The sequence below is a fragment of the Nomascus leucogenys genome, chromosome 15 (assembly GCF_006542625.1).
Source record: "Nomascus leucogenys isolate Asia chromosome 15, Asia_NLE_v1, whole genome shotgun sequence".
Taxonomy (NCBI): domain Eukaryota; kingdom Metazoa; phylum Chordata; class Mammalia; order Primates; family Hylobatidae; genus Nomascus; species Nomascus leucogenys.
Window position 1 is genome coordinate 23,604,018 of NC_044395.1, and position 72,089 is coordinate 23,676,106.

The 72,089-nt window shown below is 40.7% G+C and overlaps 1 protein-coding gene across 1 annotated transcript; it reads right to left on the bottom strand.

Annotated features, from left to right (window-relative positions):
• Positions 1–1,001: 1,001 nt before the first annotated feature.
• C15H11orf53 (chromosome 15 C11orf53 homolog) lies at positions 1,002–42,211 on the bottom strand. The gene is made up of 5 exons (XM_003253113.2): positions 42,073–42,211; positions 31,879–31,988; positions 5,778–5,820; positions 2,865–3,166; positions 1,002–1,597 (listed from the first exon to the last, which is right to left on the bottom strand). The coding sequence occupies exons 1-5, from the start codon at positions 42,080–42,082 to the stop codon at positions 1,196–1,198; spliced, it is 867 nt and encodes a 288-aa protein (XP_003253161.2). The 5' UTR covers positions 42,083–42,211; the 3' UTR covers positions 1,002–1,195.
• Positions 42,212–72,089: the final 29,878 nt, after the last annotated feature.

The following is a 72,089-nucleotide window of genomic DNA, read 5'->3' on the forward strand; positions in this document are numbered from 1 at the left end:
TTAGTCCTATTTTCTGTATTTTCTTTAAAGGGTATGAATTTGGTTGGGTGTGGTGGCTCACGCCCATAATCCTAACACTTTAGGAGGCCATGGTGGGTGGATAGATTGAGGTCAAGAATTCGAGACCAGCCTGGGCAACATAGTAAGACATTGTCTCTACAAAAACTTTAAAAAACAAAGTAAAAAATAAAAATACTAACTGGGCATGGTGGCATACACCTGGGTCCTAGCTACTTGGGAGGCAGAAGTAGGAGGATTGCTTGAGCCCAGGAGATTGAGGCTGCAGTGAGCCATGATTGCACCACTACACTCCAGCCTGGGTGACAGAGTGAGACCCTGTCTCAAAAAAAAAAAAAAAAAAAAAAAAAAAAAAAAAAAAAAAAAAGAATAAATTTCCATTTGATTACAGAATGCCTATTTTATTCATTCATGCTGATAACTGTAGGTTTATTCCAGCAGAGAGACAATGTCTAGTTTAATTAAGGCCATCACTGATCAAAAAAAATTTTTGGCCTTTTTTGGATTGAACTAATTTGGGGACATCCTGGGCTTTAGGATAGAGTCAAAAAATAAGTTTGTTATGTACAAAGCCATAGTCTCCTGATCTCATCCTATTTTATGGACAATAACGTATTTATAGATTGTGCCTTTTTTTTAACTGGGCTTTTACAAGTCACTATAATACGCCATAAATATATGTATATAAAACACTTCAGTCTTTCAAGTCACATGCTATGAGTTTTATGTGGTCATAGCTATATTATATCCTATCCAGTGTCTTTTACTGCAGAATACACATAGTTTATAACTAAGAAACATTTGACAGAAAAATCAGTATTTTTTATGATCTGCATAAACTTTTTAATGTAATTTAAGAAAAACAAATCAGTGCCAAAAATGATACTTCAAGGATAACAGAAGATTCAGAACGTAACGGGTTACAACAGTTCCAAAAAGAACACATTGTAAGGTTATCTTACTAGAATACGGTCTCTGATACATTTAATTAACATTCTGTTTTATTTCAGTGGGGCTACGGTGGAGAGGATTACAAATAAATGCCCTCGTCCACTAACAAAGGGCGGCATTGAAGCTTATTCTGAAAATCCAGTCCTGGATGAGCTGACACACCTAAAACAATCTTTGGAATATACCTCAAGTTAAAGAAAAACCCAGAAGTCCTTTGGCCCTCCCCTCAATAAGCTCTGCGGCATTCATATGACCCCCAGGCAATACTCCCGTCTTCTTTCACCCAAGGAGAAGGGTCATGGAGGGAACCGGTGTCTGCTTCCTCATCTGGGGAGAGTGGCCCCACCTTAGGCGGTAGGTCGTTTGACACCGTCATGAAAGGGGTGAAGGGGTAAGGAGGCGGGGTAGGGTACCCTGGAGTGTGGTGCAGATCTTCCAGAGCATGCAGCGAGTAGGACTGAGTCCCAGCCAGGGAGGTCCCCCAGCTGGAGCCCCTGTGCTGGGCGATGCTCCCGGACTCAAGCTGGGAGAGGCAACTCGTGCTGGGTGGCAAGGTCTGCAGGGCATCGGCAGACACAGGGTCGGGCTGGCTGAGACCGTCGGGCAACGTCTGCTCCCATGAGTCCCTCTGAGGAGAATGGAAAGGCCACGGAGGTTATTCACTAGGTGACACTCTGATGATACATTGCATGCTGCCAGACTGTGGCTTCAGGGCAGCCTTCGTCCCCTCTCTTTGCTGCCTGAAGCCTGGCTCTCAGGCTGCTCTTCTCTCTGGCTTTTGACACCAGCAGTGAAAGTTTTCCTCCCTTCCTACTCTACAATTAGATTTGCTATAGCTATTGAGATTTCTTTTCCCAGAAGACAACATTAAATGAATGAAATGTGAGACTAATAAAATGCACATCTATGCAACATTTTACTGTGTACAATGCACTCTGTCTTGGATTCTTTTTGAGTCTCCCATTAGTCTGGGTCCTAGAACGCCCTTTACACAGTGGGGAAGGTCAGCGCTTGGCCCGCTCCTCGGAGTAGGCCTTCAACTCCATGGTGAGCTTTTGAGGGGACTAAGAAGCCCACTCTGTCCTCAGTAAGGCAGGAGGAAAGAGGCAGGAATCCCGTTAAGTTTGGAGCTAGAAAGATTTGGATTCATTCATGGCTCCTCCTGACTCTGAGCCCAACATTGCTCATCTGCAAAATGGGACTTCCATACATATATCCTGAGTTGTTGCAAGTATTGAAGGAACACATCACATTTCCCGGCATAGAGTATACTTAATAATGGGAATTCTCATCCTCTCCCTTTTGTCTAAACTCCTGTCTTTAGAGATTCATTCCTTTGCGGTAGAAACCTTTATGATTCTCTATGAGCATTAGCAATCTTCAGATCTTTATGAACTCACCTGTTTGGAAGGATTGAGAGAGAACAAGGATTTTTAGGCTAAAAATATGGGGAAGGGGAGGCAGAGGACTTGGAAAGAAAGAGGACCCTCCTTGGGAGATTATAATCCATCTCATTACTGCCTAGCATGTCTGAGATGCAGCTTCAGTGTTCCTTCCTTAGGGGCTGCAGGAATGATGACGACTGGCACTAAGAGGGTGGGGGAACATCAGGCAATATCAGTAGAGCATTAACAAAATGGATATAAATCCTGCTGTACATTCCTCCCGGTTCCAAGCCCTGCGTAGACGCTCCTGGCTGTCATGGCTAACAGGGATCCTTGAACAAAGCTCCCTCGGAGGTTGTACTGGCATCTCCAGGCAGCTGCAAAGCAGCCTCAGGAGTCTCCAGGGTGAGCCAGACCTGGCTTCAACCCGGATGCCAAGTACAGCGGCTGGGCCAGAGGGCGAGCCTCGCCTCTCGTTTACTCCCTCACACGAGGTCTCTGCATACTCACAAACAGGAAGTGAGCTGGGTCTCCGGGGAAGGGCGGCGGCAGGAGCGGCGGCAGGGGTGAGGCGCTGAACAGAGAGCCCGCGTTGGGCGTCAGCGCCGGAGGCCGGTAGTCTCCGTAGGGCTCCTGGGGGAAGTAGGGCTCCAGGAGGGCCGCATGGCTCTGGCCTGCGGAGGACTCACAGGGAAACGGCTTCCCCACGCTGGAGGTGTAGACGTCATTTGAAAACTGTTTACTGTTGTGGAAGTCTGAGTCAGATAAGAAAGATCTTCTGACACCGTAGTAACCTGACGTGACCGGCGAACCTGCTGCCAAATGAAAAACACATGGGCAGAAAGTTCCTCCCAGGGCGGTCAAGGCCTCGGTTGCAGCTGAGTCTCTGCCTGGGAAACGATGTTACTAACGCGTGCCTGACTCCAACGCTAACATGGAAATAGAGAAATGTCTTGAAAAGCGTGAACTATTCCTGCATTAGCCCAAATAACTAATGTTCGAAAACATTGTCGCCTTTAGGGGTGAGTTCATTTTAGACAGTACCGTATCTGTTCATTCATTCACATTTACTGAGTACCTTCCAGGTGACCGGCGCTGTGCTATGAAGAGATAAATGAAATAATCTCTTGGCATTCATATTTTAACCAAGGAAGCATCTTTTTCACAACATCGGAGCTTCCTCTCCATATACATAGAACTGTTAACGAGAGGCTGCTCCTGCCTGTTATCTGAGATCGCTATCTCTGGATAAGGTAACACATATAACCCCACCTCAAATCAGAGGCAGGCTGTACTCTGTCTTCTAATTCTTCACACATTGACCTTACACTGGGTCGCACGCCTGGCAGACATCAATAAATGACTTGCTTTAGGATTAGACGGCTACACAGAAGCCAATTTTAGAGTCCTGTAGTTTTAGGGCTTTGATGAGTTTTATGTTATTTGCTGCCCTCTTGTGGCCTCATGGAATCCTTCACTCAACTCACCAGGGCCCAGCAAGTCTAGGAAGACAGTGCTGGCTACAGAAAGTTTCCCTTGGTGGGGCAGGCTCGGTGGCTCACACCTGTAATCCCAGCACTTTGGGAGGTCCAGGCTGGCGGATCACGAGGTCTCGAGCCAACGTGGTGAAACCCCATCTTTAGTAAAAACACTACAAAAATCAGCTGGGCCACCGTGCCTGTAATCCCAGCTGCTGTAGTCCCAGCTACTCAGGAGCCTGAGGCAGGAGAATCACTTGAACCTGGGAGGTGGAGGTTGCAGTGAGCCGAGATCTCGCCCCCAGCGAGAGTCCGTCTCAAACAAACAAAAAAAAAGGAAACAGTTTCCCTTGGTGGAGAGAAAGAGGGACAGAAACTGATAAGAGCTTCATTTAAGGTAAGCCCAGCAGTGAAATGGTTTCCAAAGAAAAAGGTGTGTTTGCTCAACACTTTCTGACCCCCGTAGCTCAGTTGTAGCAGAAAACACCGATGATTCAGAACATGTTTGAGGGCATAGACTTGAGGTCTATAAAACTAATGGTTTAATTGTTCCAGCTGGCCTGGGGTGTGATCTAATGCTAACACTAACACCCTTAAGTCATAGGTCACAAAAAGGCTGAACTGGAGAGAAGATATAAGTGCCTGTCTTCCTTACCTCACCCCAACCACAGCAGCAGACCACTTCCGAGCTTCTGATTCTATAGACACAGAATTCCAGCCCGTTCCATAGGACGTGGCACTTTATATTATGCTCATTCCTCTTTCACTTGAGTCACAATGATCTTTCCAGTCAACCTGCGAGCCCAAAGGGGGCAGAGCTCATGCCTTATACATTTTCTTTAAACCTAGTAGTATAACACTGTGTTCAAGAATGACATGTGAATTTATTCATCCAGAAGAAGAAATCAAAATTCCCCATCAAAACCCATAGCACGATTCTACTCACTTTACTTTCATCTTATGTTCTATAACTTCTAACCTGCTCTTGCATTAGAAAGCTGCAGTTAGGGTTTTCATTATAAGCATACTTCCTTGAGAAAAAACTCTGCAGCTGAACCTTAATATAAATAGATCAGGTTCTGTTTCACACAATGAAATTATATTTATGAGAGTGGTGAAGGTTGAGAATATGAAAACAAGGTTTCCAGGCTCTCATCTATACTCCCAATTTCCAAATCAAAACCACCACAAAGAAAAAAGCCTCTGCTGTCTTAGCATGGATTTTCTCTGTACAAAGAGAAAGGATAATTTCTAGGTAAAGAGAAGCTATAGAAATTTTTCTTTCCGTAGAAGGCAGGAGATGCAACCAAATTTCAATGGCAGTATATATGATTTGGAAACAACATACAGACATTTAAATATTCGGGATCCTCGATTGCTCTTATTCCTTTCCCTTATCCAGCTCTGAAGGTGATAAAACTATTAGGGACTGTGCCGCTTCTGAGTTGAACTAAATGAGATTGTGTTTGCCTGTGTGTGTGTTTATACGAGAATGTCCAACAGTATTATTAGGAATTCCCCTTTTACATCCCCACAGGAGTATTTAATGAGACATAGGCATTGAAATGAATTCAAAATGCTGAACCAGGTGCCTGACTCCCTCTGCTTGCAGGCTGCTTTCCTCTTTCTGTTTGAAAGCAGATGCCTCATCTATCAGATCATGGTGTCAGAACTTTAAACAATTTAAAACTGTATCAAGGGCATAATTTATATTGCCTTTGCCCCAAAAGCTTGGGATAAAAGGGCTGCTTTCAGGACAAAATGAATTTTAAATTCAGAAATGACTGCATGAGTTCTGTCCTTTGCTGATTTTGTGTTTTAGACAAAACTATTTTAAAGGAGCAGAGTTTTGGAAGTGTTATAAGGTCGTTATGAAAGAATGGAAGCCCAGATGCTTGATTTAAATTCAAAAAGGAATAATTGCTTATTGAATTAAAGTACTCACCTGGCATCTGCACAAATGGAGACTGAGAGGAACTGACGCTGCCCTGGAAGGTAAACAGAATTCAAGTGTTTTCTTTAGTCGTTAGTTTGAATTTGATAAAAATTAGGAATATACCTTATAAGCCTGGTTTTATGATATTCAGAAATATTATCTGGGGAGTTGGGTTGACCCTCAGGTCAACTGAGAATAAGAATTCAAGTACCATAGAACAAAGTTTTACAAGGGACGAAGAGAAACCACACTTTTACATTTTGATAAACATGCCAGAAAGCGCTGGCTGGATGAAATGTGGTAATTTATCCTTCATTTTCTACTGTTCCAGTTAACATTCCCTCATCCAATATATATTAAGTGACTATATATATGCATATCCAGTAGCCTCCCCTTACCCACGAGGGATATGTTCCAAGACTCCCCAGTGGGTTCCTAAAACTGAGGATAGTACCACACCTGATTGCCATCATGTCATCCACCCACAAACTCAATGCCTTTTCCATTTTAGCTAAGAATTTATCATGCACTGTGGCCACAGTTTTGCAGTTCGAGGTGCAACAGCAAAACTCGCATGAATTTCTTTCTCCTTCTTCACAATTTCACAGACAAAAGATTTGTTCTTACCATACCAATGTCTGAGCTCAGCATACATTTTTTTTTCTTTCCTTATTAAGTTGAGAACATTTACTTTTTCATTTAAAGGAAGCACATTCCGGCTTCTCTTTGGCGTATCTAAATTGCCAGCGTCACTACTCTTGTGCTTCAGGGCCATTATGAAATACAGTAAGGGTGACTTGAACACAAGCACTGCCATACAGAGACAGGTGATCCAATCACCGAGTCGGCTACTGAGACACTAAGGGGCAGGTGGTGTAGACAGTGTGGATCGGCTGGACAAAGGTAAGATTCAAGTCCTGGGCAGCACAGAGTGGGACTGAATGAAATTTCATCACACCACTGAGAAAGGCATACCATTTGAGATTTAGGAATTGTTTATTTCTGGAATTTCGCATTTAGTATGTTCAGACTGCAGTTAACCATGAGTAGCTGAAACCTCAGAAAGGGAAACCGTGGCTAAGGGGCGCCTACTGTATGTGTGTATGTGCATACATGCACCTAGTGTTTGGCTTCAGTACTGAAGGGCCACTTCAATGTTTACTGTCTGAATCCATGTGGAGGAAGAAGCTCCACCAACTGTGGGGACCTTGACTGTGATGTGCCCTCAGTGCCTAGAACAGGGTGTAGTTCATAATAGACATAAAAATATGTGGAATGAAGACACAATCTTCAAAGAACCCACAGGCTAGAGAGCAGGGAGAGGTTGGGGAATGTGGTGGGTTGCATTATGTGCCCCCTCCAAAAGATATATATATATATATATATATATTTTTTTTTTTTTTTTTTTTGAGATGGAGTCTCACTCTGTCACCCAGGCTATAGTGCAATGGCACGATCTCGGCTCACTGCAACTTCCACCTCCCGGATTCAAGTGATTCTCCTGCCTCAGTCTCCTGAGTAGCTGGGATTACAGGCACGCACCACCACACCTGGCTACTTTTTGCATTTTTAGTAGAGATGGGTTTCACTATGTTGGCCAGGCTGGTCTCGAACTCCTGACCTCAGGTGATCTACCTGTTTTGGCCTCCCAAAGTGCTGGAATTTCAGGCATGAGCCACCCAAAGATATATTGATATCTTAATCCCTGATACCTGTGAATGTAATGGTATTTGCTAATAGGGCTGTTAAAGATGTAACTACTTAAATTAAGATGAGGTCATACTAAATTAGGGTGGGTCCTAAATCTCACGTAACTGATGTCCTTATAGGAAGAGGAGAGGGACGCACAAAGATGCAGATGCAAACAAGACAAGGTCATGTGAAGACAAAGGCAGCAGTTTGAGTGATACAACCTCAAGCCAAGGAACATCGAGGATCGCCAGCGACAATTGCCAGCTAGGAAGAGGTAAGGAAGGAGTCTCCCCAGAGGCTCCAGAGGGAGCATGGCTCTGCTGACACCTTGATTTTGGACTTCTAGACTCTAGAGCTATGAAATGATACATTTCTGTTGCTGTAAGTCATCCCATTTGTGGCAACTTGTTACTGCAGCCCTAAGACACCAGTACAGGGGTGACTGATGACAAAACAGAATATTCGGTGTAGTATGAGAAGTGGCAGGGTCGGAAAGATGGGGTGATGCGGGCACCTAAACTGGTGTTAGTGTGTCCGGAATTGGTGGGTTCTTGGTTTCACTGACTTCAAAAATGAAGCCGCGGACCCTCACGGTGAGTGTTACAGTTCTAAAGGTGGCGTGTCCAGAGTTTGTTCCTTCTGATGTTTGGATGTGTTTGGAGTTTCTTCCTTCTGGTGGGTTCGTGGTCTCGCTGGCTCAGGAGTGAAGCTGCAGACCTTCGCGGTGAGTGTTACAGCTCTTAAGGCGGCACGTCTGGAGTTGTTCGTTCCTCCGGTGGGTTCGTGGTCTCGCTGGCTTCAGGAGTGAAGCTGCAGACCTTCGCGGTGAGTGTTACAGTTCTTAAGGCAGCGCGTCTGGAGTTGTTCATTCCTCCGGTGGGTTTGTGGTCTCGCTGGCTTCAGGAGTGAAGCTGCAGACCTTCGTGGTGAGTGTTACAGCTCATAAAAGCAGTGTGGACCCAAAGAGTGAGCAGTAGCAAGATTTATTGCAAAGAGCAAAAGAACAAAGCTTCCACAGTGTGGAAGGGGACCCCAGCAGGTTGCCGCTGCTGGCTGAGGCAGCCTGCTTTTATTCTCTTATCTGGCCCCACCCACGTCCTGCTGATTGGTAGAGCCGAGTGGTCTGTTCTGACAGGGCGCTGATTGGTGCGTTTACCATCCCTGAGCTAGACATAAAAGTTCTCCACGTCCCGGTTAGATACAGAGTATAGACACAAAGGTTCTCCAAGGTCCCACCAGAGCAGCCAGACACAGAGTGTCGATTGGTGCACTCACAAACCCCGAGCTAGACACAGGGTGCTGATTGGTGTGTTTGTAAACCTTGAGCTAGATACAGAGTGCCGATTGGTGTATTTATAATCCTTGAGCTAGACACAAAGGTTTTCCAAGGCCCCACCAGTGTAGCTGGATACAGAGTGTCGATTGGTGCATTCACAGACCCTGAGCTAGACACAGGGTGCTGATTGGTGTATTTACAATCCCTGAGCTAGACATAAAGGTTCTCCACATCTCCACCAGACTTAGGAGCCCAGCTGGCTTCACCCAGTGGATCCTGCACTGGAGCTGCAGGTGGAGCTGCCTGCCAGTCCCGTGCCGTGTGCTCGCACTCCTCAGCCCTTGGATGGTCGATGAGACTGGGTGCCGTGGAGCAGGGGGTGGCGCTTGTCGGGGAGGCTCGGGCCACACAGGAGCCCACGGAGGCGGGGGAAGGCTCAGGCATGGCGGGCTGCAGTCCCGAGGCCTGCCCCGCAGGAAGGCAGCTAAGGTCCGGTGAGAAATCGAGTGCAGCGCCGGTGGGCTGGCACTGCTGGGGGACCCAGTACACCCTCCGCAGCCGCTGGCCAGGGTGCTAAGTCCCTCATTGCCCAGGGCCGGCAGGGCCGGCTGGCTGCTCCAAGTGTGGGACCCGCCAAGCCCACGCCCACCCAGAACTCCAGCTGGCCCGCAAGCCCCGCGTGCAGCCCCGGTTCCCGCTCGCGCCTCTCCCTCCATACCTCCCTGCAAGCTGAGGGAGTGGGCTCCGGCCTTGGCCAGCCCAGAAAGGGGCTCCCACTGTGCAGCAGTGGGCTGAGGGGCTCCTCAAGTGCTGCCAAAGTGGGAGCCCAGGCAGAGGAGGCGTGGAGAGCGGGCGAGGGCTGTGAGGACTGCCAGCACGCTGTCACCTCTCATTAGGAATGGGGTGGGAGACACATCTTGCAGTACGCAGTGCCTAAGCTGACCTCTGAAGGAAGAGCATCTAGGCGTGTAGAGTCTTAAAATACGCAAATCATGGCTCCAAGATGTCCTGGAGCAAAGTAAGTGGAGAGGGTGTAGTTTCTGTGGAAGTTAAGAATCCTCAACATCCAGTTCATTGAATCTGAGCTCTTTTGCAGTGACTCTAATGATTCTATAGACTCTCAAGAGTTGGAAGAAATTTTATAGAGTCTCATTCAATGATTACATTCTCTCCATATTACTAACACCAGGTGCATCTAATATCCAGGCACAGAGAACTTAGCACCCTCCGAGGAAACCCATTTCTTCTTTAGGAACTTTTACCAATTACAAAGTTGGCTGGAAAGAATAACTTTCCTAGTTCTAATCCCTTTGGTCTTTATAGAATAAGTTTAACACTTCTTGCATACAGAGCCTTTCGAATATCTGAAGACAAGCCTATGAAAAATACCATAGACTGCGTGGCTTAAATAACAAAAATTTATTTCTCACAGTTCAGGAGACTGGAAGTCTGAGATCTAGGTGTGGTTTTTAGTGCGGGCCCTCTTTCTGGTTTGCAGAAGGCTGGCTTCTCACTGTGTGTTCACATGGCTGAGAGAGATATAGAGAGAGAGACAGAGAGAGACACCAGAGAGAGATCATCTCTCTGGTGTCTCTTCTTATAAGGACACTAATCCCATTAGAGAGATTCACCTGCAAGATCTAATTACCTCCCAAAGGCCCCTCCTCCAAATGCCATCACACTGGGGATTAGCACCTCAACATTTGAATTTTAGGGGAATGCAAACGTGCAATTGCAATCTATAGTATTAACCTCGAATTCGAACTTCTCCAGGCAAAATATCTTCCAACAACTCAGAAGCAGCATGGTAATTAAGAGTAAAGCCTCTGGAACCAGAGTGACTACATTTGAATCCCAGCTCTACCTCTTATTAGCTGTGGGATCTTGGGCACATGAAGATTAAATGAGATTATTACATTGAGCTCTTAGAATAGTGTCTGCGACAGGGTAAACAGCATGCGTGCCTTAGCTATTATTACTATTATGCATTTGTTGGTTCCTTCAAATCTGTGGTATATTTCTCCAAACCTTTTGATTTATGGGTTTTCCTGTTTAATATTTTAACACTTTTAAGTGGCAGAAGGTAACTCTTGGGCATGTAGTGGTCAGAAGTAGGTCCCCTAATATTTCTGTGATAAGTAAAGGGGCAGTGATTAAACCATAGATGCACTTGTATTTGGGCACATATTCCCATGTTGCAGGCACCCATGTTATTCAGTGTTACCCTCCCGTTTTCAGCTCTGTGGTGTGGCTGGGTCTTCCTTTGAAGACCTGTGCCAACACATATGCCTTCTGGCTTCAGCCTCAGCCTCCTTCCATGTTAAGTAGGATGTGGCAGGGGGTGATAGCTGTCCTGGGTGCTGCCCAGGGAGATGTCCCATTGTTCTTCTCCCACCTTCTCTTCCTGCCTGCTTCCCTTAAACTGCTCTGGCCAAGGCTGGGGCCAGGATCAAGGCCCCTGTGAAACACAACACACCTGCCCAATCTGATGAGCATCAGCATCAGCACCCTATTTGCCCTTAGCATGTTAGCGATTTATTTATCAGCTGGAATGGCTCTGCCTGCTGCCTCTGCCCCAGGCAGGGAGAGAGCCCAGTCTATGTCATTGTGGCTGACACAGCTTCTTCACCTTTTGACATCTCTGCTCTAAAAGTTTTTCTGTCTTTCTCCTCCACTGCCAACAATCTCCAGCATCTTCTACGATGCCTCCTCCATCTTCTGCACAGGCTTAATTATTACTGTGGAACTGACAGTACCAACTCCTCCCCAGCCCAATTTTTATGCCAGAAGTCTCTACAAAGATTTCACAATTAAAGGTCTAGTGGATTTTATTTATTACTTGATGAAGCTTTTTGTACTCTTGTCTCCTGTATGATTTTGTTCTCTACCTGCTGTGGAAATTGTACTCTCTATTTTCATTCTTTGTGATTACCCTTACAATTTTACCATGTATATTTAACAAAACCTACAAACAATATCTTAAACCTGCAATTAACAGATAAGAACTGTCCCTCTTCTAATTTATGGGTGTGCTATTCTCTTTTCTTTTAGCTTGTTTCTTGTTATTAAGCTGTCACAAATTAGACATCAATATCATCATTTAACTCAGTAATTCTGTATTAGATTTACTAATTTGAATTAAGGTTCAAATGTCTACCATTTGCTTTGCTTACTCCTTTCCCAGACTTTCTTTCTAGGTTCATTTCCTTCTTCTGAAGTAATTTTTTGGAAAATTCCTTAAGTGTCAGTGGTGTTGACAGTAAACTCTTTCAATTTCTATTTATCTGAAAATATTATTTCTTTTGACCTTGTATTTGAAAGATAATACTGCTGGATTCACCGTTTTAACTTTATAGTTTTTTTTTTCTTAGCACTTTGAAGATACCATTCCACTGTCTTTTGGCTTCCACAATTGCTGTTGAGGTGTCTGCTATCGGTCTTTTATACCATTATCTTTTTTTTCTTTTTTTTTTTTGTGATGCAATCTCGCACTGTCACCCAGGCTGGAGTGCAGTAGCGCAATCTCGGCTCACGGCAACCTCCACCTCCCGGGTTCAAGCGATTCTCCTCCCTCAGCCTCCCGAGTAGTTGGGACCACAGGCATGTGCCACCATGTCCAGCTAATTTTTGTATTTTGTATTTTTTTTTTTTTTTTTTTTTTTTTTTAGTAGAGACGGGGTTTCACCATGTTGGCCAGGATGGTCTCAATCTCTTGACCTTGTGATCCGCCTGCCTTGGCCTCTCAAAGTGCTGGGATTACAGGCATGAGCCACTGTGCCCAGCCAGTATCTGCTATTGGTCTTTCAGTTATTCTTTGTGACAGTCTTTTCTTTATTTCTGACTGTTTCCAATATACTCCCTTGGTCTTTGAGGTTCTTCGAGTTCACCTCATTTTATCTAGAGGCAGATTTCTTTTTATTTATCTTGCTTGATATAGAATGGGCTTCATGAATCTAGAGATTCATGTCGTTCATAAATTCTGAAAAAATGTCAGCCATCATCTCTTCAAATATTGTCTTGTCTTTATTATGACTGTTCTCTCCTCCTGGGACTCTGTTTAGATACATGTTAGAACTTTTACTATTGTCCTCAAAATCCCTTAACCTCTCTTTATTTTCTCTGTGTCTGTGATTCTTTCTTCTATATTTTGGTAGAGATTGGCATAGATTTCTTCAGATGTGTTTTCAGTTCACTAATTCTTTATTCAACTATAGTTAGTTATTTAACTCACACATTGAATTTTTATATTCATGATTTTATATTTTTTTCATTTCTATAAATTCCATTTTATTTTTAGAATCTATTTGGTAAATTTTGATAGCCTCTTGTTGAGTGCTCATTATGTATTAAGTGTTAGGTATTTTGTATTCAGTAATTCTAATATATGAAAGTTCTGGGAATTTAAATTTATTGTCTATTGTTCATGTGGACTCATTCATAGTGGTTTGTTTTCTTATGCATGGGTGATCTTTGATTGAAACTCACATCTTGTTGGCCTAATCTGTGAAGATCTGGGGTCCCGAATTGAGGCTGCTTTCCTCTAGAAGATTTATGTTTCTATCTATGGGGAGCCAGCTGCCTTCCAGGTTCCCCACATTAATCCTGGAGTCCAAGGTTCAGCCTCCCAACCTTGGAAACAGGTCAAGAACCAGTCTTCACATGTAAAGCCAATTGGACACCTGTCCTCAGGAAACCTGTCTTTTTGGAATGATCACCTTCTCATCATTTGGTGCTTTGCTTTCTGCTCAAACCCTTTTTTCAATCTCCCATGCCAACTCCTGCCCCTACCCCCAGCTTTGGAGATTTCCCTTACTTTCTGCTAGCTCAACAACTCACTAAAATTTGTATTATGTAAGATCCAGTTTTGTTATGGGAGAGCTCTTCTCAACCCCCCCATACCAGAGTTGAATCTGTAAATATTGAACCTAGATGTAGATACCTTCCTGGTTTTAACACAGCACAAAGCTTTTATTTTTCCATGACTTCCAACATTTTCCAGCAGAGATTTAAGTTATAACAGAAGTAATTCATAAGCACTTACTTATAGTAATTTCATAAACACACTGTTGGCCATTGCTATGGTCAACTGTGTTATATGTATCATCTCATTTAATTCTCACGACCACCCCAGAAGATAAGTAATATTATTCTCATTTTGCCAACGAGGGAACCTAAGCATACAGAGAATAACCTGATTTCCCTTCTAGGAGAGGATTGGTTGTGGCGATGGTGGTAGTAGGTGGAATTAGACAAGGGCCTTTCTGATATCAGAGCCTGTTTCTTAACCACCACACCAGTCTGCTTTGGAAGCATTTTAATAACTCAACAATTAAAAATAGAAAAGCATCCTAGTTTGAAAAAATTTAGTATAATGGAGACTTAGGGACATCCAGAGAGATCATATAATTATATAAAAGCTCACAAAGAGGATTGGGTGGGATGCTTTCCTGTCTGTCTGTCTGTCTGTCTCTGTCTCTCTCTTTCTTTCTTACACACACACACACACACACACACACACACACACACCCTTAATCCTTTGAGTGACATTCTACTTTTGAAGGGGTCAGCTTTTTTGAGATATAATTTACATATAATAAAATTCACAAAATTTAAGGGTACAATTTGATGAATTTTGGCAAAATTTGATGAACACTTGTGACCTACCACCACAATCACGATGTAAAACATTCTCATCAGACTGGTCAGTTTATAGCTATAATTAATGCTGCCCCCTCTGTGGTGACCTGGGAAATATTTTGATGGATAAACACAAAAGTCAGTGATAATGGACCTCTTCAGTTGGTATCACAGACCCTAGAAGACTCCTAAAGGGCCTGCATGGGGCTGGGAAGGATGCCACTGGGAAGATTTCAGAGCTGCCACTTGCTTCTCCACCCCTTTTCCAGATTTCACGGGTCAGGAGAGAAAAGCCTAAACCAGGGTCCTTCAGCATGCGCACTCATTGTCATTTCCTATGTGAAGGGAAATCTTACATTTCTTTCCTGGTTCAGTATATTGTATTCACACAGTTGCCTCTTATCCTGCAAATCCTCCAAAAAATAACATTGAAATTAATATTGAAGAGCCCATAACTTTTGACCAAGCGAGATGGTATATAATTTTTATTTTGCATACTGCAAACAACAGGATCCTGCAATGCCAGCTAGCCAAATTTAGAGGTTTATATTTGAATGAAATTTGCCAGCCTGCAACTTCCTGCAGCTAACACGGCAGCCTCACAGCTGCCCCCAAAGCCCCTCCATGAAAATGAGTTAATTTGAACTAATAGGTCACCAAGGTAGTAAAGTGATAAGATTAGGAGTTTCCCTTGAGTACACTTATAGTCATTTTATTATCCTATAATAATATTTTTAGGTGCCAACCTAGTTGAAGGACATATTGAAATGTACTAAGGAAGTGATGTCTGACTAGCATGACATGTTTCACACTGCTGTATAATTTTATTTCTTAATTCAAATTGAGATAAAATTTAGTTTAGAAAATAAGTCTTCAAACTTAAAGTATTGCTACTAATGCTTAAGTGATAATAATCATAGCCACTTGTGAATAGGTGATATCTCTCTTTGAGACATTCATAGTATTTTATACATTTAATTTTTCATTGTCATTTCTATGGTTGTGAGGCAGGTGGAGCTGATGATACCATATTGAACATTCTGACACTACATTTTAATGTCTACATTTAGATCCACCATAGGTCATATGGTTTTCCTCCAACTTTGGAATTAAAGGAAGGTTAATGCCGGATGTCAACACAGTTAGTCTTTAAATGGACACTGATGTTAGGTTGGAACATCTCCCCAGGAAAAAAAAGTGGATATAGAGATTTACATCCCTTAGTTAACAGGAAAAGTATATAGTAGAACCAGGGGCGTTTCAGTTGGTGTGAAATATTGTGTGTTGGCTAAACTATCTCAAACATATTCTTATAAATCTTATTACTTTTGCAAAGTTTGAAACAGGTTTTGATTTATAGGCCACTTATCTGAGTTATATATTTAATTGTAAATAGAAAAAATACTCTATAATAAATATAAACTACAGTTATAAGCATCTACTATGCATCAGAAAAGGGGGAAATCAATGTGTGGAGGATTTGAATTGGGTGTTGAAGGCTGAGAGGATGCAGAGAGGAGAAAGGAAGCTCCCAGGAAGGAGGAATTTTGTGAACCAAACACAAGGTGGGAAAGCACAGCTCTTCTTCAGGGAATAATAAGCAAGTTGGCTTGTCTAGAGCAGAAGTTTCATTTCATTCATTCTGTTAAAATGTATTCTGTGCCTACTCTGCACCAGGATTGTGGTAGTTTCCAGAAATACAAAGAGGAGTAAGACATAGATTCTATTCTTGACAGCACCCAGTTTCATCGCAAAAACAGGTGCATAAATACATATGTAATTGGTGTAATAATAGAAATAAGAGTTGTGGTTGAGAAGACTAGCATTTCCTGGTGCCACTTCCTGCCAGACTCTGTGTCTGGCACTTTACATATGTTAATGTGTCTGTGTGATCATTTTTAGTGACAACTAATGTCTGGGTTCTTTATGTACTCTGTAGAGTGTGAGATGATTTACATGCATTATTTCATTAGTTCATCACCATTAACCAATGAGATAGATTGTTATAATCCCTAGCTTATTGATGGGAAAACTAATAGATACTTCTGAAGGACTTGTCCAAGGTCACAAAGCTGCTAAGTGACATAGCCTGAATTCTAAATGTGATTTAGTGCAGGTATGGGGGTGGGGGCAGGGAAGAAGGTTGTGGGGGTGATGAGGTGATTTACTGTCTTGGGGGAATGTGATTTAGCACATCAAAACATAGGTGATATCTGAGTCTGGTTCTGAAGGCTAGATAAAAGGAAATCAGTTTAAGGGCTATTGTTGCTGGAGGGAGAAGCAAAGGCTCAAAATGTGAGGAACTGCATGTCACATACCTGGAAATGCGGGCAGGAAGTATGAAGACAAGAAAGCTGAAGAGAAGATGGAGGAAGATGCAGGAACCAGGTTATAAAGTTCTTTTTTTTTTGAGATGGAATTTCACTCTTGTTGCCCAGGCTGGAATGCAATGACACAATCTTGGCTCACTGCAACCTCCAACTCCTGGGTTTAAGTGATTGTCTTGCCTCAGCCTCCCAAGTAGCGGGGATTACAGGTGCCCTTCACCATGCCCGGCTAATTTTTTTTTTGTATTTAGTATAGATGGGGTTTCACCATGTTGGGCAGGCTGGTCTCAAGCTCCTGACCCCAGGTGATATGTTATTCACATAAAAAGATTAAGTGATTTGCTCAAGGCTTTCAAATATATAGGGGTAAAATGAAGACTAAAAGCCATGTTTAAATTCTCAGGAAGGGATTTTGCCACAAAAACATTAATTTATGCACTTTTTGTAATAGTGCATGTAATTATCTAACAAATTTTGATTTTCATTAACTTGTTGGTGCAACAACTTAATTTCTCTTTAATAAAATGCCATAGCAAATTTTCTGGGAGAATTTACATGAAACTCACTGGGGTGGCCTTTGGGATGTAGAACAAGAAAACTAGGGACAGGGAAGACTTTATTGAGCTTCTGCTTTTCACTTTAACTCTTGTTCTGTCTGAAATTTTACACTGAATTTCTTTTGTAATTAAAGCAACTATTTAACAAAAATTAATAAATAGACTTTAGGTCATATATTTATTGCAAATCTCAAAACTTTTGAAAACTGTGATGTCAAGTGTCTTCAGTTGCTGGGATATAAACTATTTTATGTCATTTGGAAAGCTCGGATGGTTGCAGAATTCCCATTTTCAGATAATTTCTTAAAATTTTACTGTTAAAACTCTCCTGCTTGGCACAAAATAATGTCCAGGCTGTCTCTGTGAGAAAGTGATTTCTGTTGCCTAAGTTACAAAATGAAACACATTTTTTACCCCTGGATCTTGGCATGCCTTTGGAATGCTATTTGTATTTATGTAGCTAAGTTAGAACAACAGGAGTCACTGAGATGCACTTTGGTCAGAACGGAATCTGCAGAACTACAGCCCTGCCAGATGGACTTGCCACGGCTGTTCCTCTGCAAAAACTGATTATTTTTGCAAGCTGCATGAAAGAATTCACCACCAGGAATTATTTTAAATTTTATGACATTAAAAAAACCCTGCAGAACCAATAGAGCAGCTGAAAAAATAAGTTGCTTGCAAAAGGTTTGCCTTTATTATTATTTTTAAAATTTCTGTGATTGTGAGGGAGCAGGTGGTTGGGTGGGGAACACGGAAAGCACTGGGAATGTGGTTCAGATCTCTAAACAGGGCAGGACAGTGGGCTAATTAAAGTCAGACAATAGGCCATTTAGAAAGCCTTAGTAAAGCATTCATTCAAATGAATGCCAAGAATATAGTGTGTACCTCTGTATTCAAACATTGGTGTTTTGAGTTTACTAGACACTGCCTGCTCAGAAAATGTTTCTTTTTTTTTTTTTCTTTTTAAATTCTTTGTAGGCTCGTGGAGGGGGTTAGCTGGCCATGTTAACAAGCAATATGCAAAGCACTGTGCTATGAGATGGAGCAAAAGGTATGGGGAGATGTTCCCTGGGCGACCACTGATTCCCTTTATCAATAACCTTGCAAAATTTCAAATGAGAAATAGATTCTTCTGCTGGCATTCATGAAAAAGTAGCAAGGATAAATAAGAATATTTATTAAAGAAAAATTGCAGGTTTCTTAAGAGCCTTAGCAGTCAAACACAAAGAGAACAACAGGGATTTCTAAAAATTTAAGAAAAATAAAGATGATATGGAAAGAAATAAAAAGCTAAGAGAAGATAAGAAAAATAAAGATGATATGGAAAGAAATAAAAAGCTAAGAGAAGATGAGAAAAATAAAGCAGGCTGGGTGTGGTGGCTCATGCCTGTAATCCCGGCACTTTGGGAGGCTGAGGCGGATGGATCACCTGAGGTCAAGAGTTCAAGACCAGCCTGACCAATACGGCAAAACCCTATCTCTACTAAAAATACAACAAACAAACAAACAAAAAGACATAGCCAGGCGTGATGGCATGTGCCTATAGTCCCAGCTACTTGGGATCCTGAGACAGGAGAATTACTTGAACCCAGGAGGTGGAGGTTGTGGTGGGCTGAGATCATGCCACTGCACTTCAGCCTGGGCAACAGAGCGAGACTCTGTCTCAGAAAAAAAAAATTTAAAAAAAATTTAAAAAAAGAGAAAAATGTAGCAATAACCAAGAAAACACACACTGGGCCACCCGATGCCCATTTGCTATGCCCAGGCAAACACAGACAATCTTACTAAAATCAAAACATGTTGTAGGGTAGGTTCAGGTTATGAGTTGAAGAGGTGAAAAATAATTTCTATGGTAAATTTTAAGAAATCAGAGAAGACGGTATTTCCTGTAATTGCAGTGGTGCCAACTGTTTGGCACTCATGCCTGCAGAGCTTAGGATGCCTCGGTCCAAAGCTTATCCTTTTTCCAACCACAGATTCAATATACTATCCACGTGTTATGTTCTCAGATGTGACAATATGCTGATGGCTGCGGAGTCTGTGATTTCTTCCTTGGATTTATGTATGACCAACTCCTTAATTTTAAGACCTGTGTACCAGTTTTTGCTCTTACTTGTATTCAACTTCTTCTTCCTTTTGGCATTTTCATTGTTTTTTAGCACAACCATTAGAATGCCAAAGAGAAGTAGTACAGTATTAGATTTCTACATAAATATAGATAGATAGATACAGGGTTCTATCTGTTTCTAGCATGGAATCCTGAAAACTGGCTTAGTATCTAGGAAATGAGAACATTGGTGCTCTTCCTCTCCCCATCTTTTCTCATACTTTCATAAGAAGGTGAAGCCTTAGGGAAATTATTCTCCCCTTTCCTTATCAGCTGTTATATTTATTGAGAATATATGTAAGGCTCCATAGTGTGTACAAGTATGAGAGAATTCCAGATACCATGGGGGCTACAAGAGCATTGAAGGGGTGGGTCACCAGAGACAGCAGGTCAATTGAGCTGGTAAACTGTATGTTTCACTGGGCTCAGGAATCTCTTGCAGCCCTCAAAAGGGGGCTGATATTGTCTCTGCCTTCTAAAGTGGAGGAAGTGGCATTCTGCATCCAGTCCCATGAGTGAGTCATGGATGCCAGCCTCTCAAATAACTTGGTGATATTCAGAAAAGAAATCCAAAGACATGCCAGGGGGAGTAAGCTTCAGGTAAGAAGAAAAGCTCAGAGAGAAATGGGTCACATGAGTAGGCCCCAGCGGTCTCTAGAGAACAGAAAAGAGGCTTCTGCAAGGTCAGGATGGCACACTCTGACTCTGGTTCAGGAAGCGATTTCATCTCATACAGAGACGGCCAGGTGCCACATAGAGCCCCACGAGGCCAGGGGGTCCAGGAGTGGTGGAGAATGACCAAGAGGGACTCTATTCAGTGTTCTCCATATATTCCCCCCGCTGGATGCAGCTGTTTCTGGGACAGAAAACAGGTTCTAGGATAGAACTGGAGATAAATTCTATAAGGAAATTGAAAACTTCTTGGGTCTAGTGTCTTTTAAGATGTCTGAGTATCATAGGAAAGGAAGGTCCTGGTACTGGTTTGGGCTGGGTATGGCATCATCTCTTGAACAGTCTACAGGCAGGCTGTGAGGCTGATTGGGGAGACAAATGTGTTCCCGAGATGGAGCAAAAGTCATAATTGGGGCCACCCATCACACACGAAATCTAGAAGGTGACATGAGAGCTGAGCAGGAGGGCCTGAAGCAGAGTGACCACTCCAAAGCTCACCCATCCTTGGGCTGGAATCATAATGTAAGAGGGCAATAGGGTGGGTGAAGTGAAGACCTGGAGTCCCACAAACCTCGTTCCAAATCTAAGCCTCACTACTTTCTACCTGATTCTTATTTTTCTGATCTCAAAAATAGATATGGGTACCACCCTCTGAAAGCTGTCGTGCTTGTGTTGATAAATGAAATATATTTTAAAATAGATAAAAGAAATTATTTGTAAAGTTCTTATTTCAGAGCCCAGTGGTAAGTGATAGTTATTGTTATTATTCACTATTATTTATGCTAGAGAGAACTGAACAGGTGGGAAGGGGACTCAGGTCTGAACGTCAACTCAGTTGTACCCCCATGCCCATCTTTGACTCAATATTAACGTTAGCATCAGAACTTTTGGAGGGTACATAATCATTTTTCTGCTTTATGTGTTTTTTCTATTCCCTATATTCCTGGCTAACTCAGATTGCAGAACTCTAGTTGAACTAGAGAAAAGGGAATTTATCTTTTTCAGATTACAGAGGGGGTTCAGCTTGGCCTTGGATGTTGGGGGTAGGGGTGCCAGTGGGTGGGACATGTTCTGAGGTCTGGGAAAATCTACTGAGTCAGGAGGAGAAACAGCTGCACCCAGCAGGGGAAACACACGGAGAACACTGAATGCTGACCCTCTCCCATCTGCACCACTCAGAAGATTTTTTAAATTCAGGAAATGCAGGCTTCAGAAAGTCACATCCCTTGTTAGGTCAGCAAATTGGTGGCAAATCCTTATCAAAATATTCAGACTTTTATTTCTTTCTTCTTGTCATTTGAAGCTGTTTTTTTTTTTTTAAATTGGCAGTTCATGATGGATAAGTATAATTATAGTTTTGTTATCCTAAACTGATTGAGGTTTGGGTGTTTAGTACTACAGAATGGGAGCAGTTGAAATTATCTTAATGAAATGCACCAGTTTGGAGTTTCAACTCTAGCCATCTCGACTGGAAGAATGGAGGACAGTGGTATAGCTCAGTCAGCATGTGGGTAACTACAGCTTCCACTGTTTTTTTTTTTTTTTAATTTATGCCTAGGAATAAAGTTTTCAAACCTACAAAAGTTACCCAGTAGGCTTTCTAATGGTTTCACTTATGTATATTATATTAAAATTAATAGTAGTGATGACAGGAGGATCTAACTTTCAAAGCTGCTATCCAGAGCTCCCTATAATCCAGTGCCTATCTACCTTAGTGTGGCACACCTTTGCTGAGACATTTATCAAGTACCGCTATGTACCAGATACTGTAAAAACCATAAAAGCTGCCGTTTGCTGAGCATTTACAGCATGCCATATGCTATACTAGTTGCTTTGTAGACATTATCAAATTTCACTTTCACAACACCTTCCATGGTAGCTATCACCGTTCCCACTTACATAGGAGGAAACTGAGGCCCAGAGAAGTGAGATCAATTTCACACACAAGAGTCAGAACCTTGGTCTGTCTGACTCTGATATTCAGGCACTCAACCACTTTATCACACTGTTATTCTTCCTGGGCTGGAGGCTCCGAAAGGAACAAACAGAAATAGCAAGATGTTAGCCAGCTGAGGGACAGATTTAAGAAAACAAGAAGTGACAGTGCAATGCAAGAATATTTAAGCAGAAAAATATGCTGGAGGCTTTGGGAGCAGAGGGGAGTGTCTGAGAGACCTTAACAGGCAAGATGAGAACTGAATTTTGAAGGATTGTGCAGGCCTCCCAACCTTCTCTTTCACTTCTCTATGCTGCAGACAAAATTGGTTGACCCGCTGCGTGTCACAGGGAATTGCTTCTTTTCCCCTGCGCCTTTGCCCCTTCCATGTGTTCTGCTTGGATTCTACTCCTGCTCACTGCTCACCTGGGTCATCTTCTTCCTTCAAAGCTTAGCTCGTGGCACACTTTCCTCCAAGAAGTCTTTTTCTCTTTCCTTCCTTCCCTTCTTGCCTTCCTGCCTTCCTGCCTGCCTTTCTTTTTCTTTCTTTCTTTCTTTCTTTCTTTCTTTCTTTCTTTCTTTCTTTCTTTCTTTCTTTCTTTCTTTCTTTCTTTCTCTTCCTTCCTTCCTTTTCTTTTCCTTCCTTTTCTTTTCCTTCCTTCCTTCCTTCCTTCCTCTCTCTCTCTCTCGCCTCCCTCCCTGCTTTCTATTTCCTTTCTTTCTTTCTTTCTTTCTTTCTTTCTTTCTTTCTTTCTTTCTTTCTTCTTTCTTCCTTTCTTTCTTTCTTTCTTTCTTTCTTTCTTTCTTTCTTTCTTTCTTTCTTTCTTTCTCCCTGTCTCTCCTTCCTTCCTTCCTCTCTCTCTCACCTCCCTCCCTGCTTTCTCTTTCTTTTCTTTTCTTTTCTTTTCTTTCTTTCTTTCTTTCTTTCTTTCTTTCTTTCTTTCTTTCTCTTTCTTTCTTCTTTCTTTCTTTCTTTCTTTCTCTCTTTCTCCCTCTCTCTCCTTCCTTCCTTCCTTCCTCTCTCTCTCGCCTCCCTCCCTGCTTTCTCTTTCTTTTCTTTCTTTCTTTCTTTCTTTCTCTCTCTCTCTCTCTCTCTCTTTCTTTCTTTCTTTCTCTCTCTCTCTTTCTCTCTCTCTCCCTCTCTCTCCTTCCTTCCTTCCTTCCTTCCTTCCTTCCTTTCCTTCCTTCCTTCTTTTTTTCTCATGAGTCTTGCTCTGTCACCCAGTCTGGAGTGCAGTGGTGCAATCTCACCTCACTGCAGCCTCCGCCTCCCGGGTTCAAGCGATTCTTGTGCATCAGCCTCCTGAGTAGCTGGGATTACAGGCACGCCCCACCATGCCCAGCTAATTTTTGTGTTTTTAGTAGAGATGGGGTTTCACCACGTTGGCCAGGCTGGTGTCAAACTCCTGACCTCAAGTGATCTGCCCACCTTGGCCTCCCAAAGTGCTGGGATTACAGATGTGAGCCACTGCACCCGGCCCAAGAAGTCTTTTTCTGCCTACCTGCTTCATGCTTTGCTCTCCCTCCTCTGAACCTCCCTCATGTTTACTGATGGTCACACTCAACTCTTTTGGCATTTGGAGCAAAGCCATCTTTTTATTTTTAATCACTTATAATTTCTTACCCCACAACTGAACAGTACATTTCTTAAGGCCAATGAATTCTTATATTGTTTTGAATTCTAACAAACATCACTCCTCACATGCAATTGAGTGTTTAATAGCAATGGCATTGATTGAGCCCCTACCATGTGCCAAGCCCTTGGCAAATATTAAATGTAATCCTTATGATAACCTTGCAAGGTAGATGTTACTATCTTCCTTTAGCAGCAAGGTTAAGTAACTTTACTGTTACCACGCAGTTGGCAAATGGCAGAGCTGGGATTTGAATTCAGGACATCTGGATCTAGAGCCCAAACTCTTCGCTATGCTGTGTTTTCTATGTCTTAGAATATGAACTACAGGCTGGGCACAGTGGCTCACGCCTGAAATCCCAGCACTTTGGGAGGCCGAGGTGGGCAGATCACGAGGTCAGGAGTTCGAGACCAGCCTGGCCAATATGGTGAAACCCTGTCTCTACTAAAGATACAAAAATTAGCTGGGCATGGTGGCGCTCGCCTGTATTCCCAGCTACTCAGGAGGCTGAGGCAGAAGAATCACTTGAACCCAGGAGGCGGAAGTTGCAGTGAGCAAAGATCACGCCACTGCACTCCAGCCTGGATGACAGAGTGAGACTCTGTCTCAAAAAAAAAAAAAAAAAAGAACTTCAGTAAACCCGAGTGCTGTAGGTTCCCAGACAACAGAGTAATCTGAAACATCAACTCAATGGTGCTTCAAATTGGGTAAGAGCTAGTTGTCTGAGACTCAGGTCTATTTTAAATCCTAAACAATGAGATTAGGATTTAAATATTTAAAGAAATGGAAATATTTGAAGTATGAATAATGAAAATAACAAAGATAAATAAATGGAATAAACATTAAAAAATTTAAGTCTTAAAAGTGAATACTGAAATGTAGCTCAGAAGCTACAAAGCAGCTGATATGTAGGATGAACAAGTCTAGACATACAGTGTACAACATGAGGGCTATAGTTAACAAAGTTGAATTGTGTTAGGGATTTTTGTTAAATAAGTAGATTTTAGCAGCTTTTGCCACAAAAAGTAACTAAGTACCAGTAAGTAATAATGATTCGACAAGCAAACACTTGAGGTTGGAATGAAAAAAACAGACCACTTGGAATAGTTAAATTTTGGTCTGTACTTGTACGGTATATGTAAATCAAGGCCCTGATGAGATAGGGGATATATTAATTTGCTTCACTATAGTGGCAATTTTACTATATGTATGTATCCCATAAGGTCATGTTGCAAACATCAATTATACACAGTAAAATTTATCTGAAAAAAATAAACACAGAAACTAGAGAAATCTTAGACGCACGGCCCAACTCTCTGCTTTTATGGACAGGGACACTGAGGATCAGAGAAGAGAAGGGAATTACCCAAGACCATTTGCAGCCAGAAGGAGGGGTTCAAACAGATGAAAGAAGGAGCAGCTTCTCTTTTGGTGGAGGAGAGATGTGTTACCCAAAGTTTCAGGGAAATCAAAGAAACTTGGAGATGATAGAATATACAACTTCCAATTGCATGTATTTTTTCCTCCTAATACTTCACAAGAAATCCAAATGCAAATCACAGATCTAGACGTCACAATGTTTACACTTGTGGTAACTGAATTGTGCACATGATTGGTATAGCAAAGCAGCAGCTGAATGTGTAACTAAACAAACGTCCAACTAGCAGTCCTGCTGGAAGGACAGACAGTTTTAGGGACTAAGATAGACAGTGCACATCCGTTCTACAGTAGAGTCTGCCCGACTTTATGGCAATTGCTCTATGTCATAAACACACCAAATGGTGCCTATTCACCTTCTGTTCCTCCAAAATTTTCCATCAAATACGTACTATTGTCATACTTCTAGCTATTGCTTGTAATATTAACCCTCCAAAATAATTAGGAAAGATTATTAACCGAGAAACCCAGCTGACGGTATTACCTTATCCTGTATGCCCTTGATGTAGAGATTTTAGCAGCGAAATAATTTCAATGTAAGAATTTAGGATAATGAACAGAAAGAAAATAACTGTAATTCTGATTTGAAAAGCAAACACTTGAGATTGGCATGCAAGAATCACGCTGTGTGGAAATAGTTCACTTTTGGTCTCTATATGTAGAGCATGTAAAAATCAAGGCTGTTATTATCCAAATATATTTCTCACTTGGGATATTTCTCCTTAACATTTTACTCAATTCAGACCTTCTAAAAACAGAGCCAGAAATCTTCATTTATTTTTCCTTAGGTTTATGTAGGATATTAACTTGAAGGAACTTTCATGTCTATTTTCTTACTGTTCCTGGCTATAGCATTTTGATGAATGAGCAGAGCAAGAGAGCTGTTACTTTGTCCACAAATCAACAAAATAAATTGAACACCAAACTCTGATTCCTAGGCTCAATCTTAACCTCCCCTACACTACACGGCACTTCCCCATCTCCCCAACAGTTTCAATTCCAAGCTGATTTCCTTTTCCCACACAGCAAGTTTTACATTTTTCCCCCTCATGTCAGCTGATGTATATTCAACAATTATAAATAAATCCATAAGATAGCTTAAGAAAAACTTGATTAAAAGGAACAATGGTCTGAAAATCACTCACCAACTTTCAAAACAAAACTGAACAATTGTGGCTATTAGGCTTATTGCTTTTTTTCCCTACGTATACTAAAGAGGTTATTGAATTTTATGATGTTATTTGAAAATAATTCGATGATTAGCTTTTTAGAACTCAGTTGAAATGGTGTAGTTGAAAAAATGCACCAATCAGAACTTAATTATGTGTGTGTGTGTGTATTTGGTACTAGATGGTGCTGAATGGCTCACATTTATATATCTTGGTAGAAGATCTAGTAGTGTGGTAAAGAATAACAGAAAAATTCGAGAAAGAAAAAAGAAAAGCCATTATTTAAAGATAGACATACGGCCGGGCATGGTGGCCCACGCCTGTAATCCCAGCACTTTGGGCAGCCAAGGCGGGCGGATTGTGAGGTCAGGAGATTGAGACCATCCTGGCTAACACGGTGAAACCCCGTCTCTACTACAAAACAGAAAAAATTAGCCAGGCGTGGTGTCAGGCGCCTGTAGTCCCAGCTACTCGGGAGGCTGAGGCAGGAGAATGGCATGAACTTGGGAGGCAGAGCTTGCAGTGAGCAGAGATGGCGCCACTGGACTCCAGTCTGGGCGACAGAGCGAGACTCCGTCTCAAAAAAAAAAAAAAAAAAAAACCAAAAAAAAAACCAAAGAAAACCCAAAAAACATGCATAGCAATAGTTGTGAAACCACAGAATTGTAGCTAAAATGTATAGAAGTGGTTTTAATTTCTAGACTATGGTAAAAGTCTCTTTTGGTGCAAGGGATATTTTTTCTTGTTCCTACTGCAAAGATGTGAAAACCATTTCATGGTATCAAAAACAGATGTTCATGAGGGAAGCTGCAGTAAAGATGGATCAACAGAGTCTTGTTTAAATTTATCAGTGTCGTCACAAACAAAAGAGCAGCAATTTGGGCATCCAATAGATACTTCCTGAAGTATGCCTATCGGGGGGGGACATAGTTTTCAGAATATGAGGAATATGTGAGTATTAGTTTTCTAGGACCGCTGTAACAAATTATCACAAACAGGGTGGGTTTAAACTAGTAACAATGATTCTCTCATAATTCTGGAGGCCAGAAGTCCAAAATCAAGGTGTTGGCAGGACTGTATGCCCACCACACTCTAGAGGGGAATTTGCCTTTGCCTTTTCAAGCTTCTGGTGGCTGCTGGTAGATATTCCATGACTGTGGCCTCATCACTCCAATTTCTGCTTAAGTGGTCACATTGCCTCCTCCTCTTTTGTGTATCTTCTCCCCTGTGTGTGTGTTTCTGTCTCAAAACTCCCCCTTGTGAGGGAGGATACTTGTGGATACATGTGATTATACTGAGAACTCACCTAAATAATGCCAGGTAAGGGCCTCTTCTAAAGATACTTCATTTAACCACAAATTCTGCCATGTAAAGCAGAACTCACCGGTCCCAGGGATTTGACATGGGATCTTTGGGGCTCCATTTTTTTTAACCTATCACAATGTGCTTATGGTAAACCACATGGTAGGGCCTCTGACTGGTCATTACTCATGCTGTCAGCTGCAAATTTTGAGCATGTCTAATGAATGACTTCTCTAACTGAACTTACTTGAGATATGAGAATCATTGTGTCCTAGTGCATTGGTATGAAAAAGGGGAGGTGGTCTCAGTATGAGCCATCGAAGCAGAGCCCCACAGTGTCTCCCATAACATGATGTTCCATGATTCTTTCTTATTGGGTTGCATTTGCAACGGGGACAGAAATAGGTCCTCAAGAGTCAGTGACTAATGCATATGATATCCTTGAGATTTATAGATATTCTAGAGTAGTGGTTGAGAGGATGAAACATCAGTAGGTGGACAGTAAAGGCAATTCATGCAAATGTCTAAAGTCCAAATAAGTGCATTTTGGGACTTTATGCATTTAATTATCTGAATTTAAAAAGTCAGTGAAGTGAGGATGAGCGTAAGATAGTAGTGTTGAGATGCTGGGTAATATGATGGGGACATGAGGTTAAGGATGAGTTCATATCACCTATGCACTTGATGCCTGAGAATAAATACCATGGTTAGAACCGGTGCGTACTGTTTTTGTTCTAGAACTTATCTCTACCTGGTACATTTTCTTTTTAAAAAACCCCTTTGTTTGCATGTATCAGAGATTATTCTGTTCTAGTCCCCACTGGCCATTCCCTTTAAATATGGAATGTGGGCTGGGCACGGTGGCTCACGCCTGTAATCCCAGCACTTTGGGAGGCCACGGTGGGTGGGTTACCTGAGGTCAGGAGTTCGAGACCAGCCTGGCCAACATGGTGAAACCCCGTCTCTACTAAAAATACAAAAATTAGCTGGGCATGGTGGCACACACCTGTAATCCAAGCTAATTGGGAGGCTGAGGCAGGAAAATTGCTTGAGCCCAGGAGGCAGAGGTTGCAGTGAGCCGAGATTGTGCCACTGCACTCCAGCCTGGCTGACAGAGCGGGATTCTGTCTCAGACAAAAAAAAAAAAAAAAAAAAAAAAAAAAAAAAGGAATGTGGAATTGGAGTCATCTGCTACTTGTAAATTGTGCAGCTTTGAAACAGTTACTTCCCTTCTCTTATTCTCAATGCACTCATCTGGAAACTGGGAAACTGTGTAAATATCAATCTCAGGGTTAGTGTGTCTATCAAATGAAACAACACATGAGAAAGTACACTTTAAACTGTCCTTACATAAATGTTATTATAGTCTTCATATTACATGACTATGCTGCCTGGTCTTTTGTCTTCAGCATTCAGTCTAGGGCTTGGTTGCTAAGTTCTTGTATTTTTCAAATGTGTAAGTATTTTTTCTTTCCACCAGGTTATTTGGTGTTCAACAGCACAAACTATATATTATATATGTTTCTTGTATCCACTTTCTCCGTAAGAGACCCAGTATCACTGGGTCAATAGCAAGAGCTCAGCAAGTTCTTATCTGAAGAGAGATAAAAACCTTGGCTGTGACATGTGAGGCTTAGACACTTGCTCTTTGCTCTATGGCAAAGTTCTCAAACAACGATGTGCAAAGGCACCATCCAAGGAGCTTGTAAAAAAATGACACAATGACCGTGCCTTGGCTCCAACCCAATAATAGTAGATATGGGACAGGTCCAGGGATCTGTATTTTAAAATGAAATAAAATAATATGGCTTATTATTAATTATGTCTAGATTGTCTCATTTTATAAAAAGTAAAAACTCACCAAAAAATAAAGAAAGGAAACAAAATCTGTGACTTGATAGTCACAGATCTTGAGCAAGAAGTCATATTAGGTAAATTTTAAAGAAAAAAGTATGTCCACCATTTGGATATATGCCTTCATGCCATTTAATATAACTTTTCTTTTTCTATAACTCTGGTATAGTGCCTTATCATTTGTATATAGGCATTGATAATGATACAAGGTGTGAGTTACATACTCATTCACCCTGGGCAGGCACCATGTTTGTTCCTTGACGATGGATATTACCCTTATATGTAACTCTTGTCTTTCCAATTGATAGTTTGCCTGAAACTTTCATCAGCTTTCATAATTTAGTTGCTGTTTCATGTTAGTTGCAGTTACTGTGGTCAAGCAACCCATGTGACTTCCGCTTGAAGCTGTGGTTCATTTTAAGTAGATTCTGAATTCCTTCTCTCTCTCTGTCAAGAGACTAGATTTGGATTGATATTTTATTTTTATTATTATTACTATTTTTGAGACAGAGTCTCACTGTGTTGCCCAGGCTGGAGTGCAGTAGCATGAACTCAGCTCACTGCAACCTCTGCCTCCCAGGTTCAAATGATCCTCCCACCTCAGCCTCCCGAGTAGCTGACGTTACTGACACGAGCCACTACACCCGGCTAATTTCTGTATTTTTAGTAGAGATGGGGTTTCACCATGTTGGCCAGGCTGGTCTGGAATTCCTAGCCTCAAGTGATCTGCCTGCCTCAAGCTCCCCAAGTGCTAGGATTACAGGCATGAGACACTGTGCCCTGCTGTATTGATATTTTTATCACACACCCCAGGTGATTCTGAGCAGGCACTGTGAGAAGCATTGAACTAGGAGCAGACAAGGAGCCAATTATTCAGATTTCTCTGTAGCAGATAAGCTCCATTTATTTAACTAGAAGAGAGGTGGTGGCTTAAAAGAAAGGATAACGACTGGGTGCGGTGGGTCACGTGTGTAATCCCAGCACTTTGAGAGGCCGAGGCAGTTGGATCACAAGGTCAGGAGTTTGATACCAGCCTGGCCAACATAGTGAAACCCCGTCTCTACTAAAAATACAAAAAAAACCCAAAAAACAAAATTAGCCGGGCGTGGTGGCAGGCACCTGTAATCCCAGCTGCTTGGGAGGCTGTGGCAGGAGAATCGCTTGAATCACTTGAGCTCGGGAGGCGGCGGTTGCAGTGAGCCGAGATCACGCCACTGCACACACACACACACACACACACACACAAAGGATAACATAAAATATGCAATTAAAGTTGTTCTTGGATGGGAGGAAATTGAATGTTCATTTGAAATATGTCCCAGGAGTTTGATTTTGGAGCAGAGTTGAACATGGTGCCAACATTCTCAGCAGACATGCTGGAAGAACCAGTACCCGCTGTGTATCAGCCCCTGCACTACGTACTGGACATGGTTGTCTCATTTATTTCTGGTCATCTGCTCTCATGCTCTGCACCCAGCAGGTGCCAACAGATGCCTGACATTCATGTGATTATATTTTACTTGATAGAATCAGTGTTTATATATTGATCTTGGTAACCAAATGATATTGCCATTCTAGAATCATTTCTGGAGATCTGGTGCAACTACTTAAACATTTGGGGTACACAGTAGAACTATTTATAAAGACATGGATGGCAGATAAAGATTTTAGACTCAGAACTAGGATTTTAGACTCTCCTACTAGGATTTTAAAATCTCATTTTGCATGTTGCAGAGAAGATATTTTTTAAGTTATCTCTGTTGGGTTTATAATAACAATTATGTGAATGAAGGTGAGTATTATTCCCACCAACCAAGCCCTTGGTAATCCATGGCTTGGGGAAATTAAAAAGTCAGGACACACCATCTTTTAATTGCCATGAACCACAGTAGCCAGCCAGTAAGATCACAGAGCTCCTGGCGTGCCTGCTGGCTGCTAACAGACATGCCATGATTAGAGATATTTATAGCTGGAAGGGACCCCAGAGGCCATTTTGCCTAACTCATTTCATATTGGGTCCAGAAGAGTAAAGTGACTTTCCCAGGGCCACATGACTGGTTCCCGGCAAGGGCCAGGGCCCCTCTCTACTGGTGTTCCTCCACTCCACCAGGCTCCTCAGTCAGGAGGAGCACCAGCATTTATTGACTATAATTTATGTGATTTACATGACATCCAGTTATGAGGAAATAAGAATTCTGTTTCCAAGGGCATATAGTCAATAGCAGATGAACAAAGACATGAAAACTCTTTCAAAAAGGGCATGAAAACCAGCATAAAATAGACTAGGATGAGACTGAAGTAGAGGGAGTGTAAGTTAAGGTGTAAATGCTGGCACCACTAAGTGAGAGAAAGATTGTCCGTCATGGAGTAATTCTATACTGCGTGCCAGTTAAAGGAAGGCTTTGTTTTGAGAATATCAGACCCAGGAAGTGGGGGATTGGTGTGTGGATAAAGGGAGAGGAGAGAGAACCTGCAACCACCTCAGAATGTATTAAATTGGGACTTACATTAAGTCTTGAGTTACTTGTCTGCCTGGATCGTTTTTCTGCCAGGAGATCTTTGACTGTGTGCTTCACTCTCACGCCTTGATACACTCGTTTGCTGTAGTCTCCTGGGACTTAAGCAAATGGAATAGTCACAACGAATGTGGATGGAATCATTAGGTTAACCTCCCAAAGGACATATTTAGGGGTTGATCATTGTGGTCATTTTCTTGATAGAATGATAGAATTCTTGGATTTGAAGTGTCTTTGATAGAGTAGCTTCAGTAGATTCCTGTCTCCTGATCTTTGATAGAGACTCATCTAAGCTCTACTAAGTGACAGAAACACCCTTCCATCATCTACACAACAGCTCTTCAAAGTCCCTTCCTTGTATTCTGGCTTGTCAAGATTTACTCTGGCAAGGTTTACAAATTATGCTTTAATCACAAGACCAAGGATTGGATGCAACTTGAAATGATGCTTCTAAATACATGAGGTAGAAGTTAGATTTGTATGATTCAGGTTACAACATAACAGTATTCCTGCCCTATTATACCTGATGGGAGTGAGCAGGTCAACAGGAGTTTTAAGAAGATTATGTTCCTAAGAAGAAAGTTGTTTGTTATTGGTTTACTGCACTAAATAAATGTTTTGTTTTTGAAAATCGGTGATTCAACATGAGGAGTTACTGCTTCAAAATAAGGCTGAGGATAAATAAGGAATCATTCATTCATTTAACAAATATTTATTGAGCACTTACTATATTCACTTACTGAAGATGTTGTAGTGCTTGGCAATTTACATGTATTGCTTCATTTGATCTGTTTTACAGATGAGGAAACTGAGATCTGGGACTAAATTATTTGCAAGGTCTCACAGCTGCTTATAAGCAATAGAGCTGGAATGCAGACTTAGGTCAGTTTGTAGTATCAACAACCAGAAAAATATGCTGTTTTCACCATGAGGGAATTACAGAGAGATAACAGACTATAGAGAAAAACGTTTCCCCAAGGTTCTAAAATTGACAGCATTGCTTCTAGGGATAGCGAGAACCTTATTACTGAGGATGGTGAAGAAATAATAAGAGAACCTTTTGTTTGGCCTATTCTAGGAAGCATTTATACACCGTATTAGTGGTTCCACTAGAGGAATTCTAAGATGTTTCCTAACTGTATAATTGTTATAATTGTTGTTCTGTAGTAGGTTAGACAACTTCCATTTAATTAAAATTAAATACATTATAGTTGAGGTGTTGCTGGCTTACCAGCAAATTCAGCTGGTACAGAATTTAGCATCAGTGTGTATGGCAGAATATAACCAAAATTATTCTCTAATCTGGTTGAATTTGTAGATAGTCTAGAATATATTTGATTTGTGAGTCAAATTGGATTGTAAAAAGAATGAAAGGAAGGAAGAAAGGAAGAAATTAAAGCTACAACCAGAGGTAGTATGGTGCACTGGAGAAAAGAGGTTGCTGGTAATCACAGTTACACATTAGTCACTGGCTTGGAACAATAATAATCTCTCAGTTCCATTTTCCTCATGTGTAAAATGGGTGTAATCACCTCTTCTTAGCTGTCTTCAGAGGATTAGAAGGCAAAAATAGGATATACATGTGAAAATTCCTTGAAAACTAACAAGCTTCATACAAAACACCGATACAAAATGAAGAAGAAAAACAATCTAGGTTCCAAGACAATGTATTATTTAATTCAAGTAAAGCCACATGCAGCCTTATTTCAGCAAAACAAAGTTATTTGAATCATCATTTGTGTCTAATTTTGACAGGATTTGGTCTATATATGCTGTAATTAAAGAAGCTTGAAATACTTCTTTGAAATCAGCCTCAAATCTAAAGCTTACTGACCTTATGACTGTTCTAAAGGAATCTAAATGTTGCTTCTAGAATTGTGTGTGATGCTCTACTTTTGGAAAAGCCTAAGGCCACATTGATTTATCGATTATTGATTGTTTTCTGTGTGTCAGAACTGGGGACACAGAAGAACATGGCTATCTAGTGGGGAGAGAAATACTTTAAAATAAAATAATTGTGATGCAAACGTGCTAAGTGCAAGAACAGAAATACATCACTTCCTTGCAGTGGGGAGAGAGACTCAGGGAAGGCAAGGTGATACCTGAGTTGGGGCTTAAAGCAAGGTAGGGTGTGTGTGGTGATGGCAAAATAGGTAGGAAGATAGCACAGGCAAAGTCCTGGAGGCAAGGACAGAAAAAGGAAGTGGGAGGAAGTGAGGCTGGGGAAAAGAGTAGGGGTCAGTCATGATGTTTCTGGTACAGGGAAGAGTTTGGAATGCATCCTGTAGGCAATACGCCATTGGGGGCTTTTAAGAAAGAGATGATGTTGGTTTGATTTGCACTTTAGATAGACTTTTCTGGCAGCTGAAAGGAAAGTGGTTTTGAGAATCACAAAGCTGGGGGAAGATCAGTCAGGAGGGTTCTAGAATAATCCAGGCAAGAGCTGATGGGGTCTAAGTAGTGGTGGATGGGAGGGCAAGGATCAGACAGGTTTGAACATTATTTAAACATGAGAGAGAAGAAGATTCAAGGGTGAATCTCAAGTTTCCACCATGGAATTGCTCTCAGTACATAAGTTTCAGAACCATCGTGATGTGGATGGTAATGAAACCAAGAAAGAGGATGAAATCCCTTGGGGGAGTGATTGAAAGATAGAGTCACATGGTGGCACACATAGAAAAGAATAATGAGCACCTGGCATACTGGGGTAAACAGGTCAGGCTACTTCCAAAAGCTGAGAGGATCAGTATCTTTGGAATGCCTGTAACACTGATTTCTGACACACAGGTTTGGAAGCTGTGGACTAAATGATTAAAGATGGAAGCCTGGGGAACAGTGACATTTGAATGGTTGTCAGAGGAGGAGAGGAGAACCCTATGAAGAAGATATGGGAAGACTAATTGGAGAAGAAACAGGAAAAACTAGGGGAATAAAGCATCCTAGAATTCTGGGGAAGAGATTTCAAGAAAGAAATTTAAAAAAATCAGAGGCAACAGAGTAGTTCAGGAAGATAAGGACAGAAAAACATCTCTTGCTTTCAATTCAGTGGTTGGCATTGAGTTTACCAAGAATAACTCAGAAGTGTGGGGTGGCTAGAAGCCAGACAATAATGTCAATGGAGGAGGTAGACACAGGAAGGGGAGACTATTTATTCTTGAAGTTTGAATGAGAAAGGGAAACAAGAGATTGAGTGATACTTAGAATTATGGTGTCAAGGAGACGTTTGCTTATGTTCTTATATCTATTTATGCATTTATGAATTGGAGAGAGTTGAAAATACTTGAACAGGACAGAGGGAAGACTAATGGCTTAGAAGAGAGGGACAGAATGATGGAAGGAGGTCTTGAAAAGGCAGAAAGAAATTAAGGTCAAGGGCACAAATTGACCCCCAACTTCTGAGACTGAAATACAGAAAGTCAGGGTGTGGGTGGGGTGGTGGTATGGCCAGTGACTGCGACAGCTCTAGTGCACATCAAGCAGGCTGGCATAGGAGAGCAATTCAAAACCGGTCAGAACCAGGCAGGGGTCAAATTCAGACAGACAAGTCAAAGAATATACATCGGTGATTCTCAAATGTGATCCCTGGACCAGCAGCATCAGCATTGTCTAGGAACTTGATAGAAATGCAAATTTTCAGACCCTACTCCAAATGTACTGAATCAGAAACCCTAGGGTGGTGCCTAGCCTTCCAGGTGATTCTGATGCTCTCTGACATTGGAGAACCACAGATATACATATGAGTAAGGCCTTTAGAAGGTTCCTGTGGGGGTGGGGTGGTCAACTCTAATCTACGCAGTCCTGGTTGAGCAAGAGGGGGAGTATCTGACTGACTGAGGTTGATGTGGACTTAGACAACTCTGGGAAGGAGGAGGGCCTGGGAGTTGAAGTCCAGGCTGGATCCTTTGTATATTTGCAGACTGTCTCTGCTTTGCTTTTTAAAGTGCTTTTTAATTGATGATTTTAATCTGAATTAGCAATCTATACTTTATGTGTATGCCAAAAAGCCTAGGGGAAATACATCTATTCTAAATAAGTTTAACAAATAACCACATGGTGATTAATAGAGGAATAAAATTCATGAGATGGCAAATATCCAGATCAAAACTTCTGAAGTTTTGTCATAAAACAATCAGTCTTATGTACCAGTTGGCACCGACTTAGTGCAAAGCATGGGGCTATATGCCGCAGGGGATGCAAAATAACTTTAGAACATATAGCAGATGTCCTCAAAGAGATCTTATTTTAGTGAGAGAAATCAGACATTCACGTGTGAAAGAGCAGGGGAGGGGGAAGAGTACACTTTGTATTGTTGATGAAAGTTTTGTGGGAAGGGATGGGACTTAGGCTGGATTGAGAAGCATGTGGACAGGTTAGGAGGAAGGAGAATGGCCTTGTAGACAGCAGGCATCTGTGAACAAGAACAAAGAGACAGGAAGCAAAAAAGACGTGTGCAGGGGTAAGGAATGAGTACAATTGGAGATACTAGATTTAAATGCCATATAGATGTAATCGAGTTTCAAATGGGTATCTCCAGCCCAGACCTGGACTTCAGTCTTGGATATCCATCTATGATTGGATGTCTAGTAGACATCTCAAACTCCATGCATCGAAATATGAACTCCATTCTTCCTTTCCACATTTGTTTTATCTGAAACTTTTCCTATCTCAGTTGATGGCAGCCCGTCTTTGTAGTGACTCAGTCCCGAAGCTGTAGAGTCATTCTAGGCTCCTCTCTCTCATCTTTCACAGCCTATTCTTTAGCAATTCCTGACGGTGCTGCCTACAAAATACATCCAGAGTCTGCTGACTTTTCTTTACTCCTCTGCTAATATCCAGGCTCCATCCACTGCAATTTCTATAGTAATGTAGATTACTGCGGCAGCCTTCCAACTGTTTTTCCTGCTTCCACCTCCACCCTGCCCTGGTCTAGTTTCAACACAGTAGACAGGATGATCCTTTGAAAAAGCAAGTTCAATTGTGTCACTGGTCTGCTCTAAACCTTACAATGGTCCACCATGACACTCACAGGAAGAACCAAAGTCCTCATAATGGCTTTAAATGACCCTGTTCCCTGAAACAGGGTTTCATCTCCTAAGACTCATCTCCTTGCTTACTGTACCCCAGCGTTTCTGAAGCACCCCAAGCACCCTTCTGCCTTAAGACTTTTGCGCTGGCTGTCTCTACTGTCCAGAGTACTCTTTTCCCCATTATCCACATGGCTAAATGATTTTGTCTACTTCAAGTCTTGGTTCAAATGTCATCTTCTCAAGGAGAACATATTTCAAGTTGCATCCTCCCCAGAAAATATTCCTGATCCCCTTACTCTACTCTAGTTTTTCTGTCTGTGCAGCACTTGCCACTCTATTATGTCCTATATCGTTTCCTTATGGAGTACATTTATTGTTTATTGTCTGTCTGCTTCTTGCTAGAATGTAAGCTCCACGAAGTGGGGGCTTTGCCTGTTTTTACTCATGCATGCATCCCAAGTGCTAGTGCCTGGAACACAGGAAGCTTTCAGTAAATATTTGTTGAAAACATTTGTTTTTGGTTGAAAATAATGGACATGTTAAAGGTCTTAAAAACTTGGCTGCAAAAATTTACAGTTTATGTTGTAAGGTATGGAAACCACTAAATTTTTTGGACAGAGAGTATTATGGCTCTTATATTTTTTGGAAGTTCAGTCTGAGGGTAGATTCTAGAATGGGCTGGGGATGAGGAAACCGAGAGGATGGGAAATGGTAAAACAGGCTAGCCAGAAATACTGGAAATGACAAGGAAAGGACATACACAAGGGAAAACACACAGACACACACACACACACACACACACACACACACACACACACACACCCAAAAAACAGCGCTATGATTAATAAGAGAAGTCAAGAAGGTCGGGGAAAGAGTTGGTTTTGATGGGGAAGAAGAATGCAGTATCTTTAATATGTTGACTTTGAGGTTGTGGTGACATGATAAAATACAAAATAAAAATATTCTGGAGATATGAGAACCTGGACCTGGTAAAAACTGTACATCTAAGAAGCATCTTTAGAATTATGGTAATTGAAGCTAAGAAAGTAAAGTTCTCCAAGGAAGACTTTGTAGCCAGAGAAGAGTAGAAATTCAAGCCTGAAGTCTTGGGAAATGCTACCATTCTGATGCCCAGGGGAAGAGGGGCTGGAGAAGTACTTCAAGAGGGAGGGGTGCAGGGAGGAGAGGCCAGAAATGTAGGAATATACCAGAGTAGTAGCATCAGGAAAATGAAAGAAAGAGGGTTAGAGAGAAAAAGGAACAGTCAGTGTTGTCAAGTATCTGGTATTTAATAGTTGCTCAATAAATGCTTACGAAATAAATGAAATGCCTTAGAGAAGTTGAGAAAAACGAAGGTAAGAAAGACGGTGGAGTTTGCAAAGGTGAAGGTCTTTAGAAAATGGGAAAGAGCAGTTTCCTAAGATGTGAGGGTGAAATCTTTCTCTGGGGTTTCATGGGAGTTTGGGTGGTAACAAACCAGGACCAATGGGATAACCAAGCTCTGAAGTAGGGGTACAGGTAAGTGAATGCTTACATTTTGCAACAGCACAAAAGGTGAATTAAAGTAAATTTGAACAAAGCAATGGAAACTGGTACAAATTATTTAAAATATCATGCTGAGTATTCTTCATGTTTTTGAGAATTCTGAAAGTTTCGTAACCTATCCTACCTCCCACCTTCTTTTTTTTGGAGAGGAATGATATTTAGAGTTTAAAAATTTTACCAGGATTCCTACTCCAAAACATTTTTTTTCCCCTGTGCATTGTGTCTATTTAAAGAATCCACACCTGCATACACCAGGAGAGCTTAAGAGTTTTTATTCAAATACTCTAGATACAAACTTGCATTCAGATCAGTTGTTGAGAAAACAAAGACATGTGCTTCCGGAAAGAAAGCACAAGCAAATTTAATAGGAATCGACTCATCCTTTAGAATTTGGAAAAAGATGTTTTTTTGTACTGTAGGACTGTGTTTGTGTCTATGCAACAAATTGTCTCAGTCACGTCATCTCCTTCTCATTTACTTTAATGATAAAGAATTTAGTCCATAGTAGATTTAATGGTGATGTTACCTTAAGATTGTTTTTCAAAATTAAACATTTTCTCCATCAAATCAAACACATATTCTGAAATCAATTTGTCATTTAAAATGCAGGTGCTTTTTAAACGTTTTAGTTATTAAATATCAAATACACTTATGGCACTTAAAGCACCTTCTGATTTTTACTGTTTTTGATGACATTCTCTGAGGTACCTGTTACTGCTTTTAAATTATTTAATGTTTTTAAGCAGGTTTTTGTGACTTTCCATGAGGGAATAAAGAGATAGTTCAAACAAAGAAAAAGAAAGAAAAAGCAAAATCATCCCATAACTTTAGAAATGAAGAATTTATATTCTGAGTTATGTGATGGACAATGACACAATTAAGATGGTAGAGAATGTCTCTCCGAATTATAGTCCCTCTTGACCCTAGAATGTAGCTACACTGTCACTCAAGACAGAGTAGAATTAAAATCCAGAATGGGTCATTGGTGGATGGATCTATGTTTGGTCCATTCTCTGTCTGTCAGGGAAATGCCAAGAATCAGGTCCTGGACAGTGCAATGGCAGTATAGTGTGTTGGGTCAGCGTCTGGCTCAGGTACCAGCTCTGGTGTTGGCATCCCTCCCCTCACCCCACTATCCCAGCTCAGTCCGCATTACTCAGGATCAGACTCCTCTCACAGAAGGGAAGGCAGATACCCATTAGGAATGAATAGTAAGCCGTACGCCCACTAGGAGCTCAGGGTTAGTGGTTTCACTTCTAATCTGGGGAGATGATATGTTAGTTGTATTGTGGAAAACCTCCAGGAGAGTACAAGAAAAGGCCACGCGGATCACGAGGTCAGCAGATAGAGACCATCTTGGCTAACACGGTGAAACCCCGTCTCTACTAAAAAAAATACAAAAAAATCAGCTGGGCGTGGTGGTGGGCGCCTGTAGACCCAACTACTGGGGAGGCTGAGGCAGGAGAATGGCGTGAACTCGGGAGGCCGAGCTTGCAGTGAGCCGAGATCGCGCCACTGCACTCCAGCCTGAGCGGCAAAGCGAGACTCCGTCTAAAAAAAAAAGGCCACCGATAGTCTCCAAGCTGATAAACTAATCTTGAAATATTCAAAATATTAATTATTAAGCAGAAAATAATACACATGATGAAATCGGTTTTTTTTTTTTTTGGTTTTTGGTTTTTTTTTTTTTTTTAGGTGGAGTCTCGCTCTGTCACCAGGCTGGAGTGCAGTGGCACGATCTTAGCTCACCGCAACCTCCACCTCCTGGGTTCAAGTGATTCTCCTGCCTCAGCCTCCCGAGTAGCTGGGACTACAGGTGCCCGCCACCATGCCAAGCAATTTTTGTATTTTTAGTAGAGATGGGATTTCATCATGTTGGGCAGGATGGTTTCGATCTCTTGACCTCATGATCCGCCCACCTCAGCCTCCCAAAGTGCTGGGATTACAGGCATGAGCCACCGCGCTTGGCCAATTTATGAAATCTTAAACTTGAAATAAAGACTAACTTTTAAAGTAGCTAGGTCAAATCAGTTAACATATTAGGATTTTGTTGAAGTTTGATTTGCCTACACTGTAGGTATCCACAAACTCCTCCCAATGTACCTTCATAGCTGAATCCAATACCCAAAGAAGGTGTAATTAACACCTTGTAAAAATAGCTGCACTCTCATGTTCATTGCAGCATTATTCACAATAGCCAAGATACGGAGACAACCTAAACAGCCATCTGTTGATGGATGAATAAAGTAATATGGTCTCTCTCTCTCTCTCTGTGTGTGTGTGTGTGTGTGTGTGTGTGTGTGTATGAATATATAAAATTCAGACTTAAAAAGAAGGAGATCCTGCCATGTGCCACAACTTGCCTGAAAGTGGAGGACATTATGCTAAGTGAAACAAGCCAGACGTGGAAAGAAAAATATTGCATGATCTCACTTGTATGTGGAACCTAGGGAAAAAAAAGGTCAAGTATATAAAGAATAAAACTAGTTACCATAGGTAGGATTGAGATGGGGGAGGAAATGAGATGTAGATCAGAAAATACAAAGTAGCCAATGTGTAGGATGGAAGTCTAGAGATATAATATACCACATAAGGACTATAGTTAATAACATTGCAGTGCATTAGGGATTTTTGTTAAATAAGTAGATTTTAGCTGCTCTTGTCACAAAAAAGTAACTAGGTGATATGATAGATATATTAATCTGTTTCGCTATAATAACCATCTTTACTATCTGTATGTATATGATAACATGCTGTGAATCTCAAGTATACACAATACAATTTATTTTTTAAAAATTGCCACAGCTAATAACCAATTTTATGTTGCAAAAGATAGGTGCTCTTAGGGCTCTTTCTATCTTCTTTTGAGATCAGACTTTGAAGAATTGCAGCATTTAAAAAATATTAGTTTTTCTTTTAAGGTACTTTACAAGGCATTTTTGAAATGTTCCCTCTGTCATCATTTGTTAACATTTAAAGTGCTGACTTTTGCAATCTTACATTTGTTCCCAAACAGGTGGGCTTTGCTCTCTGTTGACCATTCACATTTGTATGTCAGGATGAACAAGTGGGGAAAGATCTATATTTAGTTAGAATTCATGAAATAACAGCTCAGACTCTTCCTTATCATATGTAAATAGAATGACCTTGCTTCTTAGCCTTAAAGGCTTAAAGCAAGATGCATGAATAAGAGATGTTTCAGGTTCTATATGAATGTGAATGCTTCTTCTGCACTTTCTCTATAGTTGAGAGCTTACTGAAAATTGTTAAAAAAAAAAGATTTCACTATATATTGGAAAAGAATGCTTTGATATTCAAGTCCTCATTTTATGAAAATAATGTTCAATTGAGTTGATCTTTCAGAATATCTTTGTAAACTCTATGAAGCAAAACAAAATCTAACAATTAGTAATTAAATGTAACTAGAATTAGGAAAATGTTACCAAGAGTTCTAAATAGCTAATCCTTGATCTGTGTTTTGTATTTTTATATGTTCTAGGCCAGAGTTAGGAGATTTCTCCTTAACCTTTGTTTTATGTTATGACTTTGTGTTATCAAAAATAAAAATTAGGATTAAAGTTTTTTTAAATTACAATAATTGATGTTGACTTACCACTCTCCATTCTGGATGTTTCTGGTGGATTTCCTTCTTAACAGCAGTGCAGAATTTCTTGTGAATGGTGTTCACTCCTTGGTAAGGGGTCCTGGTTTGCTAGAAAGTTCAGCCTGACCCTGGTGGGAAAGCCTTCTGCACACGGTAGTGATGCTTCTGAAATGACTTGCTCTAGATTTGATTAAATGCAAATCCTTTGGTGTGTGTTTCTTTACAATTTGCATCCTCAATGTAGATGATATATGAAGGTACTTTTTCCCTCCCTATGAAGATTTTTATTCCCCACGAATGAATTTCCATTAGGAACAAACTCTCTTAAAAGTTTATTATGAAAACAAGGAATCTCTTATTTCTTTTATGAATAACAGTGGAATTTTCCATCCTTTTAAATTTAGAGTTATTTTTTAAAAAATAATATGTATGTATATATGTATGTATGTAAAAGCCCATATTTGCCAGTAGATACTGTGCGTATAGTACTTAGGTTATGGGTACATGACTTTTAAGAGATGGGCATCTTGCAGGTGGAGATGAAAATTCTAAGAAAATGTTTTCAATTAGGAATAGGGATCACAATTAATGTCACTTTAATACAATTGGTTTGCCTTTTTATTATGTCTAAAACATAAATATATGATGTATAGCTGAGGTCCCTAATCCTATTAGTACATCAGAATCAATTGTGAAGCTGGTTAAAAATATCTTTGTCCAGCTCCCACTGCTGTAGAATTCAGAATGTTTTGAAGTAGGACCTGAATAGCTATGTTTCAAAACGAGCTTTCTCATTTTTTAAAAAAGAGTCTTTTTGATACATAGTCAGTGTTGTCAACTCTTCTAGAGAAAAAAATTTTTAAAAACCAATTTTTAGGTACTTTCTGACATTCCTCTCATTCATCTTCAACTGCTCACAGTTGCTGCTTAACCTAATTTTGGTTCTACCTCCCAGTTCTAAACAGAGTTAGAGTTCCTGGACATCTTCCTAGGCATTCTAGATTTGTACAACACGTGGCATTTCAGGACTTCCAGTGGGTATCATCTAGTGGTTCTCAAGCTTAGCTGTGCCTCTGGTACTCTTGCCTGATGTCAGACCAATGGAATCTAGAATCAAAATATGTTCTAGAGACTCTGGAGTCCTGGAGACTGGTTGAGGGGTTTTGCAAAAGTCCAAACTATTTTCACAATAAAACTAGTCAGTCATTTGCCTTCTACTCTCCCATTCTCTCATGAAGGTACAGGGGAGTTTTCTAGAGAAAACTCAGTGATATCACAACATATTGTGGTATCTGATATTGGAGAAGCAGATATGAAAATCCAGCTGTTTTCTATGAAGTTAGTCATTAAGAAAGTTTGCAAAAATGCAAAGCAGTTCCACTCTTCTCATTCAATTTTTGTTTTGGTTTTGGAAATATATTTTTTAAATAAAAGTTTATGTTAACATAATGATTTATTATTGTTTTTAAATGAATTGTTTTAAAATTCTTATCTTTGATTTTTAATAAAATAAATAATATGGCTATAACTCATATTAAGTAAAAAAGCTCTTGGGGGTCCTCAATAATTTATAGGAGAATAAAGGAGTCCTGAAACAGGAATGTTTGGGAACTGCTTCTCAAGAAGGACATCTGTAGTTTAAATGAGCTTCTAGGGCATTCTAATGCACAAATCTGAAGGTGTCTGCACTTGTGGTTTCCACATTTATACAAGAATACCAAAATACATTTGTCTCAATTTCCCAGCTTCCTGTACCTTTTTCCTTCACTCCTTTAAGCAAATGAGAAGAAAAGGAAAGCGTGGTCACACTGACCCGGCAGCCACCAAGATTTGTATTTTTTTCCAAGTAGGGGAGCCCTAGGAGTCATCCCAATCTATTCTTGCTAACTCTTCATACCAAAAGCTCTATATTCAAATGAAACGTAACATTATTAAGTGAACTAGTTACAATTTCTTTGTAGATACCTAAGAAGCATGTGGATTCTTCTAAATACTGGGCTTTTAAAAGTGGCTAGAACTTTTTAAACCTTTCAAGCAAAAAAGGGAACCATTTAAAAACAGATATGACTCCCCATTGCTGATAGAATAAAGATGAACCTTCACGGCATGGCACCTAAGGCTCTCCGTGACCTAGTCCCATCCTACCTTTCTACCTCATCTGTGCTTGCTTCCTTCCAGGCAGCCTGTGCCCTGGTGCAGGTTTTTCATAGTGTGGTCTTGGGCCACCTGCCTCAGAATCACCTGCAATGCTTATAAAATTCAGTCTACCCTAGATTGACTGAATCAGAATATCTGGTTATCATGCCAGATAACCTGTGTTTGAAGCAAGCCAGATGAGTGTCAAGATTAAAGTACTACAAATCTTTCAAGATTCAGCACAAATGCTACCTTCTCCACGTAGATTGTAATTTGCTTGTATATTCACCAAGATTGAGTTAATAGCCCATTTCATGGTGCTCCTTGCATGAATCTCTGTAACGGAACTGATTTCATGCTGCTTTCCATTCTTGTCAGTGGTTTGCATATCCATCCCCCAGCTCCAAATGTATTGTCTCTTTCTCTCTTTTCTTCTCTATAGTCCCACAGCATTGCACTGTTGTTTATGGTGCTGTGCACGCAGTAGGGCCCCAGTGAGGGCCAGCCATGCTGAACCCTCTGCAGAATGCATCAGAGATGATGGTTTCTGGGTAAGCAGCAATGTATAAATGATAAAGTATATCAAGGAGGAGTCCATTATTTTTCATGGTAAAGAAACATGACCATGAGTACAGTAGTCCCACCTTATCCACAGAGGATATGTTCCAAGACCCCCAGTGGATTCCCGAAACCATAGATGGTACCAAACCCCATATACACTATGTTTTTTCTTATACATATATGCCTATGGTGAAGTTGAATTGACAAATTAGGCACAGTAAGAGATTAACAATAATAACTCATTATAGCAATGTACTGTAATAAAAGTTATGTGAATGTGGTCTCCATCTCTCTTTTCAAAATATAATATTTTTGGACTGCAGTTGACTATGGGTAACTGAAATCTTGGAAAGCCTAACTGTGGATAAGGGGGAATTACTGCATATATTTGTCTTTCCACGAACCAAACAGAGCACTGAAGAGTTTCTACCCATCTCCCTGTGGGCTGGACTATGTCTGAAATTCAAAGATGCAATGAAGTTTGATGTAGAAATATTTAGTGCCCTGTAGAAGCATTTGAGATATGAGATGTCATTGGAAGAGCTGAAGTGCATTGAAACTGAGAAATTGATTTGCAATAAACACTTGCCTGTTCTTCAAAATACCCTCTAGTACATGTGCTGTATTTGCTTAGATGCAATTACTTACTCCAAATTGATTACACATGATTAAATATATTTCTTAAAATCTCAGAATAGATTGTTTTCTTATACCAAGGACACAAGTCTTCCATAGAACTGGGGGGATGGTTTCTACTGGATCCATGTGGCTTTGGCTGTTTGCTTCAGTTGCTGAGGGATTCAAAAACCTGCTACCTGTGTTATCAGGCACGTTGCTGGGTCATATCAAGGTCTGATGATGGTCTGGGGCACCCTGTTAAGAAGGAGGGAAAACAAGGGTAAGTTTGGGTAGAATAAACACAGATCTATAGAGCAGAGAAATGATTGGTAGTTTCCCCCTTTATCTTGTATTGGGAACACCCCTCAGATACTCCAAACCACAACGTTTTTATATCAGTCTCCTTATTCATTCCAGGACTGGGCACCTGCTCTTCGAGTTGGGTAGCTCCTGATGACTTGGCAGGGGTTTTGTCGACAAGTTTGCTAAAAGGTAGATACAGTGAAGGTAAAGGTGTGGAGGGCAGGTGTGAGGGACCCTGAAGCAGGCACACCAGGGTGGGAACCAAGGCACCTTCTGTTTTCCTTATCCTGCCTTTGTTCTAAGGCTTCCTATTTCCCAGGCCTATCCATACGGGCAGTGGAAGGAGCAGGTAGGGCTGCTTAGTGGTGTGGGCTGATCCCGTGCTCCATTGGCACAGTGCATGGGGGCCCAGGAGCAGGTGAGAGAGGATCCATGAGGAGGCAGAGGAAAAATGTGCTGGTGACACAAGAGATGCCCTGAAATGGAGAACAGAATGGGTATGAACAAGCAGAAATATATAAATGATAAAGTATATCAAGGGGGAGTCCATTATTTTTCATGGTAAAGAAACATGACCATGAGTACAGTAGTCTCACCTTATCCACAGGGGATATGTTCCAAGACCCCCAGTGGATTCCTGAAACCATAGATGGTACCAAACCCCATATGCACCATGTTTTTTCTTATACATATATGCCTATGGTATATCCTCACATGCAGATGCAAGTTTCTCTCCTCCCTACACTGGAGAGATGTGAAGAGCTGTTTGACTCAGGAACCCCTGAAAAGGTTGCTGTGTCTGCTCCAGTGACACAAACTCAAGTTTCTGGGTCTGCTCCGTTGACCACATGCTTCTTTGAGGAGTGCAGAGTGACCTCTGGTGAAGGATGAGCAGAAGGAAGAGGCTTGTCCACCACAGTTTGCATGCAAAAGTGAAGATGGCTTGAGGACAGAGCCAGTGGCTGACCCGGGGTACAGCAAAGGGCAGGAAAGGTACCAGAGAGGCTACTCCAGGCCAACTAAACTGTTACTTAAAGAGACCTGCCCTGGGATTTGGAATGGGATGAGCTGGGCACTTACCATCTGGATCTTTCTACATGTGGCCAGTTTTGTGGCCACCAGCTTTCCCTTGAATCTGAAAACAGCTGTCTTGCAAATACCATGGCATCTGGGCATATGGAAGCTCAGTTGGAGAATAAAATGTGGATGAGAGACTGTTTCCACTGGAAGGGGCACTTGAGATCTGACAGCTTATATTCCTTGGTTTACATGGGAGAAAACCCAGTCCTAGGTCTGCTGGATCAGAGTAAATCACCAGCACTGGGGAAATGGTTAAATTGACCCTGGCATTTTGTTTGGTTAAATTGGAGCTACAGACATTCGGGGGTCTAGATTCCCCACCTGAGGGGTATGGCTTTGGTGATAAGACATGCTGCAGGGAGTGGCTGGCCCATAACCATGGGAGAGGACGGATGAAATGGGCTGGGGAAGCCTTTGGGATGCAGTTATTTTACTTCTCAGGGTACACCATTTTGTGACACCCAATGTGCCCTCCAGAAAGCAATGAGAGTGCTGAAAGTATTTCTTTGGGGCAGGGAAGATGGCTGGATTTATTTCTGAGCAGTGTGTAGAGCCTTGGTCCATCAGCCTCACACTTAGAGAAATCAGTCAGTTCCCCAAGCCCATTCCCAGATTTCAAGAGAGGAGGAGTTTTAGAGATTGGTAAAAAAGCTGAGTGAGCTGGGCTGGTGGTCTTGAAGGTGAATGCCTGCCTGCTCATTTCTACCTCGACTCTAATACTTCTTCCTTTGATAAAGAGTCTGCCTCTGGACCCTTTAACTACGGTATCATGAGGAAAAGAAGCAGAGATGCTAGGGACATAAATAAACCCCCTTCCCAACTATGAGTTAGTCCTGGATTATAAAAAATGCCAGGATTTTAGAAGAATAAGTTTCCTATATATATATTCAGTTATACATACATATATACACATACACATATGTATATACACATGTTATACATATATACACGTTATACATACATATATACCCATACACGTGTATATACACATGTATATACACATGTGTATATACATGTGTATATACACGTGTATGGGTATATATGTATGTATAACGTGTATATATGTATAACATATGTATATATATATAATGTGTATGTGTATATGTGTATAACTATATATATGTATATTATACATACATACACACATATGTATGTGTATATATGTATAACTTAATATGACAGTTGAAGATTTTGACTATGTAAGTCAAGAAACAGATTTAAGTAATTTTATTGAAATAGAGATTTTGGGCTGGGCATAGTAGCTCATGCCTGTAATCCCAACACTTTGAGAGGCCGAGACGGGCGGATCACTTGAGCCAGGATTTGAGACCAGCCTGACCAACATGGTGAAACCCTGTCTCTACTAAAAATACAAAAATTAGCTGGGAGTGATGGCGCACACCTGTAGCCCTAGCTACTCTGGAGGCTGAGGCAGGAGAATAACTTGAACCCAGGAGGTGGAGGTTGCAGTGAGCCAAGATCACACCACTGCACTCCAGCGCAGGTGACAGAGCAAGACTCTGTTGCAACAACAACAACAACAACAAAACAAAGTAGGGATTTTCTTTCACATTTATGAGGTGCAAGGCAGCCAGCTGGCCAAAGGGTAGGAGGCCCTGGCCAGATGTGTTGTGCTCACCCACTCTGCAACATTGTGACATTGTAAATAGCTGACCTCTTGTGTCTACAGACTTCTCGTAATTCCATAATTGCAGAGTGACTGTGTTTGTTGGTGTCATTATTATGTAACCTATGGGCAATGGTACTGGTGGTGTAACATGAAATAGTACCCAGGTCCAGATGTTAGATTCAGATGTTATGGCTTGCTAAAGACAGCTTTTACAATCTTTTAATTCTGCTAGAGTTTTAGCAAACATATCTGGGTAAAAGAGCTAGCCAAGTCCATTCAGGGATTCTTGCTTTCTGGCTGGAGGCTTGGCTTGAAGCCTGGCTTGAGCACATCTCCAGGGAGAACCAAGGGGATGTGATAAAACCACCTTCAGAAATAGTCTTTATCCAGATACAGCCAGGTATGCATTGATGAGAAGGGTTCTTTCTCATTGATCTAGACAAAATATGGTATCTCATTGAAGGTAAGGTGCCACTGATTGTTAGACACACCGTGACTTTATGTATCACTGAGAATGAAGGAAAAAGCTGCTTTAGACTATGCCATAATGCCTAGCAATACCCCTGAAACATAGATTAGTCACAGAGCCTCTCCTTACTTTGGAGTTTTTTTTTTTTTTTTTTAAATCAATTTTGAGGGACTTGGCAATTTCTCCTGCTTTCAGTTGCCTTGTCTGGCATTTAAAAGGCAACCCTTTTGCATATTTCCTATCAAAATGATGTAACACACCTTTGTATACCTGTAAGTATTTACCTAAGGTTCCATGAATACTAGGTGTTTGCTTTGTAAGAAAACACAGAATTGTGACAATTCCTCCAAAAATGAATATTTGTTTTACTATTGCCAAATTTATGTTCACAGCTGTTTCTGTGCTTTTTGTGGATGTGGTCATTTCTAATTTAAATGCTTATCATAGTGCACTCTTTTTGAAGACATTTGGAATGACATTTAAATCCACTGTAGGCAGTACTAACAAGGCACCTCACCTGTCCACATTTGCCTGCGACAGTCTAGGTTTGCTCTTGTCATGGCGTCCCATCTGGTTAGTGTCCCTTTTCATTCTCAAAAGAGTGCGGGTTTGGAGGATAAAATTATGTGGTTGTCTTGCACATACCTCAATGGAGGTGACAGCATAAACAGCTGTGTCTAAGTTGTCATGATGTGGGCAGTCACAACTACACCACAACCATTGCTTGAACAACTGCGACTGTGGGTAGAGCTCCATTTCAGATACACTGAATGTAGTAAAAGATACTTATGTAAAAACATAGGTATATTCCAGTCCATAGGATAAGAAAGAACTTTTCTAAAATCGATGTGCCTGAGCGTACATTTTCTCAAGCTGCCTTCCCTTTCCTCTAGTAAGAAATAGAAGTTAATTCTCATTCAGTCTTTCAAATGGATCACCTACGGTGTGTGAGGAAATTGCAAAATCCATTCTCTTAAGGGGCGGATGATTTAGTGGGGAAGACAGACATAAATGAATGATTAGAATGCAGTGTGAGAAGTGCCATTTGGAGACTATTATCCCAGCCCCCCAAGTGTTTATATCAGTGTAGTATTTCTCAACCATTTAAAAATCCATGTTTCTTTTTGATAAACATTAAAATCCCCTCCTCCTAAAGATTCAGAAAGTGGCTTCTTCCTCTTCATGTTTTCTTGTCCTCCTTCTCTTTGTCCTTCTTCAAATCACTGCTCTAGTTCGCACAAATTAAGATAATGCAAAGAGTGCTGGAGCCCTAATATGGCACAAATGTCCAGGGAGTTATAAATGGCCTAGAAAAGGGATTCAGAAAGGAGGAAGGTCTTTTAGAGGAGTTGGCATTTCAGCTGAGTCTTGCAAGATGCGTGTATATGTGTGCATACATGTGTGCACCCACGTTTTGAGATATAATTAAAAGTCTCCTACGTACTCATTCTTTCTGCCATAGATGGTCATTATTATTAGTTTCTTGTGTATTTTTTCAAGGGTTTCTTTACGTACTTACTAGTAAATACAAATATAAATTCTTATCTGGTTCCCAGCTTCTTCTACAAACAAGTTAGCACACTATACACTATTCTATTCCCCCTTCCTTTTATTCTTCCTAACTTAATTACCTTGGAGAATATTCTTCTAAATTTCTGCATAGAATTCTTTTGTATGGATGCGTGATCATTAATCTTATCAGTTTCCTACTTATAAACATTTGAGTTGTTTATTACAACTCAAGTTGCTATTACAAACATTACTACACTATTCTGCTATTGCAAACATTGCTATAGTAAATAATCTCGGACATTCATCATTTCATCTAGTGCAAGTAAGTATATCTGTAGACTAGATTCTCATGATGGAATGTTGGATTAAAGGTTATGTGGATTTTAAACCTTGATAGATACTGCCAAATTACCCTACATAGTCCTTGTAGATTTTCCCTCCCACTAAGAATGATGAGAGTGTCTGTTTCCCACAACTTCACTGACAGTATGCATGATAGGGAGAACAGTGGCCCCCATAGATGCCCAAATCCTAACCCCTGGAACCTGTGAATATGTTAGGTAACACGGCAATGAGGAATTAAGTTTGATAATCAGCTGACTTTAAGATAGGACTTTTTTCTGCCTTATCCAGATGGGCCCAGTGTAATCACAAGGGTCCTTCAATGTGGAAGAGGGAGGCAGCAGAGGAGTTAATCACAGGAAGATGTGATAATAGAAGAAAGACAGAGAGAGGAGAAATGCTGCTGCCTTTGCAGATTGAAGAAGGGACCACGGGCAAAGGAACATGGGCGGCTTGTAGAGGCTGGAAAGAGCAAGGACACAGTCTCTCCTGGAGCCTCCAGAGGGAGCACAGCCCAGCTGACACCTTGATTTTAGCCCAGTGAGACCCAAGCTGGGCTCTAACCTACAAAACTGTAAGATACACATTTGTGTTGTAAATGTAAAAGCATTTAAGTCTGTGGTAATTTGTTACAGCAGCAATTGAAAACTCTACATCATGTTATCAAATTTAAGGACCTTTGCCAATCTAAAAGTAATAAATGCTCTCAGTGTAGTTTTACTTTGCATTTCTCCTATTAGGAGTGAGATAAAACATCTTTTTATACATTTATCTCCTCTCCTGTGACCTGTCTACTTTTATATTGGGTTGACTGGTTTTTGTCTTATCAAATTCTAGGAGTATGTTATAAATTAAGGCTCTGTAATAGGAGTTGCAAATAACTCCCCCTAGTTTGCCATTTATCTTTTGATGTTGCTTATGTCTAATATTTGTAGTTTTTTATTTTGTACAGAAGTTTTTATTTTTACTTAGCTGAATATATCAGTCTTTTCTCCAGAGCTTCTATTTATGGGGTCAAAGTAAGTAAAGTATTTTTCATGCCAGGTTTATAAAGGAATTCTCCTTTGTTTTCCTTTAGTATTTTTATTATTATTCTAAAAAATATTTAACTCTTACATCCAATTGGAACCCAGACAACAAAACTATTTTTTGAATACTTTGTTTCTCACACTGATTGAGATGTCGCTTATATCATAATCCAAATTCACACATATATTTCAGTGTATATCTTGACTTTGTCTTCTATTCCATTGGTCTATTTATGGACCAAAATGACATCACTGAACCACTGACATTTAATATTTTAATATCTGGTAGGGCTAGTCACTCCTCTTCATTATTCTTTCCCAGAGTTTTCCTAGCTATTCCAATAATTTATTTAATTATTCATATGAACTTTAGAATTAAACTGTCTAGTCAAAAAAAAAAAAAAAGGAAAGGAAAAAGAATGATAGAGAAGAGAAAATAAAGGTGAGTCAAAATAGAAAAGAGAGAACAGGGGCAGGGGAGCCTGAAACTTTAGGGAGCTGAGTTACAGAGGCTAAAGGAAAGGTGAAGGAGTGAGTTGCAATGTCAGTCCTGATATGCCCGAAGGGCAAGTCCTTGATGGTCAAATAGAAGAAATGCCATCCTCTGCCTTGGTCTGAATACTGAGGGGTTGCAGGGGCTGGGGTGCCTGGAGAGCAGATGTAACAAAGCCCAGGTGCAGAGAGAAACATCTAGGGTATCATTCTTAGAAAACAACAGAATATCGATGCCTGCAGGGTCAAGGGTTCCATCACACCTTGCACGCTGCTAACCTGAACAGACTTGGGACCAAATCTGTACAGACTGACTATCATTCAACCTGGCATAAATTGACACTAAATTTGGCCACTTCCTGAATCTGATTTTGTCTGTCTTCCACCTCTCCTGTCTGATCCTTTGAATGCTTGAAATTTCCCCATCTCCCCAGGTTTTAGAGGTGGAGTGAGGGAGCCCAATCAGCTGCCTAGTTTCCTGAGGTTGGACCCTGGCACAAACCCTTCTTATCAACCATCCTGAATTGACTTCACCAGTTGACAGGCTCATCTGCACCTGACACCAATGTATGAACATTGCTCAGAGTTCTAGAAGCTGTATTTAAACCTTTTCCCTCAGACTGAATCTCCTATCTGCCCTCCTTTCCCATAACTCTCCTCACTCACATGCCTAATCTAGACTATAGTTCTTTTTGGGGTCTTGAAATCCGTTGACCTGACCTACCAACCTCTCTCACATAAAAGTGCTTGACCCCAGCTGGGTGCGGTGGCTCACGCTGTAATCCCAGCACTTTGAAAGGCTGAGGTAGGCGGATCACCTTAAGTCGGGAGTTCGAGACCCCTGGCCAACACGGCGAAACCCCGCCTCCACTAAAAATACAAACATTGGTCAGATGTGGTGACACGCGCCTATAGTCCCAGCTACTCGGGAGGCTGAGGCAGGAGAATCGCTTGAACCCGGGAGGCGGAGGTTGCAGTGAGCCCAGATCGGGCCATTGCACTCCAGCCTGGGCAACAAGAGCGAAACTCCTTCTCAAAGCAAAACAAACAAACAGACAAAAACCCAACAACAACATAATAGTTCTTGACCAGGCTGGCATAAAAAGGACATCTTTTAATGATGTGTAGCTGTAGGCTAGAGGGGAATACAGAAAGGAGGCTTTGAGCATGAGTAGTTTTTGCTTTCTATTCCTTTTCCTGCCTTGGGCGATCACGATTTCCCTCCTTGCCTCCTTTCACCAGGGACATTCATTTGGGAGTATTTTCAGTTTAAGCCACTAGGTGGTGCCTCAACCCTATCCGCAGCTCTCCAAAAGGGCTTGCTCCGACAGCTGGGCAAGAGCGAGGATTTTTTTGGGAACTGAAGTGACCTGGAAGGAATGTACTCTTTTCTTCCTGAAAATCGCGGACATCAACTTGAATGCTCCCTCCATGACTGGTTGCAGAGAAGGAATCCACTTCCCGACCTTCCCTGCCTATCCCTCCAATTCTTTCCCCCACCCTTTGCCGTGGATCACTACATAGTATGTACTAATTGGCACATAGAGGAGGTGCCTCTTTCTCTGAGTGGTCTGCGCATGCAGAACTCTCTAGTTTACCACAGGTGGAAGAGCCATGTGGTTAAGGGCACAGGCTCTGGATCTATAGGGCCAGGTTTGAATCCCGGCTCCACTTACAAATGATGTAAACATGGGCGAGTCACATAGCTTCTCTGTGCCTCAGTTTCCTCATCTGAGAAATGGGGAGAGAGACATTGGCCTGTCTCAGGATTGTTCCATTGTCGTGATGTAGCTGTTATTTATTAGCACTGGATTTATTTGATCCAGTTAGACACTAGATCAAACCAAGCAAACTTTGGTCCTTGGTAGGCTCCATTTGCCATCTTGCTGGCCCTCATGATAAAATACGAGTCCACATCTTTTCTAGTCTTTTCTCTAAGAAGGATCCTTGGTATGCCTACTCATTCCAGGACTGAGAGAACGCTACTTCTACTTCTGACCACAAAGCTGACACAAGATTGGTAATCTGCTCCCCTGGCCTTGAATTTCTTTCTGTGGGAGGCAGAACCTCTACACTGTAACTCCAGCTTTCCAACTCAAAGTTGGCTGCCCTGCACACCCCATCCTGCCCACAATCAGCTTGCTCTTGGCACTCCCTTGCCTTGTAACCATTGTGCATCTAACTTGGCATTTTTGTTCTGGTTTACATTTCTGGGTACTCTGATATAAAACCTTTGAAATCAGTTTGGTATAAAAGCATTTATTCAGTGATTCTTATGGCCAGGTACTGTGCCAATATGCTTTGTATCTGCTGGGCATTGTCACTGGAGTGTGTGTCTTCCCTCCCAGTGGTCTAGGGGTGGGAACTGGCTTTCCTCTCTGTCTCCACATTGCAAACAGTAGGGACTGCAAAGTCATTGGTTCACTGGCCAACTATTGGACGCACGGAGCTGTGAAGGGAGAGAACAGTGTCAGCCCCCTGGATACAGTAGTCCTCTATTCTTTATTAAGTTTAAAATGAAATTCCCATCTTCTTAGGGGCTTACTCTGAAAATCACTGAGGGAATAACCTCTACTCTATTGATAACAACTCTTGGCCTCTCCGACTTCTCTGAATTGTTTGTGCTTTATGTCCTTCCAATTTGTCCTCCAGTTAGTGGCTTCTTGACCGACTGTTGGGGGTAAGTGAGGACTGGATAATGGGGAAAATAAAATCTTCCATGAGCTCAGGATTTTTGAGATGATCCCCCTCAGGTGTCAGGGTCTTGAAGCCTTGGGATCCGTTCCCTGCCGCTAAACAGCTGTTTGATTTCCTCAGCTGGAGAACTAGCCCTTCCTTCCTGACCAGCTCATGCAGGAGATGAACATTTTGGTTAGGAGAGGATTTCTGTGTCTACACACAAAAGATATAAGTAGTCTCACTCATCCCCGACAAACAGATTTGTGCCTTGCATTCTGTGGTGAAAATATTTTGCCTTTTTTTTTCTTTTATTAAAGCTTGCACATTTTTTGTTGAAGGCTGCTGAAGGATGTTGAGTGGTCCTTCTCCTGATATCCCTAAATGGGCACTAGGGCCATAGCTGGAAACAAGAGGTGTGAACTATCTTCCATTGTAAGGAGACCCACCAAGCCCTGGAGGTCCCTGGAAGCCACCCCCACCCAGACTGGTTAGGAGGTAATGAGTAGCTCCTTCTACCATTAGCCACTTGTATCCCTCTCACAAGTCTACATAAGAAAACTAGGAAGGGGGTGCTATGGTTTGAATCTATGTGTTCCCCCGAAATTCATTATGATGGAACCTAAGACCCAATGTGATAGTATCAAGAGGTGGGGCCTCTCAGAGGTGATTAGGCCATGAGGGCTCCACTCTCGCAAATGAGATTAGTGCCCTTGTGAAAGGGTTGAAGGGAACTAACTTGGCCCTTTTAGCCCTTCTGCCTTATGCCATATGAGGACACACTGCCCCTTCTGCCATGTGAAGATGCAGTAAGAAGTCCCTCACCAGACACCAAATGCTGGTGCCTTGATTTTGGACTTCCCAGCCTCCAGAACTGTAACAAATAAATTTCTTTGTAAATTACCTAGTCTAAGATAGTTTGTTACAGCAGCAGGAATAAACTAAGATGGGGGTGTGTGAAGAAGCAGGAATGGAGAAGAAAGCCATGAGTGTGAGGCATTTGTATTGAGAAATTATTTCTTCTCTTCCCCCTGAGGTGAAAGTTATATCCCCACTCTCTCACCCCCAGCAAGCCCAGTGAGGCGAGGCTCCAAGAAAATTACTTGTAGAAATTAGAGGTGCCTTGGAAAGGGAGACTGACATCTTGGTCCCCAGTTTGATGACTTGCTGATCTGCTCTGGGCCCCATCAAGCAGGAGAAAGAGAACTGAGAGATCGCAGGGCAGGGTGGGGGTGTGACCAAGGCAAGTATGAACATGTCACCCATGGGCCTAGAGGTCACAGGGGAAGGTAGCTTGAGCCACTTAAGATATCTTCTGGCTGGGTGCAGTGGCTCACACCTGTAATCCCAGCACTTTGGGAGGCCAAGGTGGGCGGATCACGAAGTCAGGAATTTGAGACTAGCCTGACCAGCATGGTGAAACCTCATCTCTACTAAAAACACAAAAAATTAGCCAGCCATGGTGGTGTGCACCTGTAGTCTCAGCTATTCAGGAGGATGAGGGAGGAGAATTGCTTGAGCCCAGCAGGTGGAGGTTGCAGTGAGCCGAGGTCATGCCACTGCACTCCAGCCTGGGCAACAGAGTGAGACTCCATCTCAAAAAAAAAGAAAAAAAAAAGAGCTTCCAGATGAGAAGGGGACTCTGGCAATGAGTTGTCATGGTGCTGTCACAAGTAACCCTAGAGGTGGAAGCTATGCGGAGCCGAGAGGTAGGACCAGAGCCAAGTCTCCTGGGTCAGGGAAGTGTGCTATGCTGGGGCCTGGGAGCCCTGAGGAGAACTCTCACATGGGCTCCTTGAAAGAGCAGGGATTTGAACACCAACCACATTGAAGGTGTTTAGAGCTAGTCCATGCTGCCCTGAGAAGCAGAGTAACCTATGGGGAGAGGAACCATAGCAGTCAGTTGTAAGAGACACCTTCCAGCCCTCTGCCTCCTTCCTGCTGACCAACTGAAGAAACCAGGCCTTGAAGAGCGGGTGGAGGAAGCACCTCTGAGCCTTTATGCCCGAGTCTTAGCTTAAACAAACCGTACTCATAGGAGGAGACGACATGATGTGTAAATCAAGTTTGAGATTAAAGTTTTAATTGGAGTAGTTTTTTTCCCCCAAGTGACCAAAACAAAAATGAATTTATAATCGCATATAATAAAAGATCAGTAGGCAGAGCAGTTCTTGGACTGGTCAATTAATTTATTCAATAATGTCACTGGGGAATAAGGTCCTTTCCAATTCTGTTGGCTGATTCTTACTCTCGCTACCTCAAGGTCCCCAGGTGGCAACCACAGTTCCAGCTGTCATACACAAACAACAACCTCCAAGTCATAACAAACCACTCCAAACTTAGTAGAGTAAAACAAACACCATCTTACTTTGCTCACAGATTCTGTGGTCCACAAATTTGGACAAGGCCCAGTGTGGGTGTGGGTAGCCTACCTCTGCTTCACAGTATCTGAGGCCTTGATTTCTCTTCCACACTGCTTTTTAAAAATGTAATTACATATTTTTAATCAACTAATAATAATTCTACATATTCATGAAGTACATACTTATGTTTCAATATATATAATGTGATCAGATCAAGGTAATCAGCATGTTCATCTTAAATATTTATTTATTATTTGTTTGTGTTGGGAATATTCAATTTCCTCCTTCTAGCTCTTTGAAACTCTATATTATTAACTATAGTTATCCTACAGTGGTGTAGAAAGCTAGAACTGATTCCTCCTATCTAGCTGTAATTTCGTATCCTTTAGAAAAATCTCTCCTATCTCTTCCTTCCTCCTACCCTTCCCAGACTCTAGTATCCTTTGTTCTACCTTTTACTTCTAGGAGATAAACTTTTTTCTGCTTTCACATGAATAAGAACATGAGGTATTTAACTTTCTGTTTCTGGCTTACTTCACTTAACATAATGTCCTCTAATTCCATCCATGTTGCCCCAAATGACAGGATTTCATTGTCTTCTAATGTCGAATAATATTCTATGGTGTAAATATATCACATTTTCTTTGTCCACACATCTGTTGTTGGACACCAAGCTTGGTTCCATATCTCGGCTACTGTGAATAGGGCTTCAATAAGCAAGGGGGTGCAGATGTCTCTCCAATATAATGATTTCTTTTCCTTTGGATAAATTCCCAGCAGTGCGATTGTGAGACCATATGGTAGTTCTATTTGTAGTTAGGAACCTCCATGCTGTTCTGCACAGTGGCTGTACTAGTTGGCATTCCCACCAACAGTATATAAAAATTCCGCTTTCTCTGCATCCTCATCAGCATTTGTTAGTTTTCATCTTTTTGATAATAGTGGTAACTGTGGTTTTGCTCTGCATTTCCCTGATGATTAGTGATGCTGAACATTTTTTTCATATATTTTTTAGCTATTTGTATGTCTTCTTTTGAGAAACGTCTCTTTAGATCCATCTATTAATTGGATTATTTTTTGCTAAGAAGATATTTCAGTTCTTCATAGATTCTGGAGATTAATCCCCTTTTGGATAAGGAGTTTGCAAATATTTTCTCCCATTCTGTAGGTTGTCTTTTAACTGTATTGATTATTTCCTTTGCTGTGCAGAGCTTTTTAGTTTGATATAATCCCATTTGTTTATTTTTGCTTTTGTTATCTTTGCTTTTGAGGTCTTATTCATAAAATCTTTTCTCAGACGAAAGTCTTGAAGCATTCTGCTACGTTTTCTTCTAGTAATTTTATTGTTTTAGGTCTTACATTTAGGTCTTTGATCCATTTGGAGTTGATTTTTGCAAAGGGTGACATGTGGGGAGTCTAGTTTCATTCTTTTGGATATGGATATCCAGTTTTCTCAGCACCATTTATTGAAAAGACTATCTTTTCCCCAATGAGTGTTCTTGGCACCTTTGTCAAAAATCAGTTGGCTTCAGATACGTGGATTACTTTCTGGGTTCTCTGTTCTATTCCATCAGTCTATGTGCCTGTTTTTATGTCAGCACCATGCTGTTTTGGTTACCACAGCTTTGTAGTATATTTTGATGTCTGGAAGTGTGATAACTCTAGCTTTGTTCTTTTTGCTCAGGGTTGCTTCGGCTATTTGGGGTTTTTGTGATTCCATATAAATGTTAGGATTTTATTTCTATTTCTGTGAAAAACGTCATTGGCATTTTTATAGGGATTGCATTGAGTTTAGTAGATTGCTTTGGGTAGTATTGCCATTTTAACAATATTAAGTCTTCTGTCCCATGGGCATGGGATGTCTTTTTATTTGTTTGTACCCTCTTCAATTTCTTTCAGTAGTGTTTTGTAGTTTTCCTTGTAAAGGTCTTTTACCTCCTTGGTTAAATTTATTCCTAGGTATTATTTTGTAGCTATTATAAATGGGATTGCCTTCTTGATTTCTTTTTCAGCTAGTTAATTTGTTCATGTACAGAAATGCTACTAATTTTTGTGTATCAATTTTGTATTCAGCAACTTTACTGAATTCATTTATCAGTTCTAAGAGTTCTTTGGTCAAATATTTAGGTTTTTCTGTCTATAAAATTATGTCACCTGCAAACAAGGGCAATTTGACTTCCTCCTGTCTAATTTGGATGCTCTTTATTTCTTTCTCTTGCTTAATTGTTCTGACTAGAACTTCCAGTCCTACGTTGAATGAATGGTGAGAGTGGTCATCCTTGTCTTGTCCTAGTTTTTAGAGAAAAGGCTTTCAGCTTTTCCCCTTTCAGTAAGATGTTAGCTTGGCCGGGCGCGGTGGCTCACGCTTGTAATCCCAGCACTTTGGGAGGCCGAGGCGGGCGGATCACGAGGTCAGGAGATCGAGACCATGGTGAAACCCCGTCTCTACTAAAAATACAAAAAAATTAGCCGGGCCTGGTGGTGGGCGCCTGTAGTCCCAGCTACTCAGAGAGGCTGAGGCAGGAGAATGGCATGAACCCAGGAGGTGCAGCTTGCAGTGAGCCGAGATTGCGCCACTGCACTCCAGCCTGGGTGACAGAGCAAGACTCCGTCTCAAAAAAAAAAAAAAAAAAAAAAAAAAAAGATTTTAGCTGTGGTGGACTGAGTTTTAATAATAGAAAATAAAGGACAAAGTTTTGAAATCTGCCTAGGATGCAATTAAGGATGCAAAGGGCAGATTTGGTTGAGCTTCAGTGAAGGAGTAATTAAATTAGAGAAAAATGAAACTGCTTTGTGTTCATACACCATTGAGTTGAGACAGAGCAATATACTGTTTACAAGCCTTTGGAACATGATTTGTTCCAAAAGGGACACTTACATCCTTAAAAGAAAAGTTTATCTTATAAAAGTAATTATAACTGATAACCGTAATTCATATAAAAATATCGCATTAAAGTAATTATAACAGATAATTACTTTTATATGATAAACTTTTCTTTTAAGGATGTAAGTGTCCCTTTGAACATGTTCAAATTGTGCCATTTTCTGTTTTCAAACCATTTTGCCTTCAAAGAACACAACATGGGAGGTGAACAAGGAGAGTAAAGGCAAAAGTAATCATCAGTTATAATTATAATTATATTTTATCAGTTTTATATTTATATTTATAATTATAATTATAACTGATAATTACTTTTATCAGTAAGAAGTTGTAGAAGTTTCTGGATGAAAACATAGATTTTTCCTAATATCAGGTGCAATCTTAATCAGAAGCAAATAATAAAAATCACTTGGTGTTGGGTCTTTATAGATTTTTATGCACTTTGAGATGAGAGTTAGAGATGAAGACGTAGGATTATTGATTGCCTTCTTAGAGTAAACTCAAAGTCCACCAAGAATCCAAAAAATCATGTCTATTGAAAACTTCTCAGACCAGACATAGGTATTGGAATATCTATGAAGCTATTCTAGAATTTATTTCCACCTTGACTGATTTGGTTTACATATTCAACCTAGAGGAGCTCCAATTCATTCTTTTGGATCTAATGAATTCCTACAGAGCTTTAGTACCTTTTCCTCTCCCAATCAGGAAAAATGTGGCTAGCTGTTGTGGATTACCCCCTTGTGGATGGCACCAGGCGTGGCTTCCCTTGCCTGACGATTACTTTCCTTGCCTGGTCACTGGCCACCAACTGTGGTCTTAACTATACCTAAGATTCCCTTTTCTACTGTCCCTGACCATGGTCTCAACATAGCCTCACATGAAATTCTCTTGTTTGGCCATGATCCTGCCTCTGTTTATTAATCTCTGTGTCTAGCTTGGTTAAACATGTTCAAATTGTGTCACTTTTTGTGTTCAAACCATTTTGCCTTTAAAGAACACAACATGGGAGGTGAACAAGGAGAGCAGTTTTTGCGAAGAGGAGAAGACACAGATTGGAAAGCATTTATGGTGCAGCTATAGGTCAAAGTATTCATCTGTGAGTTTTCCAAATTTAGCATATCTTTCTTTCTCTGCTTTCATGGGTGCCCTGGGGGCTGTCTTCCCCTCCCCAAACTGTACAGAAGCAGAAACATACTTACAAGCCCCTGGCCTAACAGGAGAAAAGAAAACTCTGATGCATGCCTATATTTAGCTAGAGTTTTCCATCCCCAAAGGCAGGTAAGCCTGGAGCTAGTGAATACGGAAGAAAAAGAGGAGGTGGAGAAACAATGCAGATGGGAGTGTTCTCAATGAGGAGGGAAAAAACCCAGCCTTGGTGAGGACTGGGGATGGAGCAAGTGGTTGGTCCGTAGTACCCACCAATCCATCCATTGTCCATGCACAGCCTGTTGTCCTACAGTGCTGGATCCCTGTAAGGCCCTACATAGAAGGTGAGAAACTTGACACACTTGTGTAAGGGAGGAGCTATGAAAGGAAACTGCATCTCTGGCCAAGGAAGAACGATTCAGAAGCATTCAGAAACAAAAGATTTTTCTTTAAACCAGGGAAGCCATGGGCATACTCCCATTGTTACATACTTAGTGAACAGATTTGATTTTCTAGCTTGTGGGTGAAAATGATGCATTGCACCTGAATTTTAAGCTCTGTCGCTGCCAATTTTAGAGGGGCTAATCTTCCAATTGATAGTATTATTTTTACAGATCCAGATAAATTATAAGGTAAAAAACAATATTTGACCTGGATGATGTATTATGATGTATATTTGAGTGTTCAGTTTGCTCTGGATGGAAGATTTGGCATTCCATTGATTTAATATTCAGGGTTGTCTAGTCTGAATCTGTGGCTGATGATAAACCAGGCCAGCTTTGCAGGTGGTTACTAGTGACTTAGCTGGAAACCCAGCAGTCCAAGTTCCGGCTCCAAAGTATGTGTTTCTAACCTCAGATTCATGCTTGATTGCTTTTGTAGAATTAAGTATACAGAGATACATCATCAAATCGACTACCAGGATTTCTTGAGTCAATTTTAGGATAGAATTATGTTTCTATACCTGTGTGTCTCTGTGTGTGTATGTGTGTATGCACTGTAAAAATGTAGAAGATGTGACTATAACACTACAGGAGGTTATAATCTAGTTAGGGAGGTAACATATAAAGTTACAGGTTTATCTTTAGCATTGTCTAATGACTAAGCTATCTCACAAGTATTTCTTGGTCCCTGAATATGTGCTTATATACATACATAACAGGACATTAACTCAGGAAAGAATGAAATCATGTCTTTTGTGGGAAAATGAATGGAGCTGGAGGCCATCATCCTTAGCAAACTAATGCAGGAAGAGAAAATCAAATACCGCATGCTCTCACTTATAAGCGGGAGCTAAAGGAGAACTTATGAATACAAGGAAGGGAACAACTTGAGGGGTCTACTTGAGAGTGGAGGGTGGAAGGAGGGAGAGGAGAAGAAAAGATAACTATTGGGTACTGGGTTTAATACCTGGGTGATGAAATAATGTGTACAACAAACCTCATGACATGAGTTTACCTATGTAAGAAACCTTCACCTGTACTCCTGAACCTAAAGTAACAGTTAAAAAGCAATAACAATAAAAAAAGCCCAGGGCATTAAAGTTCAAGTTTCAACTAAGGTAATAGATATGGTTTGCCAAAATGAGATGTGGGAAAAAAAAATACAAGATTTTCAAAAGCAATGCTTATGAAGAGTTCCATGGCTGGACGTGGCAGCTCACGCCTGTAATCCTAGCACTTCGGGAGACAAAGGTGAGAGCCTGGGAGTTCAAGACCAGCCCGGGCAACATGGCAAAACCCAGTCTCTAGAAAAAATACAAAAATTTGCCGAGTGTGGTTGCATGCATCTGTAGTCCCAACTACTTGAGAGGCTGAGGTGGGAAGTTTGCTTGAGCCCGGGGGGCAGAGGTTGCAGTGAGCCAAAATACCGCCACTGCACTCCAGCCCAGATGACAGAACATGACCCTGTGTCAAAAAAAAAAAAAAAAAAAAAAAAAAGAAGAATGGTTCCACAATTCTTGGATCACCTAAATCAGATCAAGTGCAAAGTATGAGGATTAGATTTTGTGCACAGGATTTCACTAGAGAAAGCTGAGCTTTGACCCTAGAGTAAGAGAGAGAGAGAGAAAAAGAGAGAGAGAGTGTGTGTGTGTTAATGCACCTGCTTCCTCCCTGCCAGCCTAATTGGAGTGGAGGGGAGGGGGAGGAGAGGGGCTTCAGGTGATTAAAAGTGCACACTGTGTGTTCCTTGCAGGTAGAGAACACCTCAGATATCTAAGGCAGCTATGGCAGCAAAGAGAGAGTAGAGAGTCTAGTATTGTGTGTTTCTCTGGACTTTCAGCTGTTGGTGCTGATGGGGTAGAGTTGTTTATGTCCTGCCTTAGGGAACAGCCTGGCAGGACATAAACTGCCAAGAGCCAGAGCTGAGGGGATATGGAGAAAAATACCTACTTTTTGGGACCTTGGTCGGAGCCCCACAAGTAGCCTCCAAGGAGCCCATGGAAACACCTTCAGCTTTAAGCATGTTGGACGCAGAGAGCCTGATGCCAACTTACAGTCATTCCCAGTTACCAGCCAAGCAGGAACTTCCAGTACTTTCGGCTCCCTTTCTGCTTCAGCCTTCCTGGCCCAAAGCTGGTAGTGGGTGGGGAGGATACCAGCAGAGAAAGAGAGAAAGCGCTCACTAGATCCCTTTCCCCGATGTCATTACAGCCCTTAGTAAAGATGGGGAAAGAAGCAAGTTCCGGCTGGGTGCGGTGGCTCACGCCTGTAATCCCAGCACTTTGGGAGGCTGAGGTGGGTGGATCACAAGGTGAGGAGATCAAGACCATCCTGGCTAACACGGTGAAACCCTGTCTCTACTAAAAATACAAAAAAATTAGCCCGGTGTGGTGGCAGGCGCCTGTAGTCCCAGCTACTTGGGAGGCTGAGGCAGGAGAATGGCGTGAATGCAGGAGGCGGCGCTTGCAGTGAGCCGAGATGGCGCCGCTGCACTCCAGCCTGGGCGACAAGGAGGGACTCCGTCTCAAAAAAAAAAAAAAAAAAAAAAGAAGCAAGTTGCTTTTTGAGGCAGTGTAGTATAGTGGGTGGGAACACAGATTCAGCAATCAGACTGGTTCATATCCCAGCTCTGGCAGCTGTGAGGAGGTAATTATTTTCTCCATGATTTGGTTTCCTCCCCTATAAAGTGGGAGTAGTAATAGTATGCACATCATTAGGTTTGTAGTTTTCTAGGTAAAATTTATTTTTTATAAGTTTTAGATTTACAGAAAAATCATGAAGATGGTACAGAGAATTCCCACATATCCCACACCAGTTTCCTTAACACTTCAGTATACTTTGGTACATTTGTTACAATTAATGAGCCCATGTTGATAGATTATTATTAACTAAAGTTTACACTTAATTCAGATTTCATTTGTATTTACCAGAGGTTCATTTCTAGTTTTAGGATCCTACACAAGATACCATATTACCTTTAGCTGTCATGCCCCTTTAGGCTTTTCTTTTTATATATATATATATATATATTTTTAATTATACTTTAGGTTTTAGGGTACATGTGCACAATGTGCAGGTTTGTTACATATGTATCCATGTGCCATGTTGTTTTGCTGCACCCATTAACTCGTCATTTAGCATTAGGTATATCTCCTAATGCTGTCCCTCCCCCCTCCCCCCACCCCACAACAGTCCCCAGAGTGTGATGTTCCCCTTCCTGTGTCCATGTGTTCTCATTGTTCAATTCCCACCTGTGAGTGAGAACATGTGGTGTTTGGTTTTTTGTCCTTGTGATAGTTTACTGAGAATGGTGTTTTCCAGTTTCATCCATGTCCCTACAAAGGACATGAACTCATCATTTTTTATGGCTGCATAGTATTCCATGGTGTTTATGTGCCACATTTTCTTAATCCAGTCTATCGTTGTTGGACATTTGGGTTGGTTCCAACTCTTTGCTATTGTGAATAGTGCCGCAATAAACATACGTATGCATGTGTCTTTATAGCAGCATGATTTATAGTCCTTTGGGTATATACCCAGTAATGGGATGGCTGGGTCAAATGGTATTTCTAGTTCTAGATCCCTGAGGAATCGCCACACTGATTTCCACAACAGAGACATAGATCAATGGAACAGAACAGAGCCCTCAGAAATAATGCCACATATCTACAACTATCTGATCTTTGACAAACCTGACAAAAACAAGAAATGGGGAAAGGATTCCCTATTTAATAAATGGTGCTGGGAAAACTGGCTAGCCATATGTAGAAAGCTGAAACTGGATCCCTTCCTTACACCTTATACAAAAATTAATTCAAGATGGATTAAAGACTTACATGTTAGACCTAAAACCATTAAAATCCTACGAGAAAACCTAGGCAATACCATTCAGGACATAGGCATGGGCAAGGACTTCATGTCTAAAACACCAAAAGCAATGGCAACAAAAGCCAAAATTGACAAATGGGATCTAATTAAACTAAAGAGCTTCTGCACAGCAAAAGAAACTACCATCAGAGTGAATAGGCAACCTACAGAATGGGAGAAAATTTTTGCAACCTACTCATCTGACAAAGGGCTAATATCCAGAATCTACAATGAACTCAAACAAATTTACAAGAAAAAAACAAACAACCCCATCAAAAAGTGGGCGAAGGACATGAACAGACACTTCTCAAGAGAAGACATTTATGCAGCCAAAACACACATGAAAAAATGCTCATCATCACTGGCCATCAGAGAAATGCAAATCAAAACCACAATGAGATACCATCTCACACCAGTTAGAATGGCCATCATTAAAAAGTCAGGAAACAACAGGTGCTGGAGAGGATGTGGAGAAATAGGAACACTTTTACACTGTTGGTGGGACTGTAAACTAGTTCGGCCTCTTAGGCTTTTCTTTGCTGTGGTAGGTTTTTTAGACTTTCCTTGTTTTTGATGACCTTAATGGTCTTGAGAAATACTGGTTGGGTATCTCGTAGAATGTCTCTCAATGGGGATTTTTCTGATGTTTTTCTCGTGATGAGACTGGGGTCATAGTTTTTTTGGGAGAAAGACCACAGAGGTAAAGTACCACTGTCGTCTCATCATATCAAGGGTATTTAAAATCAAGGGTGACTTATCTTTGTTAATATTAATCTTGATCACTTAGCTAAGGTATTATTCAGATTTCTCCACTGTGAAGCTACTGTATCCCCCCCCTTTCCATACTGTACTCTTTAGAAGGAAGTCACTATGTCCAGCCCACCTTTAAGGAAGAGGGAGAGTACAGTACTTTTGGAAGGAAGTCACTATGTCCACCCTTGAGGGTGGAGTATCTACATAAATTATTTAGAATCCTACCTAGAGATTTGCCTCTTCTCTGCCATTTACTTATTTATTCAGTCATTTATATCAGTATGGATTCATGGATATTTATTTAATACTTTGGATTATAATCCAATACTACTTTATTTTCTTACTCAGATTGTTCCAGCTTTGACCACTGGCAGTTCTTTCAGTGACTCCCATGTCTCTTACCTGCCCTCATCACTATGTGCGTGTGTGAGGTATGGGGGTGTGCGTGTGTGTGGGCATGCAAGTGTGTGTTTGAGCACTTCCTTGCTTTTAGTCATTACAAAATGTTCCAGGCTCATCTTGTTTGTTTCCTGCCTCAGTCCTAGAACCAGTTTGTTCTCCAAAGATCCTTTTATCGAAGGATAATATTAGAACTCAAGATATGAGTGATAGGTGTGTTTACTGCTACTGGGGTATCATTGCATCTAGGCCCTTTTAGCTGAGACAGCAAGCAAAGATATTGTGTATTGTGTGTGTTTGTATGTGTGTGTGTGTATATATTTCTATATGAAACCATTTGTATCCATATTAAGCCAAACATGAGTTTATACTGATGTTTCCAATCTAATCCATTACCACGTGGATCACTTTAAGCCTCTTCCTCTTGCTTATCAGTAAACTCCCATGCCAACTGTGAGAAGTCTGGCTCCTGTCATCTGTCATTCATTTACAAAATTGTTCATTTTCAGTACACATATATAGTGGTTTCCACATTGTTAACCTGTACCCCTATGGGAAGCACTTTATCAAGTAGAGTGCAGTGCTTATGTACAGTTCATTTTGCCTTTACTCTTATAGACTCCACTCATTTCCAAAATAGGTTAGCACTGTTTTTCCTTCCCTTGTTCAATTCAATAAGGTTGTTTCATCCATATTGTCAAATTGTTGTGTTACATTTTGCATTTCATCTTGGGATTCCCTTCATCTCCTTTTTTTTTTTTCTTTACATTTGTCTATATCAAGTTCTACTCTTTGAGCTGTAAAGTTATATGGACTAAAAAAACCCAAAAAAACCATATATTTACAATTACAGTATCAGAGAGAATAGTTTCATTGCCCTAAAATACCTTTGTGCTTCACCTATTCAACCCTCCAAAAATTCTTCAAACTCTTTGCAACTACTGATATTTTTATTATTGCTATGTTATTTTTGCTTTTTCCAGAATGTCACATAATTAGAATCATAGTAGTTCACTTTTTCAGGCTGGGTTCTGTGACTTAGCAATGGGCATTTAAGATTCAACCTGTGTCTTTTTATGTCTTGATAGCTCAATTCTTTTATAAAATTTTTATTTAATTTTTAATTGCTGGGGGTACATAGAAGGTGTATATATTTATGGGGTACATGAGATATTTTGATACAGGCATGCAATATGATATAAGCACATCATGAAGAATGGGGTATCCACCCCCTCAAGCATTTATCCATTGAGTTGCAAACAATCCACTTAAACTCTTTAGGTTATTTTAAAATGTACAGTTAAGTTATTATTGACTACAGTCATCCTGTTGTGCTATCAAATAATAGGTCTTATTCATTCTATTTTTTTTGTACCCATTAACCATCCCCATCTTCCCCACCACAACCCCCATTATCCTTCTGGTAACCATCGTTCTATTCTCTACATCTATGAGTTCAATTGTTTAGATTTTTAAATTCCGCAAACAAGTAAGAACATACAATGTTTGTCTTTATGTGCCTGGCTTATTTCACTTAACATAATGATCTCCAGTTCCTTCCACGTTGTTGCAAATGACAGAATCTCATTCTTTTTTGTGGCTGAGTAGTACTCCATTACGTATATGTACCATGTTTTTTATCCATTCATCTGTTGATGGACAGTTAGGTTGGTTCCAAATCTTAGCTATTGTAAACAGTGCTGCAACAAATATAGGAGTGCAGATATCTCTTTGACATACTGATTTCCTTTCTTTTGGATATATACCAGCAGTGAGATTACTGGATCACATGACAGCTCAATTTTTAGTTTTTTGAGGAAACTCCAAGCTGTTTTCCACAGTGGTTGCGCTAATTCACAATCCCACCAAGAGAATACAAGGGTTCCCTTTTCTTCACATCCTCACCAGCATTTGTTATTGCCTGTCTTTTGGATATAAGCCATTTTAACAGGGTGAGATGATATCTCACTGTAGCTTTGATTTGCATTTATCTGATGATAAATGATGTTGAACATCTTTTCATATGCCTGTTTGCCATTTGTATGTCTTCATTTGAGAAATGTTTATTCAAATCTTTTGCCTGTCTTTTGATAGGATTATGAGATTTTTCCTACAGAGTTGTTTGAGCTCCTTATATATTCTGATTATTAATCTTTTGCCAGATGGGTAATTTGCAAATATTTTCTCCCATTCTGTGGATTGTCTCTTCATTTTGTTGATTGCATCCTTTGCTGTGCAGAAGCTTTTTAACTTGATGTAATTCCATTTGTCCACATTTGCTTTGGTTGACTGTCCTTCTGGGGTATTGCTCAAGAAAGTTTTGCCCAGACCAATGTCCTGGAGATTTTCTGCAATGTTTTCTTGTAGCAGTTTCATGTTTTGAAGTCTTAGATCTAAGTCTTTGATCTATTTTCATTTGATTTTTGTATATGGTGAGAGATAGGGGTCTAGTTTCATTCTTCTGCATTCGGGTGCTAGTTTTCCCAGCACCATTTATTGAAGAGACTGTCTTTTCCCCATCACATGTTCTTGGTAACTGTGTTGAAAATGAGTTCACTGTAGGTGTGTGGATTTTTTTCTGGGTTCTCTACTCTGTTCCGTTGGTCTATGTGTCTGTTTTATGGCAGTACTGTGCTGTTTTGTTTACTATAGCTCTGTAGTGTAATTTGAATTCAGGTAATGTGATTCTTCCAGTTTGGTTCTTTTTGCTTAGGATATATTTGGCCAATCTGGGTCTTTTGTGGTTCCACATAAATTTTAGGATTTTTTTCTATTTCTGTGAAGAATGTCATTGGTATTTTGATAGGGATTGCACTGAATCTGTAGATTGCTTTTCTAGGAGACTTTTTTATTGTGACTTTGATCTCATTACTTGTTATTAGTCTGTTCAGGTTTTGGACTTCCTCTGGATTTAATCTTGATAGCATGTATGTATCTACAAATTTATCTATTTCTTCTAGGCTTTCCAATTTATTGGCATATAGTTGGTCATAGTAGCCACTAATAATCCTTTGAATGTCTGCGGTATGTCTTATAATGTCTCCTTTTTCACTTCTGATTTTATTTATTTGGATCTTCTCTTTTTCTTAGTTTGGCTTGGCAAAAGATTTGTCAATTTTGTTTAACTTTTCAAAAAAGCATTTTTTTTTGTTTCATTGATATTTTGTATTGTTTTTTCTTTCATTTCAATTTCATTTATTTCTTCTCTGATCTTTTTTTTTTCTTCTGCTAATTTGGATTTGGTTTGTTCTTGCTTTTCTAGTTCTTAAAGATGCATTGTTAAATTGTTTATTTGAAGCTTTTCCTCTTTATTGATGTAGGCACTTATAGCTATTAACTTCCCTCTCAGTACTTTGCTATGCCTCATAGATTTAGCTATGTTGTGTTTCTGTTATTATTTGTCTCAAGAAATTTTTAATTTTCTTATGAATTTATTCATTAACCTACTAGTCATTCAGAAGCATACTGTTTAATATCCAGGTATTTGTATAGTTTCCAAAATTCTTCTTGTTTTTAAATTCTGGTTTTATTCCATTGTGGTCAGAGAAGGTGCTTGATATTATTTCAGTTTTTTTGAATACTTTAATACTTGTTTTGTGACCTAATGTATAGTCTATCCTTGAGAATGATCCATATGCTGAGGAAAAGACTATGTATTATGCAGCTCTTGGGTGAAATATTCTGTAAATATATATTAGATTAATTAGGTCTATAGTGCAGATTAAGTCTGATGTTTCTTTGTTGATTTTCTGTCCAGAAGATCTGTCCAGTGGTGAAGGTGGGTTGTTGAAATCTGTAGCTATTATTGTATTGGGGCCTATCTCTCTCTAGCTCTAATAATATTTCCTTTACTATCTGGATGGCCTAATGCTGGGTGCACATGTTGCACAATTAAAATTGTTAGATCCTCTTGCTGAATTGACCCCTTTATTATTATATAGTGACCGTCTTTGTCTCGTCTTAGAGTTTTTGTCTTGATATCTATTTTGTCTGATATGACTCTTGCTCTTTTTTGGTTTCCATTGGCATGGAATATCTTTTCTTATCCCTTTATTTTCAGTCTGAGTGTCTTTATAGATGAAGTGTGTTTCTTGTAGGCAGTAGGTCAATGGGTCTCGTTTTTTCATTCATTCAGCCAGTCTATCTCTTTTGATTGGAGAGTTTAGTCCATTTACATTCAATGCTATTATTGATAAGTAAGAACTTGCTCCTGCCATCTTCTGGTTGTTTTGTGGTCTTCTCTTCCTTCCTTCTTTTATTCTTGTCTTTCTCTAGTAAAGATTATTTTCTCTTTTGCAATGATTTAGTTTCTTTTTGCTTTTTGTGTATCCATTTTATGTTTTTTGGTTTAAGGTTACCATGAGGTTTGCAAATACTATCTTATAACCCATTGTTTTAACCTGATAACAAATTAACACTATTTGCATAAACAAACAAGCAAAAAGAAAAGTAATAAAAAATTCAACTTAGTCTCCATGCTTTTTAACTTTTTGTTGTTTCTATTTATATCTTATTGTACTGACTGTTTTGAAAAGTTGTTGTAGCTATTATTTTTGACTGGTTCATCATTTAGCCTTTCTACTTAGGATAACAGTAGTTTACACACCACAGTTACAGTGTTATAATATTCTGTGTTTCTCTGTGTATTTACTATTAACGGTGAGTTTTGCACCTTCAGGTGATTATTTATTGCCCATTAATGTCTTTTTCTTTCTGACTTAAGTACTCCCTTTAACATTTCTTGTAGGATGGGTCTGGTATTGATGAAATGGCCCTGTTTTTGTCTGGGAAAGTCTTTATTTCTCCTTCATGTTTCAAGGATATTTTCACTGAATATACTACTCTAGGGTAAAAGTCTTTTTCCTTCAGCACTTTACATATATCATGCCACTCTCTTCTGGCCTGTGATGTTTTTACTAAAAAGTCTGCTGCCAGACATATTGGAGCTCCCTAATATGTTATTTGTTTCTTTCCTCTTGCTGCTTTTTGGATCATTTCTTTATCCTTGACCTTTGAGGGTTTGGTTATTAACTGCCTTGAGGTAGTCTTCTTTGGGTTAAATCTGCTTGGTGTTCTATAACCTTCTTGTACTTGGACATTAACATCTTTCTCTAGGTTTAGGAAATTTCCTGATATTATCCCCTTGAATTAACTTTTTTTTTTTTTTTGAGATGGAGTCTTGTTCTGTCACCCAGGCTGGAATGCAGTGGTGTGATCTCAGCTCACTGCAATCTCTGCCTCTCAGGTTCAAGCACTTCTCCTGCCTCAGTCTCCCGATTAGCTGGGACTACAGGCATGTGACACCACGCCTGGCTAATTTTTTG

Coding starts and splice junctions, on each gene's coding strand:
- C15H11orf53 (XM_003253113.2), bottom strand. Junction 3,167..5,777: donor TCCATTTGTGCAGATGCCAG/GTGAGTACTTTA, acceptor ATTTGGCAGCAG/GTTCGCCGGTCACGTCAGGT. Junction 1,598..2,864: donor ACCCAGCTCACTTCCTGTTT/GTGAGTATGCAG, acceptor CATTCTCCTCAG/AGGGACTCATGGGAGCAGAC.